The 57,449-nt window shown below is 44.8% G+C and overlaps 1 protein-coding gene and 1 long non-coding RNA gene across 4 annotated transcripts; both read left to right on the top strand.

The window, feature by feature from the left end:
- Positions 1-9,090: 9,090 nt before the first annotated feature.
- RNF135 (ring finger protein 135) lies at positions 9,091-33,983 on the top strand. 3 transcript variants are annotated; one of them, XM_003778780.5, is made up of 6 exons: positions 9,091-11,648; positions 18,744-18,887; positions 22,054-22,216; positions 27,921-27,985; positions 31,312-31,401; positions 32,732-33,983. In XM_003778780.5, the coding sequence occupies exons 1-6, from the start codon at positions 11,112-11,114 to the stop codon at positions 32,756-32,758; spliced, it is 1,026 nt and encodes a 341-aa protein (XP_003778828.3). In that variant the 5' UTR covers positions 9,091-11,111; the 3' UTR covers positions 32,759-33,983. The 3 variants fall into 3 exon arrangements, with proteins under 3 accessions (XP_003778828.3, XP_002827271.3, XP_009249753.2); XM_002827225.5 differs by lacking the exon at positions 27,921-27,985; XM_009251478.4 differs by lacking the exons at positions 22,054-22,216; positions 27,921-27,985.
- Positions 33,984-47,559: 13,576 nt separating this feature from the next.
- LOC129051327 (uncharacterized) lies at positions 47,560-57,170 on the top strand. Its single transcript, XR_008515491.2, has 3 exons — positions 47,560-47,855; positions 51,230-51,447; positions 54,573-57,170. It is a non-coding gene; the product is annotated as an uncharacterized LOC129051327 (long non-coding RNA).
- Positions 57,171-57,449: the final 279 nt, after the last annotated feature.

Below are 57,449 nucleotides of genomic sequence, written 5' to 3'. Positions count from 1 at the left end.
GCTCAGAGATATCAGGTGTGCATGTGCCTGTAGTCCCAGCTACTGGGGAGGGCGAGGTGGGAAGACCATCTGAGCCCAGGAGTTCTGGGCTTTAGTGCACTATGCTAATTGGGTGTCCACACTAAATTTGGCATCAACGTGGTGACCTCCCAGGAGTGAGGAATCACTAGTTTGCCTAAGGAGGGGTGAACTGGCCCAGATCAGAAATGAAGCACTTCCGTGCTGGTGAGGGATCATGCCTGTGAATAGCCATTGCACTGCAGCCTGGGCAACAAGAGTGAAACTCCGTCTAAAAAAAGAAAATAGCCAGGCATGGGCACTGTAATGCATGCCTGTAGTCCCAGCTACTCAGGAGGCAGAGGTGAGAGGCTTGCTTGGGCCTGGGGGGGTTATGCACTCCAGCCTGGGTGACAGAGTAAGACTCTGTCTCCAAAAAAAAAAAAAAGAAAGAAAGAAAAGAAAATTTGAATCACACTTCACTTGTATTAGGGTTCTCCAGGGAACTAGAACCAATGATATACATATATATATATATATGGCTATAGAAAGAAATTTATTGGCCGGGCACGGTGGCTTACGCCTATAATCCCAGCACTTTGGGAGGCCGAGGCAGACAGATCACGAGGTCAGGAGATCAAGACCGTCCTGGCCAACATGGTGAAATCCCGTCTCTACTAAAATTACAAAAATTAGCTGACTGTAGCGGCACGTGCCTGTAATCCCAGCTACTCAGGAAGCTGAGGCAGGAGAATCGCTTGAACCCGGCAGGCGGAGGTTGCAGTGAACCAAGATTGCGCCACTGCACTCCAGCCTGGCGACAGAGTGAGACTCTGTCTCAAAAAAAGAAAAAAAAACAAAAAAAGCCAGCCATGGTGGCACGTGCCTGTAGTCCCAGCTACTCGAGGCTGAACTCCCACTTAAGCCTGAGATTTCAAGACTGCAGTGAGCTATGGTCTCACTACTGCACTCCAGCCTGGGTGACAGAGTGAGACCCTGCTTTAGCAAAGAACAGTTATGTCACACCCGAAAACTCCCTTGTAGCCACACCCTTCCCCTGCCCCATGGCAACCATTGATCCGTTCATCATTATAGATTGTATTTTCGAAAATGCCATATAATTTGGAATCAGTTAATATGTAATTTTTATTTTATTTTATTTATTTATTTTTTTTTTGAGACAGAGTCTCACTCTGTTGCCCAGGCTGGAGTGCAGTGGCGCAATCTTGGCTCACTGTAAGCTCCGCCTCCCGGGGTCACGCCATTCTCCTGCCTCAGCCTCCCGAGTAGCTGGGACTACAGGCGCCCACCACTATGCCCAGCTAATTTTTTGTATTTTCAGTAGAGACGGGGTTTCATCATGTTAGCCAGGAAGGTCTCGATCTCCCGACCTCCTGATCCACCTGCCTCGGCCTCCCAAAGTGCTGGGATTACAGGCATGAGCCACTGCACCCGGCCTGTAATTTTTAAAGACTGGATTCTTTCACAGCACATGATACCTTTGAGATTCATCAAAGTCACTGCATGTGTCAATATGTCTTTCCTTATTGCTAAGAAGTATACCACTATATAGCTATACCATACCTTGTTTATCCAATGGAATGCTGCTTAGCAATAAAAAGGAACAAATTATTCATACATACAACAGTCCCCAGGTATGGGGCTTCTGGTTCATATTGATGCAGTGTAGGTAGTTAAGGAAGTAACCACGTTCTCAGGACACAGCAATCGTGCTGACCATTCAGTCAACACAATAAGCCTCAGCATTCACAATGTAATTGAGCTAATTCAAGCAAAGCTATCTGCAGTAGGGAATTTCCCGTGTAGACAGCATGCAAACTTTGGGGTTTCCCTCCCCTCCCCTCCTCTCCCCTCTCCTCTCCTGTCCTTTCCTTTTTATGAGATGGAGTCTTGCTCTGTCACCCAGGCTGGAGTGCAGTGGTGTCATCCTGGCTCACTACAACCTCTGCCTCCCAGGTTCAAGCAATTCTTCTGCCTCAGCCTCCTGAGTAGCTGGGACCACAGGGACATGCCACCATGCCCGGCTAATTTTTGTATTTTTCTGTAGAGATGGGATTTCATTACGTTGGCCAGGCTGCTCTCAAACTCCTGACCTCAGGTGATCCACCCACCTCAGCCTCCCAAAATGCTGGGATTACATGCGTGAGCCACCGCGCCCGGCCCTGACAGCATGCACACTTTGATTTTACCTGGTCTCAAACTGACCCTTTGCTCATTTTAATAGTAAAAAATACACCCCTGGGTGGAAATTTAAGATGGTAATGAGACATGTGGTGTATGAACAAGCATGTAAACTACTGTGCATATGCACCCAGAAGACCACCCAAAACATGCTTACTAGTAACTCCTCTTTCCACTCCCTTATGAATAATCACATAAGACTCCCATAAAGGGAGTCTCCTTAGTGCCAATTTTTGCTGTCTCAACCTTAAACGAGCAGCCTGCCCTGAATCCTCTCTCAGAGTGTGCTGCCCATTCTGCACTTAATTTTCAAAATCCTCTTTCTCCTTTACAATAAATAACTCTTACTCTATGCTGCACCTTTTTTTTTTCCCGAGATGGAGTCTCGCTCTGTTGCCAGGCTGGAGTGCAATAGAGTGATCTTGGCTCACTGAAACCTCTGACTCCCTGGTTCAAGCAATTCTCCTGCCTCCGCCTCCCAAGTAGCCGGGATTACAGGCACATGCCACCACGTCCAGCTAATTTTTTGTAGTTTTAGTAGATATGAGGTTTCACCATGTTGGCCAGGATGGTCTTGAATTCTTGACCTCATGATCCGCCCACTTTGGCCTCCCAAAGTGCTGGGATTACAGGCATGAGCCACCGCGCCTGGCCTATGCTGCACTTCTTTTGCTGTGTGTCTCTTGTTTAAATTTTTTTTTTTCTTTTTTTTTTTTTTTGAGATGGAGTCTTGCTCTGTTGCCCAGGCTGGAGTGCAGTGGCACGATCTCGGCTCACTGAAAGCTCCACCTCCATTCTCCTGCCTCAGCCTCCCGAGTAGCTGGGACACAGGCGCCTGCTACCACGCCCGGCTACTTTTTTGTATTTTTAGTAGAGGTGGGGTTTCACCATGTTAGCCAGGATGGTCTCGATCTCCTGAACTCGTGATCTGCCTGCCTGGGCCTCCCAAAGTGCTGAGATTACAGGCATGAGCCACCGTGTCCGGCCTAAATTCTTTTAAACTAAGAAGACAAGAACTAGGGTATCACAATAGCCATCAACATTTGGTTAGATATATGCTTAATTTTATAACAAACTTTCCCGGTGGCTGTACTACTTAACATTTCACTAGTGACGTATGAGAGTTCCAGTTACTCTATCACCAACAGTTGGTGTTGTCAGTATTTTTTAACTGTTCTGATAGGTATGGAGTGGTATTTTATTATGGTTTTAATACGCATTTCCCTAGTGATTGATAATGTCGAAGACCTATTATGTACTTATTGGCCAATCTTATATCTTCTTTGATGAAGTGACCATTTGATTCTCTAGCTTTTTTTTTTTTTTTTTTTTGAGATCTGGTCTCGCTATGTTGCCCAGGTTGGAGCACAGTAGCTATTCACAGATGTGATCATGGCATACTACATCCACAGACCCCTCGCCTCAAGAGATCCTTCTGCCTCAGCCTCCTGAGTAGCTGGAACTACAGGCATGTGACACAGTGCCCTGCTTGCCTTTTTAAAATATTGGGTGGTTTGGGCTGGGCGCGGTGGCTCACACCTGTAATCCCAGCGCTTTGGGAGGCTGAGGTGGGCAGATCACGGGGTCAGGAGATCGAGACCATCCTGGCTAACACGGTGAAACCCTGTCTCTACTAAAAATACAAAAAATTAGCCGGGTGTGGTTGTAGTCCCAGCTACTCGGGAGGCTGAAGCAGGAGATGGCGTGAACCCAGGAGGCGGAGGTTGCAGTAAGCCGAGATCACGCCACTGCATACTCCAGCCTGGGTGACAGAGTGAGACTCTGTCTCAAGAAAAAAAATATTGGGTGGTTTGCTTTTTCTACTGTTGAATTTTGAGAGTTCTTCATATATTCTGGATACTAAAAATACAGACTTGGATTTGTAAATATTTTCTCCAAGTCCATAGTTTTTCATTCCGTAACAGTGTCAGTGAAGGCTTCTTTAATCAAGGTATTAAGGTTAGGGTTCATGACTTTCTTTGTTTTTTGCTGACTTTTGTTGCTGACAAAGTTTGGCATTAATAATGGGGTGAGAAAAAAATGGGGTGAGGCCAGATGTGATGGCTCATGTCTATAATCCCAGCACTTTGGAGGCCAAGAAGGGAGGATTGCTTGAGGCCAGGAGTTTGAGACCAGCCTGGACAGCATAGCGTTCAAGATCATCTCTACAAAAAAAATTTTTAAGCAGTGTTTTGGCTTATGTTTGGGCATTTGAATCATTTATTATGAAGTGGAGTGGAAGTAAGAATGATGGAAATTTAATGATCTCTTCCAGCCCTTGACAAAAAGTGCTTTGTCCCTGAAAGAATTTAGCAAAAACAGGCTGGGCTCGGTGGCTCACGCCTGTAATCTTAGCACTTTGGGAGGCCGAGGCAGGCGGATCACCTGAGGTCAGGAATTTGAGACCAGCCTGGCCAACATGGTGAAACCCCGTCTCCACTTAAAACACAAAAAATTAGCCGGGCGTGGTGGTACGCACCTGTAATCCCAGCTACTTGGGAGGCTGAGGCAGGAGAATCGCTTGAACCCGGGAGGCAAATGTTGCAGTGAGCCAAGATCGTGCCATTGCACTCCAGCCTGGAGGACAAGAGCGAGACTTCATCTCAAAGAAAAAAAAAAAAAAAAAGAATTTAGTAAAAACAAAGAAAAGAAACTGATAGGACATGTTAGGCCGAGCGTGGTCGTTCATGCCTGTAATCCCAGCACTTTGGAAGGCTGAGGCCTGAGAACCGCCTAAACCCAAGAGGTGGAGTTTGCAGTGAGCCAAGATTGCGCCAGTGTACTCCAGCCTGGGCAACAGAGGGAGACTCTGTCTCAAAACAAACAAACAAACGAAAACATGTTAATGGCAGTGTGCCTTATTTCATCCAGCACACAAACTCAAGCACCTCATCATTTCTTATTTTTTTTTTTTTATTTTTTTTTTAGACGGAGTCTTGCTTTGTCACCCAGGCTCGAGTACGGTGGTGCAATCTCGGCTCACTGCAACCTCCACCTCCCAGGTTGAAGCGATTCTCCTGCCTCAGCCTCCCGAATAGCTGGGATTACAGCTGTGTGCCACCACACCCGGCTAATTTTTGTATTTTTAGTAGAGATGAGGTTTCACCATGTTGGCCAGGCTGGTCTTGAACTCCTGGCCTCAGGTGATCCGTCCTCCTCGGCCTCCCAAAATGCTGGGATTACAAGCGTGAGGCATTGCTCCTGGCTCTGATTTTTTAAATCTAATTTAGCATTAGAACCTAGTGTCACAGGGATGGGTGTTAACACATGTACTTGAATAGAAAAATTTCAGGGCTGGACGTGGTGTCTCATGCTGTAATCCCAGCACTTTGGGAGGCTGAGGTGGAAGAATTGCTTGAGTCTGAGAGTTTGAGATCAGCCTGGGCAACATGGTAAAACCTGGCCTCTATAAAAAATACAATAACAGGGCATGGTGGCATGTGCTTATAGTCCCAGCTATTTGTGGGACTGAAGCGATGGCTTGAGCCTGGGAGCTCCAGGCTGCAGTGAGCAGAGATCACACCACTGTATTCCAGCCTGGGCAACAAAGACTCTGTCTCAAAAAACAAAACAAACAAACAAAAAAACACAAAAATATATATATATATGTATACATATATGTATGTGTGTATATATATTTCAAATACATAACATAAAAGCACCTTTCCAAAAAATATTAGATTGACAATGGTGTATTAAAGTAAACAATATTCTAATTTTCCCAGTCCTTTCTGAGTATATCAGTAAACGAGGTGTCTCTAAGTTAAAGTGTAATTGCTTTTAATTGATAGTCATTTGCTCAACCTTGGCAAAGTCTTTTTGGCATACTGTAATCACCCAACGAGTTCTTCCTGCCTACTGCACAGGCAAAACAGTAAAGAAAGAGTTTAATTAACATTAAGGTGTAGCTGGCCCCGCGGAAGAAGTGGAGTTATCAGTCAAATCAGTCTCCCCAAAGGCTGGAGGTTATGGTTTCAGTTTGGTGGGCAGGGGACTAGGGGATGGATGCTGCTGATTGGTTGGGGATGCAGTCATTAGGGGTGTGGAAAATCGTCCTCATGAACTGAGTCCACCTCTGGTTGAGGCCACAGGGCCAATTGAGTCACAAGTCACCAGTCCTGGTGGTGTAAGTCTGGAAAACATCTCCACCAATCTTAGATTCTACAATAGTGATGTTATCTATAGGAGCAATTGAAGAAGCCACAAATCTTGTGACTTCTGGCTACATAACTCCTGAAGGTAAGGAATTATAGAAATTGTGTCAACATCTCAGCAGAATTCAGGCCCCTCCCATAAACTTAATTTCGTGGCCTTTCAATGGTTTTACAAAGGTGGTTTCAGTCCCCTAAATAAGGAAAGGATTAGTTTTAGGGAGGGACTATTATCATCCTGGCTTCTAATTTAAACTATAAAGTAAATTCGTTCCACGGTTAGCTTGGCCTGCCCCAGGAATGAGTGAAGACAGCCAGCCTGTGAGGCTAGCAGCAAGATGGAGTCAGCCACGTTACAATACCACCCAGAAAATGAGAAAGTGAATACTTCTAACTTTTTTTTTTTTTTTTTTTGAGACGGAGTCTCGCTGTCGCCCAGGCTGGAGTACAGTGGCGCGATCTCGGCTCACTGCAGGCTCCGCCTCCTGGGTTCACGCCATTCTCCTGCCTCAGCCTCCCGAGTAGCTGAGACTACAGGCGCCCGCCACCACGCCTGGCTAATTTATTTTTGTATTTTTAGTAGAGACGGGGTTTCGCCGTGTTAGCCAGGATGGTCTTGATCTCTTGACCTCGTGATCCGCCTGCCTCAGCCTTCCAAAGTGCTGGGATTACAGGCGTGAGCCACCGCGCCCGGCCTCAAATTCTTGCTTTCAACAAAAATTAAAGAAAAATCAAATCAAGTGGTTAACTGAGAGATTATCACTACATGACTTTTTTGCATATATCTCAAAAAGTATTCAACGAAATGAGTGACAATTTTGTCATCTATTTATACATGTGAACAAGATTTCTCGGCACACTCATAAAAACATAAAAGAAATAGAATTTATTGCGAAACTTTGTCTATCATTAAGTAATGTTCATTCACAGATAAATACTTCTTTTTTTGACAGAGTCTTGCTCTGTCACCCAGACTGGAGTGCAATGGTGGCATTTCAGCTCACTACAACCTCTGTCTCCTGAGTTCAAGCAATTCTCCTGCCTCAGCCTCTGGAGTAGCTGAGACCTCAGGCCACCATGCCCAGCTAATTTTTGTATATTTTGGTAGAGGCAGGGTTTCACCAGGTTGGCCAGGCTGGTTTCAAACTCCTGACCTCAAGTGTTCCACTCACCTTGGCCTCTCAAAGTGCTGGGATTACAGATGTGAGCCACCGTGCCTGGGCATAAATGCATTTTTGAAAGAAACGAGCCCATCTGTCTTATTAATAGCTATCATTCCAATAAAATGTTTACTCTCTTTAAAAGTTATTTATATAAATTGCAGCATACTTTTCTTTTGTTTGACTGCTAATAGTAATTATATTGATAATTAAATCCAGGGGAAAAAATTTAACAAGAGCCTTTTTGTCACAGGAAGTTAAGAAGAATTAAAAATTTAATACACATTCATACTTTTGTTGTGGAGAAGTATTACAAAGTGATAAAAGACTTTCATGCATGAAATATATTGCTTTGGAATGTAATTCTGTGGAGGATATGGAATGGAAATACAAGTTCAGAAAGATAAAAGAATGACAAAATTTCTTTTTTTTTTTTTTTTTGAGACAGAGTCTTGCCCTGTTGCCGAGGCTGGAGTGCAATGGTGCCATCTTGGCTCATGGCAACCTTCACCTCCCGGGTTCAAATGATTCTCCTGCCTCAGCCTCCTGAGTAGCTGGGATTACAGGTGCCTGCAACTACGCCCAGCTAATTTTTTTTGTATTTTTAGAACTCCTGACCTCATAATCCGCCCGCCTCGGCCTCCCAAAGTCCTGGGATTACAGGCATGAGCCACCGCACTCGGCCAAGAATGACAAAATTTCTGATGTAAGCTGGGCGCGGTGGCTCACCTCTGTAATCCTAGCACTTGGGAGGATGAGGTGAGTGGATCACCTGAGGTCAGGAGTTCGAGACAAGCCTGGCCAACATGGAGAAACCCTGTCAACATGGGGAAACCCCAACTCTACTAAAAATACAAAATTAGCCGGGCATGGTGGCGAGCACCTGTAATCTCAGCTATTCCGGAGGCTGAGGCAGGAGAATGGTTTGAACCCGGGAGGTGGAGGTTGCAGTGAAACGAGATTGCGCCACTCCACTCCACTCCAGTCTGGGCAACAAAGTGAGACTCCATCTCAAAAAAAAAAAAAAAAAAATCTGATATAAATGAAGAATTTGCTAATATATTTTTACTACCAGAGCTGACCACTCTCCCCCTTCCCCCTTTCTTTCTTTCTTTCTTTCTTTTTTTTTTTTTTTTTGAGACAGAGTCTTGCTCTGTCGCCCAGGCTGGAGTGCAATGGTGCGAACTCAGCTCACTGCAAGCTCCGCCTCCTGGGTTCAGGCCATTCTCCTCCCTCAGCCTCCCCAGTAGCTGGGACTACAGGCTCCCGCCATCACGCCCGGCTAATTTTTTTTGTATTTTTTAGTAGAGACGGGATTTCACCGTGTTAGCCGGGATGGTCTCAATCTCCTGACCTCATGATCCGCCCGCCTCGGCCTCCCAAAGTGCTGGGATTACACGAGTGAGCCACTGCGCCCGGCCCCCCCTTCCCCCTTTCTTATAACCACTGCATGGTTTTGCATAAAACTTTTAGGGCGTGTCCAAGAAAAAAAGTTTGAAAACTACTGGTTAACCCACTCTTTCCAGAAACTTGGCTGTGAAACAGAAAAGAGGAGAGCTGGTTCCAGGGAGGCTCAGGTCAAAGGTGATTTTATTTTATTTTTTAATTTTTAATTTTTTTGAGACTAGGTCTAGCTCCTTCCCCAGGCTGGAGTGAAGTGGTGTGATCACAGCTAACCACAGTCTTGACCTCCTGAGATCTCATGGCTCACTACAGCCTCCACCTCCCTGGCTCAAGCAATCCTCCCACCTCAGTCTCCTGAGTAGCTGGGATCACAGGCCTGCGCCACCATGTCTAGGTAGTTTTTGTATTTTTTTTGTAGAGACAAGGTTTCACCATGTTGCTCAGGCAGGTCTCGAACTCCTGAGTTCAGGCAATCCAACTGCCTCAGCCTCCCAAAGTGCTGGGATTACAAGCATGAGCCACCACGCCCCGCCGGTGATTTCATTTTTTAAGTTGGAAGATCTGAGCATGTTTAAGTGTTTAGTATCATGCCCGTTTTACAGAAAAAAAGAGAGGCTCTTAGAAACTACGATTTCATCTGGAACAAGATCCAGGTAATATGTCAGTCAGGATAGGCTAGGTTATGCTGTAGCAGCACACACCCACTAAATCTCAGTAAGCTGAATACATTTTAGTTTTCTTCTCCCTCTTACTACGTATCCTAGGGTGCGTTGGCAGGCAGTCTGCTCATCTTAGCCACTCAGTGACCCAGGTCACCGGATGATGGTTTCATCTCCATAATTGGGGCAGCTGGCAGAAAGGGATACAATGGCCGGCTCAGTCGCCTTTAAAGCTGGTGGGAAGTAACATATTATTACCTCTGTGTTTCAAGTGGGTCAGGGAAGTGCCAGTCCTACCATGTGCCCAGAAAGGGAAAGCACTGGAAACGTTGATAAGCAGCGCTGCCTACTCCATGACACTTCCAGGATTAGAAATAACCACAAACGCTTTTCTTTTTTTTTTTTTTTTGAGACAGAGTCTCCCTATGTCGCCCAGGCTGGAGTGCAGTGGCGCAGTCTTGGCTCACTGAAACCTCCGCCTCCCGGGTTCAAGCGATTCTCCTGCCTCAGCCTCCCAAGTAGCTGGGATTACAGGCATGCGCCACGGCGCCTGGCTTTTTTTTTTTTGCTTTGTATTTTTAGTAGAGATGAGGGTTCGCCATGTTGGCCAGGCTGGTCTTGAACTCCTGACCTCAAGTGATCCAACGGTCGCCTACAAACTTGTATTATCTGATACCTACTTTGAGCCCAGGCCAGAAAGGATAAAGGAAAGCATGAGAGGTTGTCAGTTCATTTCAACAGATCGGGGAGTTGTGGGTTTTAGTCTCTGACGCTTCATTGTTACCATGAGAGCTTGCAAGTTTTTCTTTTTTCTTTTCTCTCTTTTTTTTTTTAACCTCTTTGGGTCATCTGGGAGGACGTGGTGCTCTTTTAGCTCTAACATTTTCTGGTTGCAATGCGCTTAGGACCGGGATGCGAAGTGAGTGAGCCTTCTCAGGAAAACACTTTCTAGTATTTTGTCCGAGTGTCTGTTGAGAAACGCGCTTACATCCCGCAGAGGGCGGTAAGGACACAGCGCGCAACTCTGCATTATACCTGCGGGTTAAAAAGCCCAGAGGTCGCTCACTCAACCTTGAATGCGCGTCAGAATCACCTGGGGGAGGTTTTATAAAATACCCGTGCTCCATCCAAGACAATGAAATCAGACTTCTGCGAGCGGGGCGAACATCAGCATTTCTGAAGACGCTCCCTGAGGCTGTGCATCGGTGATCTTTAATCCCCTGCTACTTGTTAGAGGAGCTGGATGACACTTCGTGGGCTCATTCTCATAAATAAGCTCCTGAATGGAGTCCTCTCCTCCCAAGAGCTGTCGCTGTTGCATCTTTTTGTTGTTTATTTTTTTTTTAAGCCAACGGACGAAGACATCCAACGGTGCTGCATCTTAATGGCGGGACATCCAGCTAAAGGGAATCTTGGAGATATCTGCGGGTTCCTAGCAGCTCGCGGCATGTTGGTTTCCCAGGGCAAGAAGCCGCCACTGAAGGTCAGCTCTGTCTTTCGAGCTGGGCAGTGGAGGCTCTAAGTCTGTTTTCAACAGGATGGGAGGAAGGAGACGGGGTGGCCCCAAGGAAGGAGGAGAAAAGGCGGCCGAGAAGAGGAGGAGGGCAAGGGGAAGAGGAAGGGCGAGGGAGGAGCCTGAGGAGACTCGGTCGCGGGCGGGCCCGGCTCAACCCAGACGTCCGCGCCCCGGCCTCCTGGTCGCCATGGCGGGCCTGGGCCCGAGCTCCGCCGTCCCCGTGTGGCTGGCCGAGGACGACCTGGGCTGCATCATCTGCCAGGGGCTGCTGGACTGGCCCGCCACGCTGCCCTGCGGCCACAGCTTCTGCCGCCACTGCCTGGAGGGCCTGTGGGGCGCGCGCGGCGTCCGCCGCTGGGCCTGCCCCACCTGCCGCCAGGGCGCCGCGCAGCAGCCGCAGCTGCGGAAGAACACGCTACTGCAGGACCTGGCCGACAAGTACCGCCGCGCCGCACGCGAGATACAGGCGGGCTCCGACCCTGCCCCCTGCACCTGCCCGGGCTCCAGTCCCCGCTCCAGCCCGGCCCCCAGGCCCCGGCGCCGCCCGGAACTGCAGCGGGTAGGGAGGCCGGGCCCGCAGTTCCCCTCGCTCCCCCGGGCTGCCCGCCACCTGCCCCTTTCCCATGTGGCTCGAACCCCTTTCCCCAGCCGTTCTACTTTTACGTTCCTTTTCTCAGTCTAAAAGTCGACTCCCGCTCTTGGGAGGCACTTTGGAAAGTTCATAAAAGTATGAAGAAATAGAAAAAAACAAATTCCCCATCTTCCGAAAGCTTGTCAACTTAGCTGCTACACACCTTGGCATATTTCAACTTCTTCCCAATCGATCTTCGGTCTCGTTCTCTGAAACTTGTAAAATTGTGGTAAGATCTATATAACATTAAAACTGGCCATTTTAACCTTTTTCTTTATTTCTTTGAGACGGAGTCTCTCTCTGTTGCCCAGGCTGGATGGAGTGCAATGGCGTGATCTCCGCTCACTGCAACCTCCTCCCCTCAGGGTCAAGTGATTCTCCTGCCTCAGCCTGGAGAGTAGCTGGGATTACAGGCGTGCGCCATCACGCCCGGCTAATTTTGGTATTTTTAGTAGAGACGGGGTTTCGACATGTTAGCCGGGCTAATCTCGAACTCCTGACCTCAGATGATCCATCCGCCTCGGCCTCCCAAAGTGCTGGGATTACAGGCATGAGCCACTGCGCCTGGCCTCATTTTAACCTTTTATTTTTTTGAGACGGAGTCTTGCTTTGTGGCCCAGGCTGGAGTGCAGAGGCGCCATCTGGTCTCACTGCAAGCTCCGCTTCCCGGGTTCACGCCATTCTCCTGCCTCAGCCTCCCGAGTAACTGGGACTACAGGCGCCCGCTACCACACCTGGCTAATTTTTTGTATTTTTTTTTCTTTTTTTTTTTTTTAATAGGGACGGGGTTTCACCGTTGTTAGCCAGGATGGTCTTGATCTTCTGACCTCGTGATCCGCCCGCCTCGGCTTCCTAAAGTGCTGGAATTACAGGTGTGAGCCACCGCGCCCTGCCTCATTTTAACCATTTTTAAGTGTACAATTCAGTGACAAATTAGTTACATTTCCTGTTGTGCAACTATCACTGCTGTTTGCAAAACTGTTGCATCATCATAAACAAAAACTCTGTACTCATTAAGCAGTAACTCCTCATTTCTCCTCCCTCTAGCCCCTGCTCACATCTAAGCTACTTTCTGTATCTGAGTTTGCCTGTTCTAGATATTTCATATAACTGGAATCGTTCAATGTTTGTCCCTTTGTGCCTGGTTTTTTTCACTTAGCATAGTGTTTTCAAGGTTCATTCATGTTGTAGCATGTGTCAGAACTTTATTCCTTTTATGGGGCTGAATAATATTCCATTGGGTGGACGTGCCACATTTTGTTGTTTTTTGTTTTGTTTTGTTTTGTTTTGAGATGGAATCTTGCTCTGTTGCCAGGCTGGAGTGTAGTGGCACAATCTTGGCTCACTGCAACCTCTGCCTCCCGGATTCAAGTGATTCTCCTGCCTCAGCCTCCCAAGTAGCTGGGACTACAGGCGTGCACCACCACACCCAGCTAATTTTTGTATTTTTAGCAGAGACGGGGTTTCACCATGTTGGCCAGGATGGTCTTGAGCTCCTGACCTCATGATCCACCTGCCTCGGCCTCTCAAAGTGCTGGGATTACAGGCATGAGCCACCGCACCCAGCCTATTTCAATTTTTTTTTAATGTTTTAAGACTTGTTTTTGCGACCTGACAAATGTTAGGTCTTAGGTTTTGTGACCTATCCTTGAGAATGATCATGTGCTGAGGAAAAGATCCATGTGTATTCTGTAGCATGGATGTAAATGTTCCGTAAACATCTGTTAGGTCCATTTGATCTATAGTACAGATTAAGTCCAATATTTTCTTGTTACTTTTCTGTCTGAATAATTTGTTCAATGCCGAAAGTGGGTTGTTGAAGTCTCCAGCTGTTATTGTATTGGAGTCTGTCTTCTCTTTAGCTCTAATAATACTTGCTTTACATGTCTGGGTGCTTTAGTGTTGGTGCATATATATTTACAGTTGTTATATCTTCTTACTGAATTGACTCCATCATTATAAACTTTGTCTCTTATTATAGATTTTGTTTTGAAATCTATTTGTCTGATATATGTATAGCTAATCCTGCTCTTTTTTGGTTTCCATTGGCATGGGATATATTTTTCCATCCCTTTATTTTCAGTCTATATGTGTCTATAGATGAAGTGTGTTTCTTGTAGGGAATAGATCGTTGGGTCTTGTTTTTTTATCCAGTCGACCACTCTATGTCTTTTGATTGAAGATTTTTGTTCATTTACATTCAATGTTATTGATAAGTAATTCTTGCCATTTTGTTATTTGTTCTTTGGTTGTTTTGTTTTGTGGTCTTCTCTTCTTTCCTTCTTTTCTGTCTTCCTTTAAATGAAGATGATTTTCTCTGGTGCTATGATTTAGTTTCTTGCTTTTTATTTTTTGTGTATTCATTATATGATTTTTGATTTGAGGTTACCATGAGCTTGCAAGTAGTATCTTATAACCTATTGTTTTAAGCTGATAACAACTTGACACTGCTTGCATGAACTACCTAACAAGCAAAAAGAAAACTAATAAAAACTCTACACTTCAAATTCATCCCCTGCTATTTAATTTTTTGTTATTTCTGTGTATATATTATACTATCTATATATTTGAAAGTTGTTGTAGTTATTATTTTTTATTGGTTTTCTGTGACCTTACTATTACTAGTGAGGTTTTTGTTTTGTTTTGTTTTGAGACAGAGTTTTACTCTGTTGCCCAGGTTGGAGTGCAGTGACGTGATCTCGGCTCACTGCAACTTCCACCTCTTGGGTTCAAGAAATTCTCCTGCCTCAGCCTCCTGAGTAGCTGAGACTACAGGCATGCGCCACCATGCCCAGCTAATTTTTGTATTTTTAGTAGTGACAGGGTTTCATCATGTTGGCCAGGCTGGTCTTGAATTCCTGACCTCAAGTGATCTGCCCACCTCAGCTTCCCAAAGTGCTGGGATTACAGGCCACCTCCTGGGTTCAAGTGATTCTCCTGCCGCAGCCTCTGGAGTAGCTGGTATTACAGGCGCCCACCACCACGCCCGGCTAATTTTTGTATTTTTAGTAGAGACGGGGTTTCACCATGTTGGCCAGGCTGGTCTCGAACTCCTCACCTCAGGTGATCCACCCACCGTGGCCTCCCAAAGTGCTGGGATTACAAGTATGAGCCACTGCGCCTGGCCTTCTTTTCTTTTTGATTGAAGTATTCCCTTTAGCATTTCTTGTAGGACAGGTCTGGTGTTGATAAAATCCCTCAGCTTTTGTTTGTCTGGGAGAGTCTTTATTTCTCCTTCATGTTTCAAAGCTATTTTCACAAATTATAGTTTTCTAGGGTAAAAGTTTTTTCCTTCAGCACTTTACATATGTCATGCCACTCTCTCCTGGCCTATAAGGTTTCCACTGAAAAGTCTGCTGCCAGATGTATTGGAACTCCCTTGTATATTATTTATTTCTTTTCTCTTGCTGCTTTAGGATCCTTTCTTTATCCTTAACCTTTGGGAGTTTTATTATTAAATGCCTTCACCTAGTCTTCTTTGGGTTAAATCTGCTTGGTGTTCTATAACCTTGTATGTAGATATTGATGTCTTTCTCTAGATTTGGGAAGTTCTATGCTATTATTTCTTTGAATAAACTTTCTACCACTATTTCTTTCTCTACCTCCTCTTAAGGCCAATAATTCTTAGATTTGCCCCTTTGAGGCCGTTTTCTAGATCTCGCAGGCATGTTTCATTCTCTTTTTCTTTTTTCTTTTGTCTCTTCTTACTGTGTATTTTCAAATAGGCTGAATTCAAGCTCACTAATTCTAATACTTGATCAATTTTGCTATTGAGAGACTCTGATGCATTCTTCAGTATGTCAGTTGCATTTTTCGATTCCAGAATTTCTGCTTGATTTTTAATTATTTCAATCATTTTGTTAAATTTACCTGAGAGAAGTCTGAATTCCTTCTCTGTTATCTTGAATTTCTCCAAGTTTTCTCAAAACAGCTATTTTGAATTCTCTGTCTGAAAGGTCACATATTTCTGTTTCTCCTGAATTGGTTCTTGGTGACTTATTTAGTTAGTTTGGTGGGGTCATGTTTTCCTGGATGGTCTTGATGCTTGTGGATGTTTATCAGTGCCTGGGCATTGAAGAGTTAGTTATTTATTGTAGTCTTCACAGTCTGGGCTTGTTTGTACCTGTCCTTCTTGGGAAGGCTTTCCAGGTATTTGAAAGGACTTGGGTGTTGTGATCTAAGCCATATCTGCATTAGGGGGCACCCCAAGCCCAGTAAAGCTGTGACTCTTGCAGACTACTAGAGGTACCACCTTGGTGGTCTTGTATAAGATCCAGAAGAATTATCTGGATTACCAGGCAGAGATTCTTGTTCTCTTCTCATACTTTCTCCAAAGCAGTCTGTCTGTGTGCTGAGCTGCCTGGAGCTGGAGGTGGGGTGACACAAGCACCTTGTGGCCATGACCACTAGAACTGCACAGGGTCAGACCTAAAGCCAGCACAGAACTGCGTCTTACCCAAGCCCCTTTGTAACCACTATCTGGCTACCACCTATATTCACTCAAGGACCTAGGGCTCTCTAATCAGCAGATGGCGAAGCCAGCCAGGCTTGTGTCCTTCCCTTCATGGTGGTACATTCACCCAGGCTCGGGGCGGGTCCAGAGACCCATCTCAGCACTAGGACTTGCCTAGGAGTTGCAGTCCTTGTGGCCTAGACTGCCTTTCAAGTTTATTTAGAGCCCTAGAGCACTGCAGCCCACAGTGGAGAGGCTTGCCAGAACTCAGGTTCCAATAACTGGGGTGGGTGATTTGATTCCTCTCTGGCTAGGACTGATCTAAATGCTCCCTCTGTGGGTAGGCGTCAGCTGAATTCAGCCCGGTTTTGCTTTGTGAAGTGACGAGGCAAAGTCTCTCTATTCTCTTTATCACCATGCTCTCCCTTTCCCGAGTGCACAGATTCTCTGTGCATGTGGCCCCTGACACATGGGATATGGGTTGCACTGGCAATTCAAGACTGTTTTTCCTACCCTCTTCAGTGCCTGTTTCAGTAATGTAAAGTTAAAACCAGGTACTGTAAGTACCCCTGATTTTTGGTTCTTATGAAGGTGCTTTTTTTGTAGTTGTTAAATTTGGTGTTCTTGTGGGAGGGATGATCAATGGAGCCTTCTATTTGGCTATCTTGCTCTGCCCTCTCCACCCTTAAGTCTTCTGGCTTTCCCCCACTTCTCTCTGGCCCTAAACCATTTTTAAGTATACAGTTTGGTGATATGAAATACATTCACAATGTTTTGAAACCATCACTACCATCATTTCCATAACTTTAAAAAATTTTAAATTAACATGACTGGCTCTTCAGGGTACCATAACACTTTTCAACTTGCAAAAGTGGAATTCTAGGAGGACATTAAAATTCTCCATTTCCTCTTCCCCCAGCCTCTGGCAACCATCATTCTAATTTCTGTCTCTGATTTTGACTACTCTAAATACCTCATATAAGTTGAATCATACAGTATCTGTCTTTTTGTGGCTGGCTTATTTCATTTAGCATAATGTCTTCAAGCATTATTTATGTTGTAGCATGTGTCAGAGTTCCCTTCCTTTTTAAGGCTGAGTAGTATTCTATTGTATGTATATGCCACTTTTTCTTATTCATTCATTTGTCTGCAGATACTTGGGTTGCTTCCATGCTTTAGCTAGTGGGAATAATAACTGCTACGGGCATGAGTTTATGAATCTCTTTGAGATCCTGTTTTCAATTCTTATATATCCAGAAGTGGAATTGGTAAATCATATGGTAATTCTAATTACATATATATACATATATATATATATTTTTTGAGATGGAGTCTGGCTCTGTCGCCCAGGCTTGAATGCAGTGGCATGATCTTGGCTTACTGCAACCTCCGTCTCCCGGGTTCAAGCGATTTTCTTGCTTCAGCCTCACAAGTAGCTGGGATTATAGGTGCCTGCCACCAAGCCTGGTGAATTTTTGTATTTTTAGTAGAGATGGGGTTTCACCAGGTTGGCCAGGATGATCTTGAACTCTTGACCTCAGGTGATCCGCCCACCTCGGCCTCCCAAAGTGCTGGGATACAGCCATGAGCTATTGCGCCCAGCCTATTTTTAATATTTTGAGCAACCACCCTTCTGTCTTCCATAGTGGCTATATCATTCCCACCAACAGTGCAGAGGGGTCCAATCTTCCCACACCATCAACATTTGTTATTTTGTTTTTTTTTTTTTTGATAGTAGCCAACCTAATGAGTGTGAGGTGGTATCTCACTGTATGTTTTGATTTGCATTTCCCTGGTGATTAGTGATCTTGAGTGTCTGTTCATGTGCTTATTGGTGATTTGTATATCTTCTTTGGAGAAATGTCTATTCAAGTTCTTTGCCCATTTCAAAATTCAGTTGTTTGTGGGTTTTTGCTTGTTTGTTTGTTTTACCAAGCAAACAAGCAGCAGTGATATGTTTTTATTGTTGAGTTTTAGAAATTCTCTGTATATTCTCGGTATTAATGCCTTATCAGATGTATGACTTGCAAATATTTTCTTCCATTTTGTGGATTGCCTTTTTACTCTATCGTTCGTGTCTTTTGATGCACAAATGTTTAAACATTTCATGCAGTCCAATTTGTCTCCTTTTTTCTTTTGTTGCCTGTGCTTTTAGTGACATATACAATAAATCATTGCCAAATCCAATGTCATAAATTTTGCCCTATGTTTTCTTCTAACAGCTGTATTATTTTAGGTCTTACATTTAGGTCTTTGATCCATTTTGAGTTAGTTTTTGTATATGATGTTAGGTAAGGGTCCAACCATATTCTTTTGCATATAGATATCCAGTTTTTACAGTACAATTTGTTGAAAAAACTGTCCTTTCCCCATTGAATGGTCTTGGCACCTTTGTCAAAAATCATTTAACTATATATGTGAGAGTTTATTTCTGGGTACTCTGTTGTATTCCATCGGTCTGTATGTCTGTTTTTATGCCGTTACCACAGTATTTATCACTCCCTCTGTCCAGTGGTGGTTCCCGGGTCCAGTTTTATGGAACCCAGGACCTGAACTTCGCTGTTTTAAAGGTGGCAGTAGAGAAGAGCATCACAGAAGTTGGTCAGAAGCTGACAGAGCTGGTGGAACATCTTGTAGACATTGTCAGAAGCCTGCAGAATCAGAGGCCCCTATCAGAATCTGGACCAGACCACGAACTGAGCATCCTGGGCAAGGTAGGCTCCACTGGGAGACGAAAGGATGTGGAAGGGAATAGGACTAGGGATTGCTTTCAACTGGAACAACATGAACATGTTTGAACCTGAAGGATAAAATAAGTCTCAATCTCTTATTGTTCTCTTTACTACCAGACATGGATGATTGGACATTTGGAATGCTTGAGGTAAGGTTGGGAAGCTTCAAGTGGGCTAGGATCACTCCACCTAACCAGCTATGTCTAAGATCACCAATGACCTCTGTGTAAATCCTATAAACGTTCTGGTGCCTATCTTCATTGACCTTTCAGCAGCCTTTGACACAGTGGACCACACCTTCATTCTTAGCTTTTGGGACAGGAATCTTTTGGCTTTCCCCCACCTCTCTCTGGCTGATCCTTCTCAGTCTGTTTACAGGCTCTCTCTCCTCTGCTTAGGAAGTAAATGCTGAACTTCCTCAAGGCTGAGTTGTAGGTCCCTTTGTTTCCCCTCCAGGTAGTCTTCCCTGCATCCATGGCTTTAATGACCACCTCTGTGCACAAATAATAGCTCCAGGCTAGAGCCTTCTCTGAGCACTAGGCTGGTATGTCTTCCTTTTCATCTTTTCTTCTTGGGTATCTCAAAGCATCACACTTAATGTGTCCTAAACTGCTCCTCTTCTGGGAATTCTCGTCTCAATGCTTGCCCCATTATCTTTCCAAGTGCAGAAGCCAGAGACCTGGAAATCATGTTACCTTCTTCTCCCTTACGCTAATATGCAGCATATTGTAGCTTTAAGACCTGCCTAATTACCTCTCAAATCTATTTACTTATTCTTGAGCTCCTTTGAGACTTCCCTAATCCAAGCCTCTGATAATTTCATGCCTGGATTGCTGTCATAGTCTTCCAGATGCTCCACTCTCCGTCTTCTAGTCTGTCCTCCTCATGGTCATCGCAGTGACTACCACAAACATCAATCTGAAAGTGTAACTCATGTGCTTAAAACATTCAAATTACATCAGTTTGCTCAGGAGTAAGACCCAAATCCTCACAGGACCAACAAAGCCCTGTAGGATCCCATCTCTGTCTGCCTCTCAAATCTCATCTCTGCTCATGCTGCCTGGCTCTGTGCGCTCTAGCTACACTGGCCGCACACAGTCCCTCTAGTGTGTCTCACGTCTTCCCACTACAGGGCACCCTTCATGGAATGCTCTCCTTTCCCTCCATCACTTAGGTAATACTTGCTCATCCTTCAGATCCTAGCTAGAATGTCATTTCTTCAGAAAGAAGCCTTCAATGATTTCCTTGAACAAATCAAATCTCCCCATTAGAGGCTCTGAGGACTCCATGTACCTTTCATTTGTAGTAGTTATCTCCATTGCACCTTTGTAATGACTTGTGCCATACTCTATATTAATGTCTGCCCCCCTCCCTTTTCCTTCACTGGACTCTCAACTTCATGAGGATAGGGACTTTTGATGCTTTTTTTTTTTTTTTTTGAGACAGAGTCTTGCTGGAGTGCAGTGGCGTGATCTCAGCTCATTGCAATCTCCGCCTCCTAGGTTCAAGTGATTCTCCTGCCTCAGCCTCCCGAGTAGCTGGGACTACAGGTGTCCACCACCACTCCTGGCTAATTTTTATATTTTTAGTAGAGACGGGGTTTCACCATACTGGCCAGTCTGGCCTCAGACTCCTGACCTGTGATCCACCTGCCTCGGCCTCCCAAAGTGCTGGGATTACAGGCATGCGCCACTTTGCCTGGCTGATGCTTTTGTTCTTTTGTCCACCATTGTGTCCCCAGGCCCTAGCACAGTACCCAAGTACCCACTTATAGTAGGGGTTCAACAAATACCCACTGAATGTATGAATAAATGCATCTTTAGGGATGTGATGTGTTGGGATAGAAAGTCTGAGAGTCTGACTTTCAGAATTGACATTGTCACTCACTAGTATTATGACCTTGGGCAAGTCATTTCATCTATCTGCGTCTCAGGTTCCTATCTATAACATAGAAATAATGATACAGGGCCTGCCACATCATTGGTTTATTGTGAGGATTAAAAGAGGTATAAGAAAGTGCTTGAGCAATGTTAAAATGTGGGATGTTATAATTAACTGTGGCAACTTAGTTAACCTTCATGAATTTCATCTTCTTTTGTAAAATGGAGATTTTTTACAGGTTGTTAAACCTACTTTGTGAGGTTGTTATGCAAATGAGAGAAAGGCAATATCTAGCATGTAGAAAACACTCAATAAGTGTAATACTACCATATTTTGATTGGTGGAAAGAATGGGGAGTGGATTATGCAAAGGTGGGAAGGAAAGTCAGGGGTTGAAGTTGGTGAGCAGATAAAGGGCTGTATTGGGGAAGAACAGGACCTGAGGCTAAAGAAAATCAGGGAGCATGTGTTGAAGGCCCTAGAAAGCAGGACCTGGATGCAGGCAATTTGAGAGGGAGCTCTTGCGAAGTGACATCATATAATGATAGAGGTGGGAAAAGGTTCTTTTTTTTTTATTTGAAATGGAGTCTCGCTCTGTCGCCCAGGCTGTAGTGCAGTGGCATGATCTTCTCAGCTCACTACAACCTCTACCTCCCGGGTTCAAGTGATTGTCCTGCCTCAGCCTCCCATGTAGTTGGGATTACAGGCACCTGCCATCATGCCTGGCTAATTTTTGTATTTTTAGTACAGACAGGGTTTCACCATGTTGGCCAGGCTGGTCTCGGATTCCTGACTTCAGGTGATCTACCCTCCTCAGCCTTCCAAAGTGCTGGGATTACAGGTGTGAGCCACCACACCGAGCCAAAAAGGTTATTCTGACCTCCATGGTTTATCTCAGTAACTATCTGTAGTATTTATTTTATAAAGCCGCTATAAGATGCGCCTAAAAATGTTAAACTTTTTTGGTATTACCTAAGAAATCTGTGTTTATTGTGCAAAATATTAGAAAGCACATAGCATTAAATAAAGCAAATTAAAATGCTCCATAACCCCATCACCCAGAAATAACCACTCTTTGATATTTTTGCTGTACTATGTATTATTCCAGATTGTTTTCAAGGCATATTTTTTGAGGGCCTAATTTTGTTTTTAAAAACTTGCTGGGAATTAAATAGAAAATTATAGATGAATAGAAAAACTTGAATATAATAGTTGATAGACTGCATAGGGGACTTCCATTTATTCAGTTTTAAATGGTTCATCAATAGGCTTTTTCTTCTGGGGTGGATCTGTCCATGGCTTCTCCAAAACTGGTGACTTCTGACACAGCTGCAGGGAAAATCAGAGATATTCTCCATGACCTAGAAGAAATTCAGGAAAAATTACAAGAAAACGTCACCCGGAAAGAGGCTCCTGAAGCACAAATGCAGGGTGAGCTGATCTTATTTATTGGAGGAGGATTAAATATGGAAGTTGGGGGGAGTAGCAAAGTGCTCCATGGCTTTGTTCTCTGGGAATAGGATCCCAGAGTCCAGCTATATTCCCACTGTGGTGTCGTGAATCAGGTAGGGGTGAGCTGAAGTGATTCTGTGGCTGAATATGTTTTTGGCAATGACTGAAGGTGTGATGTATCACAAGTCCTTAATAGATAGAAACTCATTTTTGAAGATCCATGCACGCAGGTCCTTACTGATCAAGTGTGTTATCTTACTGCAGAGATTCTGAAATAGGCCACTTTTAATTTTTTTTTTTTTTTGTGATGGAGTCTCGCTCTGTCGCCCAGGCTGGAGTGCAGTGGCACCATCTGGGCTCACTGCAAGCTCTGCCTCCCGGGTTCACGCCATTCTCCTGCCTCAGCCTCCTCAGTAGCTGGGACTACAGGTGCCCGCCACCATGCTGGCTAATTTTTGTGTTTTTGGTAGAGACGGGGTTTCACCATGTTAGCGAAGATGGTCTCAATCTCCTGACCTTGTGATCTGCCCGCCTTGGCCTCCCAAAGTGCTGGGATTACAGGTGTGAGCCACCGTGCCTGGCCTTAAATTTTTAACTAGTAAATGTCTTCTTCTTTTTTTTTTTTTTTTAATAATTTTGTTTTTGTTTTATTTTGAGACAGAGTCTCACTCCGTCACCCAGGCTGGAGTGCAGTGGTGCGATCTTGGCCAGAATTACAGGCGTGCGCCACCACACCTGGCTAATTTTTGCGTTTTTGTTTTTTTTTCTTTTCTTTCTTTTTTTTTTTTTTTTAAAGTAGAGACAGAGTTTCACCATGTTGGACAGACTGGTCTCAAACTCCTGACCGCAAGGCTCACCTCGGCCTCCCAAAGTGTTGGGATTACAGGCGTGAGCCACCGCACCTGGCTGTAAATGTCTTTCTTAACAAAGCATATAGGCCAAGTGCAGTGGCTCATGCCTGTAATCCCAGTGCTTTGAGAGGCTGAGGTGAGAGGATCTTTTGAGGCCAGGAGTTCAAGACCAGCCTGGGCTACAGAGAGAGATCCTGTCTCTACAAAAAATAAAAAGTAACCAGATGTGGTGGTGCACACTTGTAGTCCCAGCTACTCTGTAGGCTGAGGTTGGAGGATCACTTGAGTCACGGGTTCAAGGCTGAGTGATCATGCCACTGCATTCCATCCTGGGCAACAGAGGGAGATCTTGTTTACAAACAAATAAAACCAGCATGCCACTTTGTAACTAGTTCTTGATACAGTCTATTAAAATATAATCTCCGGGGAGTGTGTTAATGTTAATATTAAACAGTACCATATAGAAAAGAACCTTTCTGTCCTGATCCTGTAGTTTCTCTGTTGTTCTTCCAGAGTTATTGAAAAATAACTAACACCTTCCTGTCAGACATTAGACGTTAGCTCTGTCTGGTCTCCCAGGGTGCTTCCTCCTGCTCCGGCCACTGCTATCTTCATATGCTTTAGAGGCATCTCTTCTGTAGCTTTTCCTCTTCTAATAGCTTTTATATCCTTTATATTTTCATATTTAAACAATCTTATGCTACTTAAAAAATCATTTCTTGCCAGTGCAGTGGCTTATGCCTGTAATCCCAGCACTTTGGGAGGCCGAGGCGTGTGGATCACCTGAGGTCAAGAGTTCAAGACCAGTCTGGTCAACCTGGCGAAACCCTGTCTCTATTAAAAACACAAAAATTAACTGGGCATGGTGGTGGGTACCTATAATCCCAGCTACTCAGGAGGCAGAGGCATAAGAATCACTTGAACCTGGGAGGCAGAGGTTGCACCATTGCACTCCAGCCAGGGCAACAAGAGTGAAACTCTGTCTCAAAAAAAAAAGAATCATTTCTTATGTAAGTGGAGAAGCATGATTCCTTGGAAAAAGTTTCTTAAGGAAAACAATTAGAGAGCAGTTTATTGTTCCAAAAATTATCTGAGAAAGAAGCACCTTCATATTCTGTGTGCTTCTAAACTTAGGTCGGGTTCCTTAGTGATTTTATTTATACAAATTTAAGATCAATTTTTAAATTTTGAGGGGTTAAATTTAAAATTTCATATTCAAAAATCAAAACAGGGCTGGGCGCGGTGGCTCATGCCTGTAATCCCAGCACTTTGTGAGGCCAAGGAGGGTGGATCACCTGAGGTCAGGAGTTCGAGACCAGCCTGGCCGACATGGTGAAACCCCGTCTCTACTAAAAATACAAAAAATTAGCCGGGCATGGTGGCACACTCCAGTAGTGCCAGCTACTCCAGAGGCTTAGGCAGGAAAATTGCTCGAACCCGGGAGGCAGAGGTTGCAGTGAGCCACTGCACTCCAGTGTGGGTGATGAGCGAAACACCATCCCAAAACAAACAAACAAACAAAAACCGTATAAAAAGGGCGTACTGCCCAATCTCTCTTCCATCCTTGCCAATTGCCCCATTCTCTCTTCTCAGTGCACCACTTTTATTACCATTTTTTTGAGTGTCTGTTCAGAATTTATTTATGCAAATGTCAGCGAATATGAATTTATATTTTTATTTCTCCCAATCTTTTTTTAATACACAAAAGATAGCACATTATATACATTGTCCTGCATTTTGCTTTTGTCTTTTACTTAATACATCTTCATTTTACAGTACAGTAGTTAGGACATTTTTTTCTTTGCTTTCGTTAGTACCTAGGGCATTTTCTCTTACAGTTGCTCAGTATTCCAATATCTGGGGTATGCCAACATTTATTTACTCAATCCTCTACAGATGAATGCATGATTGTTTCCAATTGTTTACAATGACAAATAATGCTAAAATCAATAACTGTGTATGTACATTGTTTCATATGGGTGCATATATAATTGTAGCTCAAATTGCCAGTGAAGGTTGCTGGGTTATAGGGTAAATTCATTTGTCATTTTGATATACATTGCCAAATCACCCTTCAGTTGGGTTATACCAGTCTTCACTCCCACAGAAGAAGTGTGTGTCCCCAACCTGCCAACTGAGTGTGTTGTCAGACATTTGTCTTTTTTTTTTAAACCAATCTCATGGGTCAAAATGTTGATGTGAAATTAGCCAGTCTTGGTGGTGGGTGCCTGTAATCCCAGTTACGTGGGAGGTTGAGGCAGGTGAATTGCTTGAACCTGGGAGGCAGAGGTTGTAGTGAGCCAAGACCACGCCGTTGTCCTCCAGCCTGGGCAAAAAGAATGAAACTCTGACTCAAGAAAATACATTGACGTGAGAGTATACTGCACGTTTTTTTTCTCTTTCTTTTTCTTTTTTTTTTTTTTTTTTTTTTTGAGACTGAGTCTCGTGCTTGTTGTCCAGGTTGGAGTGCAGTGGCCCAATCTCGGCACACTGCAACCTCCGTCTCCCAGGTTCAAGTGATTCTCTTGCCTCAGCCTCCTGAGTAGCTGGGATTATAGGCACCTGCCACCAGGCCTCACTAATTTTTGTACTTTTAGTAGAGACGGGGTTTCACCATGTTGGTCAGGCTGGTCTCAAACTCCTGACCTCAGGTGATCTGCTTGCCTCGGTCTCCCAAAGTGCTGGGATTACAGGGGTGAGCCACCGTGCCCGGCCTATACTACACTTTTGTGTTTCTCCGTGAATTGTCTTTCATATCTTGTGTTATTGGTCTTTTAAAAATTGACATTTAGGAGCTCTTTGTAAATTAAAGAGATTAAACTTTTGTCTGTTATATGAATTGCAAATTTTGTTCCTTAATATGTCGTTTGTCTTTTTATTTATCTTTTATGGGTTTTATAATGCCATATAGACATTTTTAAATTTATGTAATTTTTTTTTTTTTTTTTTTTTTGAGAAGCAGTTTCATTCTTGTTGCCCAGGCTGGAGTACAAAGGTGCGATCTGGCTCACTGTAATATCTGTCTCCTGGGTTCAAGTGATTCTCCTGCCTCAGCCTCCCAAGTAGCTGGGATTACAGGCCTGTGCCCCACACCTGGCTAATTTTTGTATTTTTAGTAGAGACAGGGTTTCCCCATGTTGGTCAGGCTGGTCTCAAACTCCTAACCTCAGGTGATCCACCTGCCTTGGCCTCCCAATGTGCTGGGATTACACAGGAATGAGCCACCGCGCTCGGCCTTTACATAATTTTTTATAGAGATGAAATCTCACTGTTTTGCCCAGGCTGGTCTCAAACTCTTAGGCTCAAGCAATCCTTCTGTCTCTGCCTGCCACAGTGCTGGGATTACAGGTGTGAACCACCATGCCTGGCCTCAATTTTTTTTTTTTTTTTTAGAGACAATAGACAGAGTCTTGTTCTGTTGCCTAGACTGGTTGACTAGAGTGCTGTGGCAATTCCTGGTCTCTAAATGTTTCTTTTTTTATTTTTTTTGAGACAAGGTCTTACTTTGTTGCCCAGGCTGGAGTGCAGTGGTGCAATCATGGCTCACCCCAGCCTTGACCTCCCAGGCTCAAGTGATCCTCCCTCCTTAGCCTCCTGAGTAGCTGGGACTGCAGGTGCGTGTCACCGTACCCGGCTAATTCTTGTATTTTTGGGTAGAGACAGAGTTTTGCTATGTTTCCCAGGCTGGCCTGGAACTCCTGGGCTCAAGCAGTTAGTTCACCTTAGCCCCTTGAGTAGGTGGGACTGCAAGGTGCGCTACTACACTCAGTTAATTTTTGGTTTTTTTTTTTTGTGGAGAAGAGGTCTTGCTTCTGTTTTCATGTAGTAAATTTTGTTCGTTTTTTGTTTTATGCATTGTAGATTTTAAGTTTTAGTTAGAAAACTCAACCCCCTGAAGTTTAGAAAGGAATTTTCTCAGGTATATATGTGTGTTTGTACTTATACAGTTTACATTTAAATCTTTGGTTTCATGTTTTACATTTAAATCTTTGACTCATTTCAAGTATATCTCAGCATGTATCCTAGTGCATTTTGTTTTATTTGTTTATTATTATTATTATTATTATTATTTTTGAGACAGAGTCTCACTCTGTTGCCCAGGCTGGAGTGCAGTGGCGCGATCTCGGCTCACCACAACCTCCGCCTCCCGGGTTCAAGCAATTATCCTGCCTTAGCCTCCTGAGTAGCTGGGATTATAGGCTCCCGACACCACATCTGGCTACTTTTTGTATTTTTAGTAGAGATGGGGTTTCGCCATGTTGGCCGGGCTGGTCTTGAACTCCTGACCTCAGGTGATCTGCCTGCCTTGGCCTCCCAAAGTGCTGGGATTACAGGCGTGAGCCACAGCGCCTGGCCTTATTTATTTTTTAAATAGAGACAGAGATCTCACTTTATTGCCCAGGCTGGTGTTGATCTCCTAGCTTCCAGCAATCCTTGTGCTTTGGCTCCCAAAGTGCTGGGATTACAGGCATGAGCCACCATGCCGAGCCCCTAGTGAATTTTAAATAAGATTTGTGTAGTGCCACTTTAGAGACATATCTCATAGCATTTTCATGTTTAATGATATTGCTCTGCTTAAAATGTTGCTCTTAACTGGGGAACCATGATTCTTTGGAAAAAATTATCAGTTTCCATGGTTAAGTTTAGATTATTTCTCTCATCAGTAGAGATTTAAAAAAGTATTAGGGAGTGTTAATTTAAAAAAAATAGTAAATAACTTCAGTAGGTTTTGCAAACGCTTTTTAAAAATTTTTTTTCCTTTCTTTTTCTTTTGTTTATAATCTGCATTCTGCTGAATTAATTAATTAATTAATTTTTTTATTTTGAGACAGGTTCTCTGTTGCCCAGGCTGGAGTGCAGTGGCACAATCACTGCAGCCTCGATCTCCCAGGCTCAGGTGATCTTCCTTCCTAAGACTCCCAAGTAGCCGGGACTACAGGCATGTGCCACCACACTCAGCTAATTTTTTGTACTTTTTGTAGAGATGAGGTTTTGCCATGTTGCCCAGGCTGGTCTCCCACTCTTGGGCTCAAGCGATCCTCCTGCCTCAACCTCCCAAAGTTGTTGGATTACGGGCGTGAGCCACGGTGCCCAGCCAAACATTTTTTAAAGACCTATTAACAATAAGTAATAATCCTATCAGCTAAATAGGAGAACAGTGATATTCATCTGAATTTTGTATTTTTCTAAATTGTAGTGAAAATACATACAACATAAAATTTACTATCTTAACTATTTTTAAGTAGGCAGCTCAGGCAGATGCAGTGGCTCATGCCTGTAATCCCAGCACTTTGGGAGGTTGAGGTAGGTGGATCAGTTGAGTCTAGGAGTTCAAGAGCAGCCTGGGTAACATAGTGAGACCCACTTCTCTACCAAAAATACAAAAACTAGCCTGCTATGATGGCACATGCCTGTAGTCCCAGTCCCAGCTACTTGGGAGGCTGAGGTGGGAGGATCACTTGAGCCTGGGAAGCAGAAGTTGCAGTGAGCCGAAATCAGGCCACTGCACTCCAGCCTTGGCAACAACAAACAAAAAAAGTAGCAGCTCAGAGCTCAGTACTGTTAATTATGTTTACATTATCATATAACCAGTCTCCAGATCATTTTCTTTTTTGTAACTTTGTTTTATTTTTTTGAGACAGAGTTTCACTCTTGTTGCCCAGGCTGGAGTGCAATGGCATGATCTCGGCTCACTGCAACCTCTGGCTCCTGGGTTCAAGCGATTCTCCTGCCTCAGCCTCTCAAGTAGCTGGCATTACAAGCATCCACCACCATACCCGGCTAATTTTTTTTGTATTTTTGGTAGAGACAAGGGTTTCACCATGTTGGCCAGGCTGGTCTCAAACTCCTGGCCTCAGGTGATCCGCCCGTCTCGGCCTCCCAAAGTGCTGGGATTACAGGTGTGAGTCACCACGCCTGGCCTGTAACTTTAATTTTAATTTTTTAGGATCGGGTCTTACTTTGTTGCCCAGGCTAGAGTACAGTGGCACAACTATGGCTCACTGTAACCTCAGTCCTCCTGCTTCAGCCTCCCCAGTAGCCAGGACTATAGGCCCACACCACCATGCTCAGCTATTTAAAGAATTGTTTTGGCCGGGATAGTGGCTTACGCCTGTAATCCTGGCACTTTGGGAGGCCGAGGCGGGTGGATCACTAGGTCAGGAGATCGAGAGCATCCTGGCTAACACGGTGAAACCCCGTCTCTACTAAAAATACAAAAAATTTAGCTGGGTGTGGTGGTGGGTGCCTGTAGTCCCAGCTACTCAGGAGGCTGAGGCAGGAGAATGGCGTTAACCCGGGAGGTGGAGCTTGCAGTGAGCCGAGATTGCACCGTTGCACTCCAGCCTGGGCGACAGAGCCAGACTCTGTCTTAAAAAAAGAAAAGAATTGTTTTGTAGAGACAGGGCCTCATTATGTTGCCCAGGCTGGTCTGGAACTCCTCGTGGCCTCAAGTGAGCCTGCTGCCTCAGCCTCCTAACTAGCTGGGACTATAAGCATGGGCCACCATGCCTGGCTTCATGTTGCAGAATTGAAACTCTATACCCATTAAGCAACAATTCCACATTCCCTCACCCCCCTCCTACCTGGCAACCACTATTCCACCTTCTGTTTCTATGAATTTGACTATTCTAGATACCTCGTGTGAGTGGAATCATACAGTATTTGTGTTTGAGAGGTTTATTTCACTTAGCATAATGTCCTCCAAGCTCACCTATGTTGTAGCATATATCAGAATTTGTTACTTTTTTTTTTTTTTTGAGACAGAGTCTTGCTCTGTCACCCAGGCTGGAGTGCAGTGGCGCGATCTTAGCTCACTGCAACCTCCGCCTCCCGGGTTCAAGCAATTCTCCCACCTCTGCCTCCCTAGTAGTAGCTGGGATTACAGGCATGCGCTACCACCCCGACTAACTGTGTGTGTGTGTGTGTGTGTGTGTGTGTGTGTGTGTGTGTTTAGTAGAGATGGGGTTTCGCCACGTTGGCCAGGCAGGTCTAGAACTCCTGACCTCAGGTGATCCGCCCACCTCAGCCTCCCAAAGTGTTGGGATCACAAGTGTGAGCCACCACGCCCAGCCAGAATTCATTTTTTTTTTTTTTTTTTGAGATGGAGTCTCACTGTGTTGCCCAGGCTGGAGTCAGTGGTGTGATCTCGGCTCACTACAAAGTCCACCTCCTGGGTTCAAGTGATTCTCCTGACCCAGCTTCCCAAGTGGCTGGGACTACAGCCACGTGTCACCACACCCAGTTAATTTTTGTATTTTTAATAGAGATGGGGTTTCACCATATTGGCCAGGCTGGTCTTGAACTCCTGACCTTGTGATCTGCCTGCCTTGGCCTCCCAAAACGCTGGGATTATAGGCGTGAGCCACCACGCCCAGCCAGTATTTGTTACTTTTTAAGGCTAAATAATATTCCGTTGTAGGTATATATCACATTTCTTTATCCATTTCTCTGTCTCTGGACACATGGATTGCTTCAGTTCCCACTTGAATTTTGAGAATGGCCTCTTTACGGGCAGCTCTCTTGTTCTCATGACCTAAGTTATCACAGGCACACGCTAGACAAGTTCTTTCATCTCTTCTCAGGTGGAGTCTTAGATTCACTTCAGCTGCTGTCACTTCAAGATATAAGTAGGACAAGATTTTGCCATCAAAGTCTGCACTCTACGACTTCCCTTACTTATCTGTCTGATGTGGTCATTGCACTCTAGCACACATGACTGCTTTAAGTTAATAATTAAACTTTAGCACATTGAGAGGGAATTAGGAGGTGTCAGCAATGGTGATGAGTCTCACACCAACTCATGTTACCCAGTTTATATAACAACAGTTTAAAGCATTGACTTGGGGGTCCCGGATATTCTAGGTGTTAGGGTGCTGCAATCCCCTGGAACTGTATTAGTTGATTTTATTTCATGAGTGTGCATAAAACACCTTCTATCTGTGGGACTGGCATGGGGCTTGGTGCTTAGAACATATAGACGAACAAGATCTTTGCCAGCAAGGAGCTGAGGGCTTAGTGAAGAAACAGTGAAAAGTCCACAGTGAGAACATGGAGGTGCACATACCTGGGCTGCAGGCACTGCCTCTGCCTGATCCAGTCCTGACACTGAAAAATGTGCAGATGATAAGAAGACAAGCCATCTGCCTTGACCATGATGTTTGGAGACCTTCAGTTTGCCTTTTTCTGATGGGACTTGCCTCTGTTAATTTTTTTGTTACTTAGGAGAACTCCTGGAAGTCCCGTCTTCCTCCTCATGCCCATTGCCTGACCAGAGCCACCCTGCACTCAGGAGAGCTTCTCGGTTTGCTCAGTGTAAGTATGTGGTCCACTTGAAACATGGGTTTGGCTTGCTGCAGAGCAGGCTTCGAGAACATCCTGTGTCCATCTCCCTACTGCTAGGGCCACTCCTTGGCTTACTACACATGGATTTGTTCCAGGTCCCTCCACGGGGGGAGCTGATTGCAAAGGCAAAGCAGGTTGAAACTCTAGACCCAAGAGCACTCAGAGTCCAGCCAACCTTTGAGCATCTCTGCTGTGGCCACCAACTACAGCCAACTGCCTGTTCCCAAACCTGCTGAGGTATTTCTGCATCTGTGCTGTGGCCACCAACTACAGCCAACTGCCTTTTCCTAAACCTGCTGAGGTATTTCTGCCATCTCAGTCTGGGGTAGTCCTTAAGAGCATGGATCCCAGAGCCAGACTGCTTGGGTTTGACTCCCAGCAGCTCCACTAACTAGCTGTGTGATCTTGAGCAAGTCACTTAAGCTCCTAGAGCCCGGGTCTCCTCATCCGTAAAATGGAGATAATATAGCACTTCTCTTGCGGGACTACCGTGAGGGTTAAGTGAGTGAGTATGAGTAAAACACCTAGAGCAGTCATGCTATAGAAGTGTTAGCAATTTATTCACTCAGTAGGAAACCAAATGAAATATACAAAGTGAATAAGACATGGTCCTTAATCAGGAAGTTTCAGTTTAACTGGGAAGGTATAAACAGCTGTGGTCATAAATCACCATAAGACAGGCGTGAGCCACTGTGCCTTGCCTACGCCCAGCTGATTTTGGTATGTTTAATAGAGACAGGATTTGGCCATGATGGCCAGGCTGGTCTTGAACTCCTGGCCTCAAGTGTTCCACCTGCCTCAGCCTCCCAAAGTGCTGGGATTACAGGGGTAAGCCAGTGCACCTGGCTGAAGGAGCTGGCCTGATTTTTAAAATTGACATATAATAATTGTATAGTCTGGGTGCAGTGGCTCATGCCTGTAATTGCAGCACTTCGGGAGGCTGAGATGGCAGGATTGCTGGAGCTCAGGAGTTCGACACCAGCCTGGGAAGCATGGCAAAATCCTGCTTCTTTTCTAAATAAATTTTAAAAATAAATATAATAAGTGTATATATTTATGGGATACATAGTGATGTTTCAATACATATGGCGCATAGTGATCAGATCAAGGTAGTTAACATATCTATCATCTGAAACAGTTATCATTTCTTCCTGTTGGGTGATATACCAATTTTAATGCCAGTGTGAGTGAAACATCACACCAAAAGATACAAAGTTGCTTTTTGCTATTTGAAGACTTCTTTGCATGGACGATCAAAAGATGACTGGCCATGTTCTTATTGCTCTTTTTTTTTCCAAAGGGGCCATCCATCCAACCTTTAACTTGAAGAGCCTTTCCTGCAGCCTGGAGGTGTCCAAGGATTCCCGTACAGTGACTGTGTCTCACCGCCCACAACCCTATCGCTGGAGCTGTGAGAGGTTTTCTACCAGCCAGGTCTTATGTTCCCAGGCCCTATCTTCTGGAAAGCATTACTGGGAGGTGGACACTACGAACTGCAGCCACTGGGCAGTTGGGGTGGCTTCCTGGGAGATGAGCCGCGACCAGGTCCTGGGAAGGACCATGGACTCTTGTTGTGTGGAATGGAAGGGGACTAGCCAGCTCTCTGCATGGCACATGGTCAAGGAAACTGTCCTTGGCTCAGACAGACCTGGGGTGGTGGGCATCTGGCTGAACCTTGAGGAGGGGAAGCTTGCCTTCTATTCAGTGGACAATCAGGAGAAGCTTCTGTATGAGTGTACCATCTCTGCCTCCTCTCCTCTGTACCCTGCCTTCTGGCTGTATGGCTTACATCCTGGAAATTACCTGATAATAAAGCAAGTAAAGGTGTAAGGTTTCCTCAGGGATTACAACACAGTGGTTTCCTGGTCTCTCTCCCTGCCATCAATCAGGGTAGTAACTTGACTTAAGAATACCACTTTTTAGAAAAATTACGATAGAGATGGGATCTCACTAGGTTGCCCAGGCTGGTGTCGAATTCCTGGCCTCAAGCAGTCCTCCCACCTCAGCCTCCCAAGGTGCTGGGATTACAGGTGTGAGCCATCACACCTGGCCAAGAATACCACTTTTGAAGTTAATCCTTTTGTGTGATACAGGATGAACTTGGGATGTTTGAATCCTGGGCATTCCAAATAAAGAACAGGCCCCTGCCTGGCTCCTGGGAGATAACCTCTAAGCCATTAGAATATCCTGCCTGATAAGAGTGTTTTTGTTTACCTGTGGGCCTTGGGCCATGCAGTATCAGCTTGACCTTGCAAGGTCAAGCTGAGGAGACTAAGTCAGCCATGTGGGCAGTGAAGCATGCCAATGTGACCAATCCCTAGTAAAAGCCCTGGACACCAAGGCATGGGTGAGCTACTCTGGTTGGTAACACTCCATGCACACATCATTGTAGCCACACATCGTTGCTCGGAGAATTAAGCATTATCCTGAAGACTCTGCCAGGAGAGGATAATTGGAAGTTCTCTTGGACCTTACCTTGTGTGCCTTTCTTCATTGCTGATTTTAATCTGTAGCCTTTCACTGTAATAAACTGTAACTACGAGTTCAACAGCTTTGCTGAGTTCTGTGAGTCTTTCTAGTGAATCACTGAACCTGAGGGCAGTCTCAGAGGATCTCTAAACATAATTTGCTACTTATCAATTGCTATGTAAGAATATTGCCACAAATTTAATGGTTTAAAATAACACATAGATATTATTTCACAGTTTCTGTGAGTCAGGAGTCAGGGCATAGCTTAGCTGAGGCTCCTACATCAGAGTTTTACAAGCTGCAATCAACATGTCAGCTGGGGACACAGGGTCATCAGAGGCTCGAATGGGGAAGGATCTGCCTCCAAACTCACATGGTTGTTGGCAGCCTTCAGTTCCTTCTGACTTGCCAGACTGAGGGCCTCAGTTTCTTTCTGGTTGTTGGCTGGAGACCACCCTCAGTTCCTTACCTCACAGGCCTTTGCAACACAGCTGCTTGCTTCCTCAAAGCCAATAAGGGAGCGGATCTCCTAGCCAGATGACACAAAATGTTTTTTTTTGTTTTTTTTTTTTGTTTTTTTTGAGATGGAGTTTCACTCTTGTTGCCCAGGCTGGAGTGCAGTGGCGTGATCTGGGCTCACTCACTGCAACCTCTGCCTTCCAGTTTCAAGCAATTCTCCTGCCTCAGCCTCCTAAGTAGCTGGGATTACAGATGTCTGCCACTATGCCTGGCTAATTTTTTTTTTGTATTTTTAGTAGAGATGGAGTTTCACCATGTTGGCCAAGCTGGTCTCGAACTCCTGACTTCGTGATTCTCCCGCCTTGGCCTCCCAAAGTGCTGGGATTACAGGCATGAGCCACTGCACCCGGCTGACACAAAATCTTACATAGCATAACCACATAAACACGTTAATCGCATACATCCCATTGCCTTTGCCTTCTATTGATTAGAAGCAAGTCATGTTACCGCCCACACTCAAGGGGAGGGGATTACAGAAGGACATGAATGCCAGGAAGTGGGGCTAATGGGGGCCACTCTACAGTATGTCTGACACAGGTGTTATTTCATACTTGATTTCCCCTATTTTTAACAACCATTTTATTATATAAGAAAACAGATACAGAAAACTACATGAAACAACTGGCGCTTAATGAGTCATTATAAGGTAAATACCCTTGTAACTATCATTCAGGTCAAGAAATAGCACCTGCTGTCCACCCCAGAATCTCCTTCCTGTGCCCCATTCTGATCACAAAACCCTCCCTGTGCCTGAAAGGAGTCTGGACATTTGCGCTAAACACTTCCTTGCATTTCTTTAGAGTTTTATCACTCAAATATGCATGCATAGCCACAGTAGTTTCATCTTGCCCATTAAAAAAAATGGTACGTCCTTTCCTTTAACAGCTTTGTTGGGAATATTATTTATTTATTTATTTTTATTTTTTATTTTGGAGCCAGGGTCTCACATTGTCACCAAAGCTGAAGTGAAGTGGCATGAATCTTGGCTCACTGCAACCTCTGCCTCCCAGGTTCACGTGATCCTCAGCCTCCTGAGTAGCTGGGATTACAGGTGTGAGCCACCACACCCAGCTAATTTTTGCCTTTTTAGTAGAGATGGGGTTTCCCCATGTTGCCCAGGCTGGTCTTAAACTCCTGAGCTCAGGCAGTCCGTCTACCTCAGCCTCCCAAAGTGCTGGGATTACAGGCATGAGCCACTGTGCCTGACTGACATATAATTTACATTCTATGAAATTCACTTAAGGTGTACAAATATATGTTTTTTACTGTATTTACAGAGTTGTAAAACCATTGCCATAATCTAATTTTAGGATATTGTCATCACCCCCAGAAGGAACCCTCATGCCCATTATTTGATGTCTGTTAGTCTCCTAATATACATGTCTCTCTCTCTCTCTTTTTTTTTTTTTGTCTTACAGTTCATCCATAGAAGGACTCTGGTCTTGACTAGCACCTATTCTGAAGATGGGGATGTTCAGCTCCTGAGCTAGGTTGAAGAGAAAGCCGTGTCATGCAAACCAGCCAGGCAGCATTTGACAGTACATTTAAACTCTTCTTGCCTTTCTTTCCCCTCTAAAATAGACATCATTATTATTTGCCCTTCCTTACCTTCTTCACAGGTTTGCTGAAACCATTAAATAAAGTAGGAGGTGAGGAAATCGGAAGAATACAAGGATAATGATAATCACAGCAGCAATGACGGAATAACATCTTAATACCACCCACCTTGGCCTCTAACATCCTGAGACTCACACCTAATTTCTATACATGATTAATCGCTCCTTCAAAACAGGGGTAAGCAGAATTCTTCCACATGGTCTACTAATATGCTTTCTGAGCCTCACCACTGCCCTGCATGACGGGCATTATTACCTTCCTGTTGATGCATAAGGAAGCAGAGGCCGGGACAGGTGTGGTGGTTTGTCCAGGGTTGATCAGCCAGTCATGGCAGAGCTGGAACCAGGCCCAGTTTTCTCACTTTTTTTTTTTTTTTTTTTTTTTTAAGACAGAGTCTCGCTCTGTCACTCAGGCTGGAGTGCAGTGGTGCGATCTTGGCTCACTGCAACTTCTGCCTCCAGAGTTCAAGTGATTCTTGTGCCTCAGCCTCCCAAGTAGCTGGGATTGTAGGTGTGCACCCCCACACTCGGCTAATTTTTGTATTTTTAGTAGAGACAGGGTTTCACCATGTTGTCCAGGCTGGTCTCGAACTCCTGACCTCAAGTGATCCACCCACCTCAGCATCCCAAAGTGCTGGGATTATAGGTGTGAGCCACCTATGCCTGGCTGTTTTTCTCACTCTGAAACCTCTCCCTTCGTTACTCTCCGATAAGGTCCTATGCTAAGGCCAGGACCTGGCCTTCCACTTTGATGGGACACAGCTGGCCCTAAAGTCATGAGGTACCCTTTCTTTTTGATTTTGGTGGTTGTCCTTAAGTGACCTTGAGTTGTCTAAGCAGGGACAGAGCTTCCTTGTTTGTGCCAAGTGACCACTAAGAAGCTATGGGTGGCCAGGTGTGGTGGCTCACACCTGTAATCTCAGCACTAATGGAGGCTGAGGTAGACAGATCACCTGAGGTCAGGAGTTTGAGATCAGCCTAGTTAACATGGTGAAACCTCGTCTCTACTAAAAATACAAAAATTAGCTGAGCATAGTAGCACACACCTGTAATCCCAACTATTTGGTGGCTGAGGCAGGAGAACCACTTGAGCCTGGGAGGCGGAGGTTGCAGTGAGCCATGATCCTGCCACTGTACTCCAACCTGGGTGATACATCAAGACTCTGTCTCAAAAATAAATAAATAAGGCTAGGCATGGTGGCTCATGCCTGTAATCCCGGCACTTTGGGAGGCTGAGGTGGGCGGATCACAATGTAAGGAGTTTGAGACCAGCTGGGCCAATATGGTGAAACCCTGTCTCTACTAAAAATACAAAAATTAGCTGGGCATGGTGGCGGGCACCTGTAGTCCCAGCTACTTGGGGGGCTGGGGCAGGAGAATCGCTTGAACCCAGGAGGTGGAGGTTGCAGTGAGCCGAGATCGCGCAACTGCACTCCAGCCTGGGTGACAGAGCGAGACTCTGTCTCAAAAATAAATAAATAAATAAGTAAAAAGAAGCTATGGGCCCTCACTTTCTGCATCATGGAGCTTTTATCTTCTAACCTAGAGTTAATTTGATGTTTGCCTTTTGAGCCAAGATTCAGAGTTTGGAGTGAAGGGTTTCAGCCTCTTGAGGTTCTTTGGTTAAATATTGTCCTCTCAGATGGTATGTATTGCAATGAGGCCTCTGTGAGTGTTGGTTTTATCTGCCCGCCACATGATGTCCCCAGACCAGAGCCAGAGCACTAGAATCAGAAAGACAGGAAAGGAAGGAAGGCTATCACTTTTGATTCCTTTGCTTTTGGCTTGCACTTTGTGTCAGCATATCTCTTCCAGGACACTGTAGAACATAGTGTCCTTCCTTCAAACAAAACACAAAATCTCCAAAGGAGAATAACTAAAGCTGAAATGCCAGTGGATGAAGGACCTCTCACTGGGGTCTGCACTGTGGGGGCGAGGAAATCATCTGCCCATGGACCAAGCCAGAAAGACTTTCCTTGGGGACTATCTTAGTCCATTCAGGCTACTATAACAGACTCCCATAGACTGGGTGGCTTACAAAAAACAGAAATTTATTTCTCAGCTGGGTATGGTGACTCACTCCTGCAATCCCAGCACTCTGGGAGGCCAAAGCAGGAGGACCACTTGAGCCCAGGAGTTTGAGACCAGCCTGGACAACTAAATGAGATCCCATCTCCACAAAAACATTTTATATTAGCTGAGTATGATGGCATGTGCCTGCAGTCCCAGATTCTCTGGAGGCTAAGGCTGGAGGACTGCATGGGCCCAGGAGGTCAAGGCTGCAGTGAGCTGTGATCATGCCACTGCACCCCAGCCTGGGTGACAGAGCAAGGCCATGTAAAAGAAAGAGAGAGAGGAGGGAGGGAGAGAGGTAGCAAGAGAGAGAGAGAGAGAGAGAGAGAGAGGAGAGAGAGGAGAGAGAGAGAGAGAGAGAGAAAGAGAAAAAGAAAAAAAGAAAGAGAAAAATGAAAAGAAAGGAAATTTATTTCTCATAGTTCTGGAGGCTGGAAAGTCCAAAATCAAGGTGCTGGCAGATTTGGTGTCTACTGAGGGAGCTCTCAGGAGTTCCCCTGCCCTTTTTTTTTTTTTTTTTTTTTTTTTGAGACAGAGTCTTGCTCTATCACCCAGGCTGGAGTGAAGTGGCGTGATCTGGGCTCACTGCAACCTCTGCCTCCCGGGTTCAAGAAATTCTCCCTGCCTCAGCCTCTTGAGTAGCTGGGATTATAGATGCCTGCCACCACACCCAGCTAATTTTTGTATTTATTACTACAGACGGGGTTTCACCATGTTGGCTAGGCTACGCTGGTCTTGAACTCCTGACCTCTGGTGATCCACCCAACTCAGCCTCCCAAAGTGCTGGGATTACAGTCCCTTTTATAAGGTCACTAATCTCATTCATGAAGGCTCTACCTTCATGACCCAATCACCTCCCAGGACTGTCATATTGGGAGTTAGGATTTCAGTACATGAATTTTGGGAGAACAGAAATATTCAGTCTATAGCGGAGACACACTGCTTCATAGGAGAGCACGAGGAACTCCTTTGGCAGCTTCCTGTGCTATCTGGGGACATTGCTCTCAAATATTTGTTTTCTGTCAGGCCTTGTCTCTCTTAAGTGTTTTTTTTCCTGGGGGTTGAGGAGAACGGAGTGTCCTCATCAGTGCCGTGGGCTGCTTCTCTCCTTCTCTCTTCTCTTCCACCTCACGCACTTTGGTGAAGCAGCTGCTGGATAGTTCTGTCGAAGCCACTATTGGGTCCAGGGCTTTGGGTTCCTGGAAGACCACCTGCTAAGCAGGAAGCCACCATCTTGTTGGGCTTGAGGAAACCTCTAAAATAGTTATATCTATCTGTCCCTTACTTCTCTCTCAAATAGTATTTTGTTTTGTTTTGTTTTTGAGACAGTCTCGCTCTGTCGCCCAGGCTGGAGTGCAGTGGCACAATCTCAGCTCACTGCAACCTCTGTCTCCCAGGTTCAAGTGATTCTTCTGCCTCAGCTTCCTGAGTAGCTGGGATTATGGGCATGTGCCATCACGCCCGGCTAATTTTTTATATTTTTAGTAGAGACCAGGTTTCGCAATGTTGGCCAGGCTGGTCTTGAACTCCTGACCTCAAGTGATCCACCCACCTTGGCCTCCCAGAGTGCTGGGATTACAGGGGTAAGCCACTGTGCTGGCCTTATTTTTATTCTATTTTATGTTATTATTATTATTATTATTATTTTGAGATGGAGTTTTGCTTTGTCCCTCAGGCTGGAGTGCAATGGTGCACTCTCAGCTCACTGCAACCTCCGCCTCCTGGGTTCACGCCATTCTCCTGCCTCAGCTTCCCGAGTAGCTGGTACTACAGGCACCACCACCATGCCCAGCTAATTTTTTTTTTTTTTTTTTTTTTTCGTAGAGACAGAGTTTCACCATGTTAGCCAGGATGGTCACTATCACCTGTCCCCGTGATCCGCCTGCCTCAGCCTCCCAAAGTGCTGGGATTTACAGGCGTGAGCCACTGTGCCTGGCCACTTGCTTCCTATTTTCTATGAACTCATGGCACTACTGTTGAACCTTTTCTAGGTTCCTCTCATGGCCCTGGTTCCTGCTTTCCACTGTAAAACATTCTCTCATTCTTTCTTCCGTAATTGCATCCTTATCTTAGCTAAGCAAAAGTGTTTTCTGAATCAACTATCTCCCTGATGACTTTTCAGATAGAGACTGCTGTAGGAGACGAAAGGTTTCCATGTTCTCCTAGCTCCTCACATACTCAATGACTGCTCTCCTGTTACTCCCAACCCTTCCTCCTCACAAGCCAATATTCTACGTTCTATTTCTCAGTTTCTGTCATCAATAGCTCTCTAGGCTGTTCTCTCACATTCAATGACTATCTACAGCCAACCTATCCAATACCTGAGATCACACCAAGGTATGGTGTGGCCACATTCCAGTCAACAGAGTTCTTTGCTTTCTACTCCAAGACTTGCACTTGTCCATACCCCTAACTGTGCTGCTCCATACTAGAAGTCGTACATTGTAATGCTCCACTCTTGGCCATGGCTTCCTCTTTTAGTTCCTTTTCTCTTCTTGTTTCTACTTAGGGACTCATCAAGACATCTACACTCTTTCTCCCTTTCTTTCTTTCTTTCCTTCTTTCTTTCCTCTTTCTTTTTCTTTCTTTCCCTTTCTTTCCTTTCTTCTCTTTCTTTTTCTTTCTCTCTTTCTTTTCCTTCCTTCCCTTCTTTCTTTCTTTCTTTTTCTTGTCTTTCTTTCTTTCTTATGCATATATCTCATCTAAGACATCCAGACTTGAACTTTTCACATCTTCTCCCAATGTATCAGTTGCTCTCTTTGCTTCCTGCTTCCCTTTCCTAGCTAGCCCAAGTCCCACAGTGTAGCTCATGGACTTCTTTCTTCAGCACTTTCAACTTTCTTACTTCCTCATTCCCCTAGGACACAAAACTTGTCTATTGGTCATCGAAATTCTTTAACCTAACATATTTCATAGTAATGGTAACATCAATCCCCGCTTACAACTTTATTTTTAGGGACAGGGTCTCACTTTTTTTGCCCACTACTGCAGCTTCCAGGAGAAAAAGTAATTCACCTCTGCCCTGGAATATTCTATAGCCTAATCCACATGAGCAAAAGATACAACTCTACCAAGATATAAAATGTGTACTACATAGACAGTCATGTGAGCACTAGGCTGTGACCTCAAATGCCAACAACTATGGCCAAATTACTGACAGACATAAGCCTGAGAACTAAGCCAGACACTCAAAAGAAACAAGCCTCCTTTTTCAGAGACATTTTCTAAAACCATAAAAATAAAAGACAAAAATTAGGACATATTCAGGTAACAAGAGCTTCCTTCCCCGAGATAATTTCTGTTATATAAAACCCAGAGATTAAAAACTACGATATTGGATTAAAAAAAAAACCTTAGTCTTTCAATAAAAAGAAGAATGGGACAAATTTAACCCAAAACACTCATCATTTTTCTTGAAAATATGATAGTTCCCTTTTATCTGAGAGGGATCCATTCTGAGACCCCCCAGTGGATACGCTGAAACCATGGATAATACCAAACCTTATATATGCTATGTTTTGTTCTATACATACATACTCGTGGTAAAGTTTAATTTACAAACTAGGTGCAGAAAAAGATTAATACCAGAACAATTATAACATACTCTAATAGAAGTTATATGAACGTAGTCTCTTTTCTCTAAAAATATCTTATTGTACTGTACCACTGGTAACTCAAACTGTGGATAAGAGGGGACTGTGGTACAACAGTCTCACCATTTGCCGGTATTTCCGAATCATTTTTAGCTTGTCTTCTCCTCCCTTGTTCCTTCTTTCTGTTCAAGGCTGCTGATTATTCTCCAGGAGGCTCTTGGAGCTCCAATCACATTCTTATATGTAACAGATAGGAGGTTTCTTTCTTCAGCTGTCAGCTCCACATCCATCCCTGCTAATTTCTTCATTGACTCTACAATTTCTGTAAGGGAAAAGCCAAATCTGTACACCTGCAAAATTAGTACCACGTGGATGCTGCCGAAGGGTTTTCTGCCTGTGTCCTCTGGAGCGGTGACATCATGTCCCCACTGGACCGGAGCCCATTAAGCAACACTTGGAGCAGTCAAGGAGTGCCACACCAGAATTTGGGGACCAGTGACTTCAGGGAGTGCTGGGCAGCAAGCCCCAAGGTCCTCAGGGTGCCCCAGGGCCTTCCTTGGAAACCGTACTGCCGTCAGTGCCCTGGCACCATGGGCCTGTGATGAGAGTGCAGCCTCTCATCACTCACAAGTTCTGCCTTCCAGAAAACACTAGGAGCACAATGCAGCCAAGTTCTTTGTCACTTTATGACAAGCGTCACCTTTCCTCCAGTTTCTAATAACATGTTCTTCATTGCTATCTGAGACTTCATCTGAATGACTTTTCCCTTCTATATTTTTATTTTTTAAAGAGACTGGGTCTCCCTATGTTGGCCAGGTTGGTCTTGAATTCTAATCCTCAAGCAATCCTCCCATCTCAGCCTCCCAAAGTGCTAAGATTCCAGGCATGAGACACCATGCCCGAACCCCTCCATATGCTACAGACACTCTGTCCAGCTCTCCTCTTCTGAGCCCTTGCCAGAATCACCCTTAACTAAGAGTCACAGGGAGAAGAAAATCACCTACATGCCAAGAGACAGGCCTAGAACAGAGCCTTCCTGCACAGCCTCAGAAGGGACCCACCCTGCTGACACCTTGATCTTGGACTCATGGCCTCCAGTACTGTGAGATAGTAACATTCTGTTGTTGAAGTTGCCCAGTCTGTGGTACTGTGAAACAGCCCTAGGAAACTAACACAGCCTGTTGGCCCACAGATGGTGGAGAGATGGAATGCTCCATGGAGCTCCAGGCTTACTGTCTACAGCTCTCAAAGTAAGCTATGGGACCCTTGGGTGGGTGTAGGTATGCAAGATAATTTTGGGTGGTGCAGGGTGAATAATTTCAATTGACATAAAAATGTGTTTATCTTACTGGGTAAATCAGGGGTCCCCACCTGTTAGGAACCAGGCTGCACAGCAGGAGGTGAGCAGCCAGCCAGTGAGCAAAGCTTCATCTGTAGAAACAGCCGCTTCTCATCCCTCGCATTACCACATGAGGTCTGCCTCCTGTCAGATGAGCGGTGCCCTTAGATTCTCGTAGGAGCATGAACCGTACTGTGAACTAAGCATGCTGGGCATCTAGATTGCGTGCTCCTTATGAGAACCTAATGCCTGATGATCTCTGACTGTCTCCCATCACCCCCAGATGGAACGATGTAGTTACAGGAAAACAAGCTCAGGGCTCCCACTGATTCTATATTATGGTGAGTTGTGTAATTATTTCATTATATATTACAGTGAAATAATAATAGAAATAAAGCACACAATAAATGTAATGGGCTTGAATTATCTCCGCATCATTCCTTCCCCTTCTCCCGGGTACGTGGAAGAGTTATCTTCAAGAAAACTGGTCTCTGGTGCCAGAAAGTTTGGGGACCGCTGGTGTAAATGTTTCTAAGAATGGTTAAGCAACTTAAGCTTTGCATGCTACGAAGAATACAGGTTTTAAATGCTAATAAAAATGGGTGCAAATGAAAACACTCTCTTTTGTGGTCCAGGGAATCTTAACCATTCTATCAGAAAGACTTGCAGCTTGGAGCTGCAGTTGCCCTCCCACATCCTGTCCACTATAAAGCCCTGCAACACACACACACGCACACACACACGCACACAGATGCACACACAGATGCACATACATAAATACATTCACATGTACATACCTGCACACACACACGCACATACATACATACACATGCATATACCTGCACACACACACACACACTCACACAGACACGCACACTCACTGTGCTTCATGCCCTCACTAGGGTGGCCTGGGAGGGAATGCGTGTTTTTAGGAGAAATGAAGACAACTCAGGCCCCTCATTCTCCTGGTGTTTGCACAAGTGCCTTCTCTGCAGACCATGCTTCAGTCTCTTTCTTGGTTCTCCCTCTTACTGAAAGAGAGAAGCAGAGGCCCTGCACATACTCGGATGCTTAGTGCTCAAGCCAAGTTCGCAAGCTTCCTGGGGAGCCTAGTGAGATGAAGGCACTGCAGAGCCTCCCCAAAAGAGGCGTCAGCTTTTCCTGGATTCTTGAGCCCAGGAAGGCGATAGGTGAGACATCACAGTTCATCAGAAGACACAAGCAAACTCCAGTGAGAAAGGGCAACGGTCAAAGAATTTATTCTCTCAGAGAAGGGGTTCTCGGGCTGTAAGCAGCAGGCAGAAGACTACTGCATGCGTAGTTAGGTGATGGCGACCTACAGTTTTCACTGGGAACTGGGATCAAGAGTCACCCGACCTCCTACTCATGCTCGTTTCTCCCTGTCTCTCTCTTTGCCTTTTGTGTCTCTCTCCCTAGCTTTCTCGCTCCTTTTCCTCTCAGCCTCCTCTGTCTCTCTCCCTATCTCTCTTCCTCTCTCGGTCTCACTCCCTTCTCCCCACCTCTCTTTCTCTCTCTTTCTTTCCCACTTCTCTCTCCCTCCTCATCTATCTGCCTGCCACTGTTCAGGCTCCTGGGGCCCCATGTGGATGGGCGGACACAGGACTCCTAGGCTACCTTTCACAGCACAAGCACAGGGCTGCAGGACCTTGGTCCCCACCTCCCAGCATCCTCAAAATGAGGGGTGTGGGGTGTGCCGTGCTCTCCTGAGTGGGCACCCCATACTCCAGGAAGCAGAAATTGCAGGTCACAGCTGGCTCGAGTGGTGCTCACGGGGCTGCCAGCTTCCATCGTGTGATCTGCTGAGGCCAAAGCAGAGGACAGCAGCCCAGGCCCGACTCTGCAGCAGGGTGGGGGTGGGGTGGGCTTGGGGGTGGGGATGGGGATGGGAGCCGCCAATGCAAACTGGTCCCTCGCTGGTTTCCTACCCTGCACCCTGCCATGCAAGGCCTCCTGTCCCACTCCTACCCCTGTCTCCCACCGCCTCCACCCCTAGGCTGCCCCACACCCAGGCTCCGGAAGTCTCCCAGGATCCAGGAACTAAAGGCAACCACTGGGTTCCGCAGCCCCTAGTCTATGAGTCAGCCACCCCTCTGCGTGCTGACAAACCTTGGCTCTCATGCCCCACCCCAAGCCAACCACACAGCCCTGTCCCCGCACCAGCATTATTACCACCTCCTGATTTTGGCCCTGACAGCCCTGCTTCCTGGTAACCTTGCCCCCTCCCACCCGGCTCCAGGCAAGCCCAAAGGCCAGCGCCCTCCACCCACCCTTCCTGGGGGCCACTCTACTATCTCCTTGCCCAGATGTCTTAACCTGGCTTTACCAAGATAGAATAAATAACAGGGATGAGCCCCCAGACTCTGCAAGGAATATTTGCCAAAATACTCTCCATTTAGAAGCAGGAACAGTGATGGGGCCTATGAATGACCCCAGGATTGTCACCCAAGCAGCAAGAAGAGCAAGGAGACCGGTTTCCTGCCCTTCGTGCTCACACTCTGGCTGAACTGGAACCAAGAGAGACAGGTGTGGCCCCTTAAGCATCCATAGTAGGAGCACCACCCACAATTAGCCACCCACAGTGGGAAAGGGTAATGCCCCAAAAGGAATTTTGGAAGGGGAAATGTATGTGGGTGGCCCAAAGGGCAACTAAAGGGAGCCTGATGGCCCATAGCAGATCCTGATAACATGGACACTTTGTCTCAAGCAGGAAGAGCTACAGCCCGGAGAAAAGGATCTTTGCTGATGTTGAACATCAACAGGGTAAGCCTCTTTTCTGCAGTTACATTATTGCTACCATTGTGAAAACCCTGACATTAGTCTCTATACACTCCTCCAGCTCATCACTAACTGAAAACTAGTTATTCAATAATCCTATACCCATTGCTGAGCAGCCACCCTTATAGAATATTACTTTTTTTTTTTTTTTTTGAGATAGAATCTAGCTGTTGCCCAGGCTGGAGTGCAGTGGCACAATCTCGGCTCGCTGCAAGCTCCGCCTCCTGGTTTCACGCCATTCTCCTACCTCAGCCTCCTGAGTAGCTGGGACTACAGGTGTCCGCCACCATGCCCAGCTAAATTTTTTTGTATTTTTAGTAGAGACGGGGTTTCACCGTGTTAGCCGGGATGGTCTCAATCTCCTGACCTCATGATCCACCCACTTCAGCCTCCCAAAGTGCTGAGATTACAGTCATGAGCCACCCCATCCGGCCCTAGAATATTACTTTTTAAAACATAGGCGTAGGTCCAAAGTCAGGATAAAGAATAGGTTGAGCCTTTAGGGAAGTCAGAGTTCTCCAGAGAAACAGAACCAATAGGATGTATATGCACAGGGAGAGGAATTTAATTTTAAAAATTGGCTCATGCCATTGTGAAGGCTGGCAAAGTCCAAAATCTGCAGGGTCAACAGGCAGGCTGGAGACCCACGGAAGAGGTGCAGCTGAGTCCACTCACAGGATTCCCTCTTCTTCTGGGCAGGTAATCATTTTCCTATTAAGGCCTTCAACTGATTGAGTGAGGCCCATCTACATTTTCAAAGGTCATCTGCTTTACTCAAAGTCTGTTGATTTAAATGTTAATCACATGTAAAAAATACCTTCACAGAAATATCTAAAATAATGTTTGGTCAAATATCTGGGTATTGTGGCCTAGCCACGTTGACACATAAAATTGCCCATCACAGACGGGTCTCAGAAAAAGAACTGGGAAGGTTTGAATGCCTTTACAGCCAACTGTAGCCACAGTGTGACCTTGGGAAGTCACTTGCCTCTCTGAGCCTCATTATCTGTAAAATGAGGGGTTTGAATTGGGTAGTCTCTAAGGGTTTGGGGGATAAAATGGCAAGGTGAGTGTGAACATCTAGTTTATCTCCCCTCCCGGATTCTCACGGGGGAATTTCCAACAGAGTTTGGGATGGCAGGGACTTGGTTCAGACATGGAAAGGAGGCAGAGGATGCTTGTTAAGGGGTTTCCTACCCAGCACCCATTTCCTTCTGCCCTGCAGTATCCCAGCTTTCATTCAGATACCCACCTTCCCTCACGTAACCCATGTGCTTCAAGAGTGACCTCACTGCCAGCACCAGGGATTGGTCCAATTGGCCTAAGTGGATTTCTATCCCCAACCATTGATTGTTTCAGGAAACCAGGCCTGAGTGGATTCGCACATGACATCTCCCTGGACACAGGGATGGGTTCACAAAGGGGTTGGAATCACTGAGATGTGAGGAGAAGTCCGCTGGCAGCTTCTGGGGCATTACACCTGGTGCTGAAGAGATCGCTGCTGGAAGAGGCTGTCTTCCCGGGCATGTTGTCAGGTGAGGCCTAGAATTGTGGCAGCCACCTTGCTGCCAGCACAGGGGAAAGATGAGCCTGGGGAGTCCCAAGAACCAGAGCGGGAGCCCTGATTGCCCCACATCCCATCCCCCACCCCCACCAGTGACGGACCTTTTAAGCAATGGGAGCCAATAAATCCTCTTTATTTCTGTTACCGTAGCAAACGGAAACCTCACAGAGACACTATAAAGGCTACTATTCCAATGCTTCTGGAATTGGTGCTGGGAGAACCCTGACAGAGCCCTTCTCCCCTCCTGTCTTGGAGGGCCGGGGGCCGGCTGACCCAGCACGCAGGAGGCCTGCGCCTCAGATCCTTCTGGCTGAACCAGGCAGCAGATCCACGCCGCGGGGCTTCCTCCCACGTGAGCTAACGCAAGAAACGACCCTGCAAATCAAAGACCACCACCCAGGAGAAGCAGGAGAAACTCCCCAACTTGAAGTGAATGTATCAACATTTCAGAAAAGGTAAAGTGGATGTTGCTGTTTAATCTGCTCAGCATCCCTCCCCCACCTCTTTTGATAATTGGCCTCAGCAGGGTGGGTGGCCCACGTCTTTAATCCCAGCACCTTGGGAAGTCGAGACAGGTGATCACAGCAGTTCCAGACCAGCCTGACCAACACAGTAAAACCCCGTCTCTACTAAAAATACAAAAATTAGCTGAGCGTGGTGGTGCACACCTGTAATCCCAGCTACATGGGAGGCTGAGGCAGGAGAATCGCTTGACCCTCGGAGGCGGAGGTTGCAGTGAGCCAAGATCACACCACTGCACTCCAGCCTGGACGACAGAGTGAGACTGTGTCTCAAAAAAAAAAAAAAAAAAAAGATTCTGCCTCAAAAAAAAAAAATAATAATTGGCCTCATCCAGTGGACACAGTTCTGGGAATGACAACGAGGCTAGGCCAATCGGCCTCTCCTGAAATGTTTCCCTGAAGCTGGAAAAGAGAAACTATCCAGAGCTCAAAGGAGATTAATTTGATGCTACTAGTGTTCATGTTTCTAATTAAGGGACAAAAATCTAACTGCAGAGGGAGGAAATGAAGCCAGTGAAGCCAGGGAGAGATGAGAGAGAGAAAGAGAAAGACAGGGAGAGAGAGAGAGAGAGAGAGAGAGAGCAGGAGAGAGAATAGCACCTGGAATCTCTGAGGTTCCTGGAGATGTCCTGGTTTCATCACCTTCCCCGTTATCTTCCCAGTAATGTTCCCTTTCTCCTAAAGCCAGCTGGGTTTTTGTTTCTTGCATTTGAAGTGTTCTGGCAAATAGAGCTTCTGCTTCGTGTTTTCTTCCAGTCAAATTGAAGGGACCATTGACCAATACAGAGCAAGAAATCCAAAGGAGGAATCACTCTAGATCCAAAAAGATGTTCATGGAGAAAGAAACTACAAAGAGGCAGAAATGCCAAACACTAATTTAGTGTAGACACACAAGAAATTCACCTAGAATGCAGAGAAGAAATATGAGAAGTACAAAATCAAGAATGATGTGGAAGATTTATTCAGGAGATCCATTATAGACATACGTACAGACCAACAATCCTTTATGCAAAACCCTTGGAGTCAGGTGTGTTTCAAAATTCAGCACTGGAAGATTTTAGAAAGATGGTGTGGGGCATGTGCTGATATTATATACACCTCCCTGCAGAGTCTAGATCAGTACCCTGTAATTGAAACCATCAACACTTTTGTAGGAAAACACAGAGGGAAATAAAGATGACAAATAGTCTCACATCATGTCTGGTCAGGGTTTACTGCCAAATAAATGTGGCCAACTCATGGGAACATTTTGGGTTTTCAGACTTTAGGATTTTGGAATTATGGCTAAAGGGACGTGTAATAGAAATCCCAGAAGGAAGGCACAGGGTTGATAAAATAGGAGCAATAGAATAGCCTGTGGCAGGAGGATTGCTTGAGGACAGAAGTTCAAGACCAGCCTGGGCAACATAGCAAGACCCTATCCCTACAAAAAATATTTTTAAATAGCTGGGTGTGGTAGCACATGCCTGTAGTCCCAGTTACTCGGGAAGCTGAGACAGGAGGATCCCTTCTGGCCATGAGTTTGAGGCTGCAGTGAGCTATGATTGTGCCACTGCACTCCAGCCTGGGCAGCAGAGCAAAACTCTGTCTCTCTAAAATAAATAAATTAATTAATTAAAGTAAATTAAAATAAAAATAGGAGCAATTAAAGAGTCAAGCAGGGGAAAATATTCAAGTGAATATAGTAAACTTTGAAGCTCAAAAGGTCACAGAGTATTGGGCTGAATTAATGTAAACAAGGTCTAAATGCAGTCTGATCACATTTTAAATTTGAAAAATAAGAAAAAACACTATACGAATATGGAAAATTCTAATGAACAATTTACTGCATCGATTTAATGTCTCCATACCAAACTTTGTACCCCCCACACAGTAAATATCATTTTCTCCAAACATACGTATTTATAGAAACTGATTACATACTAGGCCACAAGGAAGATCTGAATTAATTCTGAAAAGTAACTTGACCAAGGCAGCCCACCCGGGTGGGAAGGGAGGTGGGATCCTAATCCAGAACTCCACCTCTTTGCTTTTCCCAATAATCTAATATTCTCCAAAGACAAGTGAGTAGTAATTCACTTCCAAGTACTGATCACAGAGACAAGTGTTATTTGTCTATGTGGTGATAAATTTGGTGATGAAGATCAACTGGCCAAATGCCTAGAACAATGTAAACATTCAATGAGTGTTAGTTGAATGAATGAATGAGCAAATGAACACATGAAGCAAAAGAGACTCAGCATGGAATTTGATATAGGATATACTCAAAAGCGCCACTGTTTTCTAGAATGTGCCCAAGACAAGGTTGGAGAAGGCAGCCTTGTCTTTATAAAGTTAGTGATGTAGCCAAGCAGCCATTAGATACCATTAGAAGAAGCATTAAAACAAGGATGTCCACACGAGCAAATAGCAGTAAAACTTCCCTAGGGTGGTAGGGATCAATGGGAGATGGGGCCTAGCAAGCCTTAATGTTCTTCACTTATTTTCAGTCAAAACTTTTAAGCTTCCTCCGTGATGACCAGCCCCAGAGTAATGCACATTTAATTCAGCTTCCAATGCAGGGAAATCAATAGCATTGAACCACAGACAGTTTATTACACGTAATCTGAAGTTTAACACATAAATAAATAAGCAATATACACAAACCATAGCACTTAAGGGTTCAATTTAGGGGCTCATTTTCTCCCACAAATCAAAATACTTATATTGTCTGAAAATATTTCACATTATAAAATAAAGGGTTTTTTTTTTTTTTTTAATCCAGGCTGGAATTGCTCAAAATTTTTTTGTTTTCTTCAACTTTTATTTTAAATTTAGGGGTACAGGATGTGCAGGCCTGTTACATAGGCCTGAAACTTTTCCGTTTTTTTGTTTTTTGTTTTTTGTTTTTGTTTTTGTTTTTGTTTTTTGAGACAGTGTCTCACTCTATTGCCCAGGCTGGAGTGCAATGGCATGATCTCTGCTCACTGTAACCTCCACCTCCCAGGTTCAAGCAATTCTCTTGCCTCGGCTCCCCAGTAGCTGGGACTACAGGCGCACACTGCCATGCCTGGCTAATTTTTTGTATTTTAGTAGAGATAGGGTTTCATCGTATTGCGCAGGCTGGCCTTGAATTCCTAAGCTCAGGCGATCCAGCTGCCTCGGCCTCCCAAAGTGCTGGGATTACAGGCGTGAGCCACTGTGCCCAGCCACTTTTCTTTATAAGTAATTATAATGTTTTTTATTTTAACATTACTTTTACAGTTAACAAGTTGTTCTCAGGTATCTTACCCTATTTTGATCTTCCTCCTCAAATGCTTGTGAATTAGATAGGACAAGTAAACCCACTTAGCAGATGAAGAAACCGAGCGATGAGAAGAGCCCAACTACAAGAACGAGGAGCGCCTAACACCCACCCAGTCTAGGGTGTTATTAGTCCCAAAAGGGACTTTATTCTACTTGGAGCTGGTGGGGGTGGGGAGATGGAAGCAGGAAGAACCTAAATTGTGTCTACCACTGGAATTCAGACATGTTTCGACTTGCTAAGGTAGGCTCACCAGAAGGCTTTATGTTTTCTGCTGGTTTGTTTTGTGGGTTTTTGGAGATCTCTCAGGTGGAGAGGGTTGAATTCATCATTCCTCTCAATTCATGGTACATTATCATCACCAAGGAACTGCTCTTGTTTTATTCAATTATGTACTTTCCTTTTTTACACTATCTGCACTTTTTTTTTTTTTTTTTCGAGACAAGATCTCACTCTGCTGCCCAGGCTGGAATGCAGTGCTGCAATCATAGTTTATTATAGCCTCAACCTCCTGGGCTCAATCGATCTGCCTGCCTCAGCTTCCTGAGTAGTTGGGACTACAGGTGCGTGCCACCAGACCCAGCTAATTTTTTTGTATTTTTTGTGGAGATGGGGTTTCACCATGTTGCCCAGGCTAGCCTCGAATTCCTGGGCTCAAGCGATCTGAGCCCAGGAATTCCACCTTGGCCTTCCAAAGTGTTGGGATTACAGGCATGAGCCACAGCAGCCGGCCTACACTCCATTTATATGAAGTACAAAACAGGCAAAGCTATTCTCTAGTTACCAGGGTTGGGGATGCTGGGGGTGTTCCTGAGGTGCAGATAATACTTTAGTTTTTTTTGTTTTTTTTTGTTTGTTTTGTTTTTTAATCTGAGTCATGTTTATATAGAGTTATTCATTTTGCAAAAATCTATTGTGCTGTATACTTATTATTGGTGTAGATTTCTCTATGTATACACTTCATTTCAAATTTTACTTGAAAAAGTCCTGTTGGAATTTTGAATGGACTTGCATAAATTTATCGATGAATTTGGGAGATAATTGACATCTTAGAATTGTTAAGGTCATCTTATCCATGAACATGTTACTAATGAATTTTTTTTTTTTCTTTGAGACAGTCTTGCTCTGTCACCCAGGCTAGAGTGCAGTGGCATGATCTTGGCTCACTGCAACTTCTGCTTCCTGGGGTCAAGCAATTCTCCTGCCTCAGCCTCCCGAGTAACTGGGATTACAAGCACCCACCACCATGGCCAGCTAATTTTTGTAGTTTTAGTAGAGGCGTAAGCCACCGTGCCCAGCCGCTAAAATTTTAAGAGAGATATTTGTCATGAGGGATATTGGTCTGTAGCTTTTTGGTTTGGAATTGTTTCTTTTCTTTTTCCTTGCAAACTCTTTTTCTGGATTTAGTATCAGTGTAATGTTGGCCTCATAGAAGGAGTCAGGGGGTATTAACTCCTCTTCAATTTTCTGAAAGAGTTTGTGTAGAATTGGCATTATTTATTTCTTAAATGTGATAGAATTCACCAGAGAAGATACCTGGGCCTGAATTTTTCTCTGGAAGGATTTTTAACTTCAGATGATATTTCTTTAATAGATAAGGGCTCTCCAGGTTATCTGTTTCTTATTAAATGAGTTTTGGTATTTTGTGTCTTTCAAGAAATTTGTCCATTTCATCTAAGTTGTCATATAAATTCTCCTACGGCTAGGCATGGTGGCTCACACCAGTAATCCCAGCAAGGTGGGAGATTGTCAGAGGTTTGGAGTTTGAGACCAGCCTGAGCAACATCACAAGACCCTGTTGCTTCAAAACATTTTTTTTTTTTTTTGAGACGGAGTCTTGCACTGTTGCCCAGGCTGGAGTGCAGTGGCACAATCTCGGTTCACTGCAAGCTCCACCTCCTGGGTTCAGGCCATTCTCCTGCCTCAGCCTCCTGAGTAGCTGGGACTACAGGTGCCCACTACCACGCCCGGCTAATTTTTTGTACTTTTAGTAGAGATGGGGTTTCACTGTTAACCAGGATGGTCTCAATCTCCTGACCTCGTGATCCGCCCACCTCGGCCTCCCAAAATGCTGGGATTACAGGCGTAAGCCACCGCACCCGGCCACTTCAAAACATTTTTTAAAATTAGCTGAGTGTGATGGTACATGCCTGTAGTCCCAGCTATTCAGGGGTCTGAGGTGGGAGGATCACTTGAATCTAGGTGTTTGAGGCTGCAATGAGCTATAATCATGCCACTTCAGTTAGCTGGGTGACAGAGTGAGATCTTAACTCAAAAATAAAAGTCATAAAATTGTTCATAGAATATCCTTATCATCCCCTAATATCTGAAAGTCTGTAGGGATGTTGGCTGTCTCATCCCTGATATCGCTAATTTGTATCCTCCTTTTCTTTCCTGATCAGTGTGGCTAGAGGTTTTCTTTTTTTTTTTTTTTTTTTTCGGAGATGGAGTCTCCCTCTGTTGCCCAGGCTGGAGTGCAGTGGCGCGATCTCCGCTCACTGCAAGCTCCGCCTCCTGGGTTCACGCCATTCTCCTACCTCGGCCTCCCAGAGGTTTTCAATCTTATTGATCTTCTCAAAGAAAGAGCTTTTTGTTTCACTGAATTTTTTCTGTTTTCTAGAATGTTGATTTCCACTCTAATCTTTGCTATTTCCTTTCTTCTGATTACTGTGGATTTAATTTGCTCTTCTTTTTTAAGAATCTTAAGGTGGGCCAGGCGCGGTGACTCAGGCCTGTAATCCCAGCACTTTGGGAGGCCGAGGCGGGCGGATCATGAGGTCAGGATATCGAGACCATCCTGGCCAACACGGTGAAACCCTGTCTCTACTAAAAATACAAAAACAAAATTAGCCAGGCTTGGTGGCGGGCGCCTGAAGTCCCAGCTACTCAGGAGGCTGAGGTGAGAGAATGGCGTGAACCCGGGAGGCGGAGCTTGCAGTGAACCGAAATCGCGCCACTGCACTCCAGCCAGGGCGAAAGAGCAAGACTCCGTCTGAAAAAAAAAAAAAGAATCTTAAGTGGATACTGAGAACACTGACATGAGAAAAATAGATCAATGGACTCGAACAGATTCCTGAAATAGACCTGCATATATATGGACAACTGGTTTTTTATAAAAGTGCAAAGACAATTCAGTGGACAAAGGACAGTCTTTTAAATAAATGGTACAAGAATAATTGGAGGTTCACATCCAAAAAAATGGATTTTGATTCCTATCTCACAACATATTCGAAAATTAACTCAAATATATCATAGACCCAAAGGTAAAATCTAAAACACTAAAATTTCTACAAGAAATATAGAAGAAAATTTTTGTGACCTTGCATTAGGTAATGATTTCTTTTCTTTTTCTTTTTTTTTTTTTTGAGACGGAGTCTTACTTTGTCGCCCAGTCTGGAGCACAGTGGCGCAATCTCAGCTCACTGCAAGCTCCGCCACCCGGGTTCACGCCATTCTCCTGCCTCAGCCTACCGAGTACCTGGGACTACAGTCGCCCGCCACCACGTCCGGCTAATTTTTTGTATTTTTAGTAGAGACGGCGTTTCGCTGTGTTAGCCAGGATGGTCTCGGTCTCCTGACCTCGTGATCTGCCTGCCTCCGCCTCCCAAAGTGCTGGGATTACAGGCAATGATTTCTTAGCTACACCAAAAGCATAATCCATAAAAGAAGAAATTGATAAACTGGACGTCAGCAAAATTAAGAATCTCTGCTCTTTGAAAGATCTTGGTAAGACAATAAAAAAGACAGCCCAGAGACTGCAGTAAATATTTGAAAATCATATATTTAATAAAGAACTTGGATCCAGAATATACCCAGAACTCTCAACACTCGATAGTAAGAACTCAATTCTTTTAAATGGGCAAAATATTTGAACAGATATTTTACCAAAGAAGACATGTAGATGGCAAATAAGTACAGTTGTCACTTAGCAACAGAGATATGTTCTGAGAAATGTATGTTAGGTGATTCTATCACTGTGCAAACATCGTAGAGTGTACTATACAAACCTAGATGGTATAACCTACTACACACCTAGGATATATGGGATAGCCTATTGGATAGGCTACAAACTTGTACAGCATGTTACTGTCTTGAATACTGTAGGCAATTGTAACACAACGGGAAGTATTTGTGTATCTAAACATAGAAGTGGTACAGTAAAAATATGGTATACAACATAGAAAATGGTACACCTGTATAGGGCATTTACCCTTCAATGGAGCTTGCAGGACTGGAAGTTGCTCTGAGTGAATCAGTGAGTGAGGGTGAGTCACTGCGAAGGCCTAGGACATTACTGTAACTACTGCGGACTTCATAAACACTGTACACTTAGGCTACACTAAATTTATTATTTATTTATTTATTTATTTTGAGATGGTGTCTCGCTCTGTCAGGCTATCATTGTACTCCAGGCTGGAGTGCAATGGCATGATCTAGGCTCGCTGCAACCTCCACCTCCCAGGTTCAAGCAGTTCTTCCTGTCTCAGCCTCCCAAGTAGCTGGGATTACAGGTGCCCTCAATCACACCCAGCTAATTTTTTTTTCTGTTTTCTTTTTGAGACGAAGCCTTGCTCTGTCGCCCAGACTAGAGTGCAGTGGCGCAATCTCAGCTCACTGCAACCTCCGCCTCCCGGGTTCAAGCAATTCTCCTGCCTCAGCCTCCCGAGTAGCTGGGATTACAGGCACATGCCACCATTACAGGCACATGCTGGGCTAATTTTTATATTTTCAGTAGAGATGGGGTTTCACCATATTGGCCAAGCTGGTCTCAAACTCCTGACCTCATGATCCGCCCTCCTCAGCCTCCCAAAGTGCTGAGATTACAGGCGTGAGCCACCACGCCTGGCCAATTTTTGTATTTTTAGTAGAGATGGGGTTTTGCCGTGTTGGCCAGGCTGGTCTCAAACTTCTGACCTCAGGTGATGCACCCACCTCAGCCTCCCAAAGCGCTGGGATTACAGGCGTGAGCCACCCACTGCCCCCAGTCTATTTTTAAAATATTTTTCTTTCTTCAATAATAAATTAACCTTAGCTTATTGTAACTTTTTAACTTTATAAACTTTTTAATATTTTTAAATTTTTGACTTTTTTGGGATAACGCTTAGTGGAAAACACACATTGTGAAACTGCACAAAATTATTTTCTTTCTTCATATCATTATTCTATAAGCATTTTTCTACTAAAAAGTTTTTTTGTTTTTTTTTTTTACTTTTTAACTTTTTTGTCCAAGACTAAGACACAAACACACACATTAGCCTGGGCCTACAAATGTTCAGGATCATCAATATCACTAATATCACTGTCTTCCACTTCCACGTCTTGTCCCACTGGAGGGTCTTCAGGGGAAATAACATGCATGGAACTGTCCTTTCCTGTGTTATCAATCCCTTCTTATGGAACACCTCCTGAAAGACCCAGCCATTCCACTCCTAAGTATTTATCCAAGAGATATGAAAGTGTAACTCAATATAAAGACTTGACTATGAATATTCAAAGCAACTTCTTTTGTATTAGTTCAAAACTGGAGACAACCCAAATGTGCATCAATAGGTGAATGAATAAATTACGGTATATACAAACCATGGAATAACACTACTCGGCAATAAAAAGGAATATATTATGGATACACACAACCCCAGGGATGAATCTCAAAGTAATTGTGCTGAGCTAAAGAAGCCAGACAAAAAGATTGCTGGATCATTCTATTTGTATAAAATTCTAGAAATGAAAATTAATCTATAGTGACCCAGAAAGGTTAGTGGCTGCTTGGGGACAGGGACAATGGTTCAGGGAGAGGTAAGAGGGAAGGGTTACAAAAAGCACATGAGAAGACTTTTGGGAATGATGGATATATGTTCAGTAGTTCTAGGAGTGGTGATTGCACAGGTATATCCATATGTCAAAACTGAAATTGTTCACTTTAAAATGTACTGTCAACTGTAGATCAGTTACACTTCAATAAAACTGTATAAAGACGGCATGTCACCAGGTGCAGTAGCTCACACTTGTAATTCCAGCACTTTGGAAGGCCGAGGTGGGCAGATTGCTTGAGCCCAGGAGATTCAAGACCAGCCTGGGCAACATGGCAAAACCGCATCACTGCCAAAAGTACAAAAAAATTAGCCTGGTGTGGTCGTGTGCACCTGCGGTCCCTGCTACTTGGGAGACTGAGGTGGGAGGATCTCTTAAGCCTGGGAGGCAGAGGTTGCAGTGAGCAGAGATTGTGCCACTTGTACTCCAGCTTG

The sequence above is a fragment of the Pongo abelii genome, chromosome 19 (assembly GCF_028885655.2).
Source record: "Pongo abelii isolate AG06213 chromosome 19, NHGRI_mPonAbe1-v2.0_pri, whole genome shotgun sequence".
Taxonomy (NCBI): Eukaryota; Metazoa; Chordata; class Mammalia; order Primates; family Hominidae; genus Pongo; species Pongo abelii.
This window is presented reverse-complemented; position numbering and strand designations above follow the sequence as displayed.

Bases quoted from the DNA above. Each gene is read 5' to 3' on its own strand.
- RNF135 (XM_002827225.5), top strand. From the start codon at position 11,112: ATGGGAGGAAGGAGACGGGGTGGCCCCAAGGAAGGAGGAGAAAAGGCG. The intron at 18,888-22,053 runs GTAGGCTCCACT...GTTCATCAATAG, and splicing joins AACTGAGCATCCTGGGCAAG to GCTTTTTCTTCTGGGGTGGA. The intron at 22,217-31,311 runs GTGAGCTGATCT...TTTGTTACTTAG, and splicing joins TCCTGAAGCACAAATGCAGG to GAGAACTCCTGGAAGTCCCG.